General features: G+C 38.4%; 2 protein-coding genes and 3 long non-coding RNA genes across 10 annotated transcripts; 2 read left to right on the top strand and 3 right to left on the bottom strand.

The window, feature by feature from the left end:
- Nucleotides 1–10,900: 10,900 nt before the first annotated feature.
- Nucleotides 10,901–14,977, top strand: LOC129356127 (uncharacterized). Of its 4 annotated transcripts, none has more exons than XR_008605367.1 (5): nt 10,901–10,983; nt 11,045–11,130; nt 13,014–13,145; nt 13,256–13,616; nt 13,724–14,977. It is a non-coding gene; the product is annotated as an uncharacterized LOC129356127 (long non-coding RNA). The 4 variants fall into 4 exon arrangements; XR_008605366.1 differs by having other exon boundaries at nt 13,727–14,977; XR_008605368.1 differs by having other exon boundaries at nt 13,090–13,145.
- Nucleotides 14,978–22,119: 7,142 nt separating this feature from the next.
- Nucleotides 22,120–29,313, top strand: LOC129356115 (polymeric immunoglobulin receptor-like). Of its 2 annotated transcripts, none has more exons than XM_055025723.1 (5): nt 22,120–22,215; nt 25,087–25,142; nt 25,256–25,618; nt 28,647–28,991; nt 29,073–29,313. In XM_055025723.1, exons 2-5 carry the CDS (start codon nt 25,088–25,090, stop codon nt 29,123–29,125), a joined length of 816 nt encoding a protein of 271 aa, XP_054881698.1. In that variant the 5' UTR covers nt 22,120–22,215; nt 25,087; the 3' UTR covers nt 29,126–29,313. The 2 variants fall into 2 exon arrangements, with proteins under 2 accessions (XP_054881698.1, XP_054881699.1); XM_055025724.1 differs by having other exon boundaries at nt 25,259–25,618.
- A 5,028-nt stretch (nt 29,314–34,341) lies between these two features.
- Nucleotides 34,342–36,984, bottom strand: LOC129356140 (uncharacterized). The gene is made up of 4 exons (XM_055025743.1): nt 36,913–36,984; nt 35,672–35,736; nt 34,988–35,341; nt 34,342–34,565 (listed from the first exon to the last, which is right to left on the bottom strand). Exons 2-4 carry the CDS (start codon nt 35,727–35,729, stop codon nt 34,342–34,344), a joined length of 636 nt encoding a protein of 211 aa, XP_054881718.1. The 5' UTR covers nt 35,730–35,736; nt 36,913–36,984.
- Nucleotides 36,985–37,078: 94 nt separating this feature from the next.
- LOC129356122 (uncharacterized) lies at nt 37,079–55,474 on the bottom strand. Of its 2 annotated transcripts, XR_008605359.1 has the most exons (8): nt 54,706–55,474; nt 48,100–48,461; nt 46,428–46,766; nt 45,655–45,784; nt 45,200–45,253; nt 44,232–44,348; nt 42,907–42,966; nt 37,079–39,575 (listed from the first exon to the last, which is right to left on the bottom strand). It is a non-coding gene; the product is annotated as an uncharacterized LOC129356122 (long non-coding RNA). The 2 variants fall into 2 exon arrangements; XR_008605360.1 differs by lacking the exon at nt 45,200–45,253.
- A 913-nt stretch (nt 55,475–56,387) lies between these two features.
- LOC129356131 (uncharacterized) lies at nt 56,388–57,922 on the bottom strand. The gene is made up of 3 exons (XR_008605374.1): nt 57,636–57,922; nt 56,641–56,750; nt 56,388–56,475 (listed from the first exon to the last, which is right to left on the bottom strand). It is a non-coding gene; the product is annotated as an uncharacterized LOC129356131 (long non-coding RNA).
- Between the last annotated feature and the right edge of the window lie 14,043 nt (nt 57,923–71,965).

The raw sequence follows: 71,965 nt of genomic DNA on the forward strand, positions 1-71,965 counted from the left end.
GAAAGGAAAACTTGGAGCAGGTTCAAATACTTTTGAGCAGGTTCTTGTGTCAAGTTTCCTGTTTCATACCTTGTAGACCAAGGAACAAAAATCAGGGTGTTGCCCTGTTGAATGAGTCAAAACAATGTGGGACTTTTACATAAACTATAGTAATTATCTTTTATCTGTGTTCATTTTATTTTCTTTATTAAGTTTTATTTTATTTTATTAAATATTATTCTCTCCAATGCACAGCAGCATTATTTAGTTTTGCATTATTAATACAATTTTATATGTTTCATTTCTATTTATTTATATCAGTTAAAGTTTAGTTAAAGATTTTTAATTTTTATTTTGGTGTTTTGTGATTCACTGCATTAAGTTTTCATGTATTAATAATCAGTTTATTATTATTCTCCCTACTTACATGATTTTTGTTTATTGTTGATTTGAATCTTCTAAACCTGTTTGCACATTTAACTAGTTATTTGTCATAATATTAGAGCAAAAGTTTATTAATTCTGATTAATTTTCATTTCTGACATCTGGGCTTTAATCATGTTTATCTTCAGTGGTTCATATTAAAGTTCAGAGACAAAGTGAAAATCTGCTACAGTGGCTGAAAATGTGTTTAGAAATGTTTAAAAATTATTAATTCTGAAATTAATCGACTCGTGAAAATAATCAGAGGCTTTGACAAAAGTATGACTAATTAGATTAAATATGAAACATGTGAGTTTGATGTGCAAAACTTTTTAATCAACAAGAGAGAAGAAAAGATAAACTGCATGAAAGATGAGTTTGTTGTGACGACATCCAAGAAACTGCTAACACAGGCAGAAAAATCCTGTTTAAGTCTCCACCCTGATGTGACTCCACCCACTGGCATCATTATGTTTAAACCCTCTTCAAGCTGAAACTGTTCATTGATCAACAAGGACTAAATCTGGAAAAACTTCAAGACTCCACAGGTTTTAGGTTGCAGGTGAGTCAGTTTGTTCTAGTTTATTGTTGATCAGTTTTTATTCTGACTCTTTTTACTGTTTAATATGAAAATGAAAATATTTAACAACTTGATAATCATTAGTGTTATTGATACGTTACAACCTGTAAAAATGGTAAAAATCTGGTTTCTTTTGTTTCACCAAAGATTTAAAATAATAAATTGACTTTCTGGTTTCTGACAGACGTTTAGAGAATCTGTTTCTGAACCACAAACAATAATAGAAACAAAGATTTTATATCATTTTCTGCTGAATGGTGGAGATTTTAATTCGACTCAAGCTAAATGATGAACCTGAACTTTAAACATAATTTCAATCTGGAGAGAGAAAAGCAGCAGTTAGAAAGTTTAGTTAACCTGAAGTTCTTTGGCTCTCAGACCAGCAGAAGACGTGCATGTTGAGAATCACCGTGATCTTGGATCAAAGTAACTTGCAGAGGCGTGGCCTCATTTACCATCCTTCCTCTGACTGAGGAGGGATGGTAAATGATGATGCTGATTGGCTGAAGAGAGTCTCCCAGCTTGAATTTACGCCTTGGCTTACATTAGTTAAAGAAGAAATCAGGTTAAATGTATTTGTGACATTAAATTGCTTAGTGAGAATGAGAATTCGTTCATTTTAGATGGAAAAAGGTTTTGACAACCAGAAAGTTTTGTTTTCTTAATTCAGTTTAAATTTAATATGAATCAGTTTCTGTAATCAGAATCTTTCTGCACTTTGAACATTTAAGTAATAAAAAATAACAGCTGAGAATCAGCAAAGATTTAAAATAAACATTGATTAAGTTTCTACACTTTTACTAGTTTTTAGATGTGCTGTCTAAAAAGCCCATCTAAGGAAAAGTTCTGTGATTTAGTTTGTGCTATAATCTCTGTTGGAGTTCAATCATCTTGTCTCTGAGCTCCAGCAGGTCCATTAACCAGTTTCAGAACCGGATCAGAACCACTGAGAGTAAATGACCTTGAGAAATAATGAGATTTAGTTAAATATAAAAACAGGTTTTAATGCAGAGAAATGATCAAATGTTATAATGTGATACAGATGAAACAGATACAGAGTTTGATTCTCCGTCCAGCGCTGCACCACACTGAGCTCAGCTTATGAATGACACCAAGAGAGACGAAAAATGAAGGACGAGTTTAACTTTCATTCTTCTCTGCAAACTGTTTCCTCCTTAAAGGAGTCCAACCAGATTCAGTCTGTTTATGTCTGACTGATGGGAGTCACACATAAACATGGTTATGTAGCTGCAGCTTGTGAATGTCAGCAGATAAGAGAATAAAAGAGGAAAACAAAGAGGCTGCAGCAGCACTAGGATGCAAACATGGGACTGCAGTTCTGTTCAGTTTGTCTTTATTGAAGTGTTTCTGAAAACATCAAATAAACTCAAATTAAATCTGTGATTCTGCAAAATGATGAAAATAACCAAAATAATTTCCTAAATAACAGTTTTACCAAACCTGAACTCAGTGATCAGATATGAAGTCTCTCCATATGAATGATGACAAAATGAGAGAAAAAACTAAAGTTCTCTCAATTATTTTGTGCAGATTTTCTGTTCACTAGTTCAATATAAAAATAAAATATGTTTATATTTCTATTTAACAGTAAAATGAGAAAACTAAATTATTTTATTAAGTTTTCAGATTTCACTGACCCATGTTGTTGTTTTTGTCTTCAGACTGATTTTACTAAGAAGCTTCAAGAACCTGAAACATCCTGGTGTTTTTCTGCTGCTGCATTGATTTGTCACCACAAGGTGGCAGTAGAGATCTGATTTAAAACAATTTTTTCTCTGTTTTGTCTTTCAGGATTAAACTCAACTTTTCAACCATGTGGATGAAAAACGACAGAAAGTTTATGAACCAGCAGATCAAACATCTGTCCTGATGATCTTCATCACTTCACTGATGATTACTCATTCTGATTATTCCAAGCCAGATGATGTCCAGCATCCTGCTGCTCCTCATCCTCAGCTCATGTCTCTGTGGTCAGTCTCCATCTTGTCTTTGTGACAGAAAGCTCTCTAGATGGAGCTGAAAGACTCCCATGTTCCAGTTCTCAGTGTGTCTGCTCCTCTCTTTCCCTCTCTGTCTCCTCAGCAGCAACATTTGTAGTGAATGTGACACAGAGCAGCTATCAGGCAGAGGAGAAGCAGAACATCACTCTGGAGTGGACCTTCACCACCAAGACTCAGAAAACCTGGAGACGACTCTTTGTCCTCTGCAGCTTGTTGGCTCCTCAGAAAGAACTAGTTCTCTATCAGGTTCATGAAGGAGTTGAGATTCCAGAGTCTCAGGATGATCAGTTTTCAGGACGAGTCCAGAGCAACAAAGACGTCCTCAGAGAAGGACGAATCAGACTCCATGTGTCCAGACTGAGGACTGAAGACTCTGGTCTGTATCTGTGTGGAGTGAAAACTGAAGATGGATTCAACTCTGGAAGATGTCAACTCAGCGTTACTGGTGAGGTTATGTTGCACTATCTACACTTTAAACATAATGATAGAAAGACATGGGAATGTGAAAACTTTATCGCTGTGGGAAAACATTAAATCTTTATGTTTCTATCTGTCCAGCAGCTGCTGTTGTCTCTCCAACTCAGAGAACGACCTTGGATCCAGAACCAGAAGGTCGAGGAAGGATCGGCCTCCATGTTTATCTGTTACTGACAGCAGCTGCAGTAGCTACAATAGTAGCTCTGATCCTTAAACTTTACCTCAAATCCATAAAACATAGTTTCTATGAGCCTCTTAGCAGATCCTGAAGGTCCATTATGCTGCTGGACATGTTGGACAAGAATATGTTGGTGTTCAGAGGTTTTAGTTTGACAGCAGGGTGTCCAGGTGTTGCTGCTAAACAAACCCATTATTCCTCCTCCATCAAGCTTTATAAGTGTTTTGATGAGTTGAAATTAGAAATCTGAGTCTTTATTCAGATGCAGCTGTGAAAACCAACAATGATCAGGTGTCACCAACCCGGTCGCCCGCAAGGACCTTGTCAGTCGCCCGTAGCCAGTTCTAAAAATAGCCATTATCATTCGGGAGCACTACCAAAAAATAATTTAATTAAAAGTTTTTACATTGGCCCTGCGACAGACTGGCGACCTGTCCAGGTGACCCCGCCTCTCGCCCGGAACGCAGCTGGAGAGGCGCCAGCAGCACCTCCCGACCCCGTTAGGGAGAAGGATGCTCAGAAAATGGATGGATGGTTTTTCCATTGAAGTAATGACGTTTGTTTATATAGAGAGTTCAAAAGAGGGAAATGATAAAAACCTTTAAAATAAATCGCTTTACGTATTAAACTCTTTCCTGCTGTTAAAGTTCAGAACTGCGCAGGCGCCTGCCGGAAACTATCGGAGCGCAGCAGCGCCTGCAGCTGCGCTCTGCGTACCTTGACATTTTCCTTTAAGTAAAGAAAGAAAAGAATAACTTCTAGATTTTCTATTATTTAACCCTATTTACTATTAACAAAGTTGTGAAGAAAAAAATAATAAATTGTGCCTAACATTTTATTCGTAGCGCTCATCGCAACACCTGAACCTGGGAATCAACACCGTCCTCTTTCCTTGAACCACATGGGGAGGCTTCGCTTTATTATTTAGCATCGTCTGGAAAAAAGTCCGCTGCTCTTGGTTTAGGTTTGTGCTGATTTTTGCTCATTGTAGAGGTGCTTGTGCTCTTGCAGGTCAGGTGCAGTGATAGTTTTGTGTCGGACCTTTATTTTTCCCACATCTGCTGGTGTCAGCCAGCAGGTGACCCGTCAGCTGTTCGGTTCGCAAAACCACGAAAATAGCGAATAAACCGGCGACCCGCCAGAACCGCGCAGACTGTCAGAAGCTCAGGTTGAACGTAGAACAACAGGAGGTTCAAACCCAACTCGTTCATTTTTAGCTTACAGAAAAACAGAAAGCCGTGAAATAAATAAAAGCAAACTGACCAGTAAGACTGAGGCTTTGTTGTTCCCCACCTCAACCCTCAGACTGACAGCTGTGTGTGTATAATATGTTTTGACACAAAAGATATTTTGTTTTCCACAATTTTGCTAATAGAACAGATGGTTAGATAATAAAACTATAACTCTTCTTTTTTATTTAAAGGAAAATTTCAAGGTACTCAGTGCTGTACAGCTGCAGGTGTTACTGCAACAATCCATCAGTTTGCTTTGGTTTATTTCAGTCACTTGTGGCCAGTTTAGAATCACAGAGAAAAACTCCAAAAGGAATTAAACTTAAAACTCTGTGAGCTAAAAACGTCTGATCACATAATAGCAATTAACCATATAATTATTACTGATAACTATTGTGAGTGGTCCTGACATTAATATGATCAGACAGTATTATCATATATATATATCTATGTATATAGATATATATATATCAAACAAGTAGCCCTTTGTGTTGCTCTGTACCCGTGAAGTAGCTCCCAGTCTCAAAAAGGTTGGTGACCCCTGGTTCAGAGAGAAGAGTCTATTGGTGACTCTCCATCATACTGGTTCAGCCTTTTCCTTACTGGATTGTCATGACCTTTAACCTTTAACAAGCCACCTGAGGTTTGAAGTGCAACTTGGACACAATTGTTCCTCAACTGTGAAAGACAGCAGATTGTGTTTTCTAGAAATGTATTGTACATTTGTTATGTTATTGTTAGTGTTTGTATGAAGTAAGAACATGTTTCTGTATGAGTGTTTGTGTGTCATATTTTATTTACTGTAGCATATTTAGACTGAGAGAAAATGTTACAATTGAGCAAAAAGCACTTTATTTTGAATGTTAATTTTGTAAAGTGTTTAATAAATCTATGTTTTTAGAGACATGCTGCCAGGATCTGTCATGTTTAAGCCAGATGCAGAAACATCATCAGAGATCAGAACTGTTCTTTTAGCTTTATCAACAACAAGCTGAAAAAGAGTTTCCTGTCCAGGACAGGAACAAAACCCAAACTGGGAGGCTGGCTCAGAACACTGGGGACAACAGAGAGACGTGAGTCCAGCGGGACGCGGAGATGCCAGTGGGGGCCAGACCGCTGTGGGGGGAACCACAACCTATGAGAAGCGTAGTAGAGCAGAATAAAAACAATAACTATAAAAAAGGATTCAGACGAAGATCTGAGACTCAAGGGCTGGAGTCACCAAAAAAGCAAACACTCTGGTGCATTCTTTAATGCATTCTTTAAGGTAATTTTCTTTAATGTGTTGTAGGGTATAATGCGCATTTAATGTTATTAATATGAATAATACGCATTTAATGTTATTAATATGAAATCCAAAATTTTGAGAGTTTATTTACAGATCGTGCCTCGATTAGTTTTGTCTGTTTACTGATCGTGTCTGATCGTGTCTCGATTGGTCTCGTCTGACTCGGGGTAGTGGAACGCGTTACTTCTGTTCCTCCATTACAACACTGGAAGTGAAAGACGTAACGTCGTGTCCGTGTCTGTTTCCCGTGTCTGTGTTCACCATTCCCTTATACAGGGTCAACAAATGCAGGTTGAATTCTTTCATGCAACCTGCATTCTTTGATGCAGGTTGCTGGCAGAGGCCTGCACAAATAGAAATAAAAATGCTCTTTAACATGCAGCCCTTCCATTCACAGGAGTCAGAATTTCCCCAGCAGATGGAGAAACCCTGTGACTAACTAATAACAATATCTGCCCTAACATTTATATAAAATGTTCTTGACTTGTCAGGAAGAACTCCTCTGTATGTAGTAAAACAAATAAACATTCACAGCTGCATGTACTAACAATTAAGTACTAACATATTTCATAAAACATAGTTTTATGAAATATGTTCAATTTTATAAAACACAAGCTTAACCAAAAGCAAAGAAAGTTTCCTACCTCTTCTCAGGCAGTCTTGCGCCAACTGAAGGTCGTACAGAACTGATGTCATAAGATGCTCTTTTAAGGTGACAGTACAGATACTAGTGCTTATCAAAATAAGTAAAATAATACAATTCTTAAAATATAACAAAAAATTCAATTCTCAGTATTAATCAGGATTTAGTGAAATTTAAAACATTATAATAATAAAAAATAAAAGCACATCTTCTAAAGTTGTTACTCTAGATAATGTTGAACATTGAGAAGTTTTAATTATTATTAAACATTATCAAACACGGCATTATGAAGCTAAAAATACCTCTCAAATATACAGAGACAACAATGAGAATCAACTCATTTAAAGTTTAAACTCAGTTTCACACAAACACGAAGACGTTAGCAGAAATGTTTGGCCTGTTGAACTGGACCGGTCCAGGTCGCTATCAAGGGAATTTTACAAATCTTTTACATTTCATTACATTACCAAGACACATTAAAACAAATCTTTATATTACATTTTTTTCCTATTCTACATCTTTCTTTTCTCCTCCCTGAAGGATAAATCCTTCATGTTACGGACGAAGTGTGCGGTACCTACCGCGGCCACTAGGGGCCCCAAGAGCGATTCATATTTTGTTTCCTTTTATCAATAAAATAATTTCTACATACATTATCAAATATATATTATTGTAAAAACAAATCACTTTCTTTACAGGTGGTGACAGACAATCTTTATTCACTGTTGAAAAGTTTGATTGTTTCCAAAACTGAGATCAAATCTGGTAACATGAGTTTTTTGCCAAACTGATGATCAATTCATTAAAATGCACAAATCTGTTCTCTGTCTGGTTTCTGGTTTTAACAGCAGAAATTAATGGTGCATTCCCAAACTTCATCAGTCCAAGGCCAAACAGATGTTTGACTGAGCTCCATTGAATATGTTTAATATGAGTTACTGCACCTTTATTGCACCTTAACAACAATATAATACATTGTTTCCAAACTAAAGAGACAAGTTAGTAAACGGTGTTTTAGTGGAATAAGAAACAAAAAATGTCATTATATTGAAAAGGATGAAATCAGAACTCCTTTAAAGATGTTTAGTTTAACATTATTTAAAATATATTAAAAATATTCTAACGTATAATTCTTCAAGTATTGCTTACTCATCTGCTTTGGACTCTGCTGGTTAATCGGTTACTGTTGTCATGAGGCAACACAGAGAGACAAGCAACAGCAGGGTGGGGCAGGTATGCATCAGTTTTACAACTGAAGTTGCTGTAACTTTGCAACAATCTCTGCCTCATCTGGAGCTTCTCAAGTCCAGGCCTCAGGCTGTTAATTGCCTGTGCCTTCTGCCACACCCAGGATTTGTACCTGGGGAAACGCTATCACACCTACAAGCAGGGTGCAGGGTGGGGCAGGCTGACAGAACAGAACAAAAGTACAAGGAAACAATGAGGGGAAGCCATGTTGATGTCATTTCTTTGGAATGACAAGATCAGCAGAGCTGATTAAAGTCACACCTGTGGATGAATTTGAAGCTCTCACTTTGTTCAGAGTCTGATCTCAATGTGGCCGTCCCGACTTCAAATCCCATTCCTTGTATTTTCCTCCCATTTCTTTTTCATGTCAAATAAAGACCAGTTGTGGCAAAAAAATATTTTAAAAAGCCACAACAGGTCGATGGATGTTTGAATAAAACCCTAAAACTTTTCTCATTGCAAAAGGGGAATTTTCCTTTCAAAGAACAACAAATTTAAAATTAACATTTTAAAATCATGTTTGAAACAAAATTTCTTCTTTTATCCCTTCCTGAACATAAAAACTGAAAGGCTTGGCTTTGGACAATAGAACATTTTCTTGAGCATTCTTTGAAAAGTGTTCATTTCAACTCTTAAAGTTAATTATATTGATTCATCTTGATTATTCAAAACGCTAGAGTGATTAATTTGATTACATTTTTAAATCAATTATTGAAAACAAACTGTTGATTTTTATCTGTCACATCATCCAAGCAAAACATCACAGTAATCAGTCGATCAGGTGCAGAACCTGGAATAAACGTCTTCAATTTATTTTGTGGTTTCTGTCATTTATGTGATTCTGGAGATCAAGACTTGAACTATCTTGGATTTTAAGAGATTAAAGAAAATAATTGTTTAATTATTGTTTATTAACCTGTACGATCTTCTTTAAATGTGAACTAAATCAAATAGTTCACAATTGATCAATTTAAATCAACTAAATAAATGAATGAATGCTGAGGTGTACAGACACAAAAAGCAAACTCTTCAGTTCAGACACAACTGATGCAGTCGAAGGTTAATCAGCCTGTAAGACATTTATTTTATTTTATTTCTTGGCGCCATCTAGCGGCTGGGAAGATGAACAACATACATGGAAACAAATCATCCACCTGACACTGTAGACTAAACTGAACTCTCTTACTGTAACATGTTTGGTTCAAAACTATTTCAGTGGAAACTGGAAGGTTTAACACAATTTCCACTAATCAGTCCTTAACTCAACGATCAGTTTTCAAAATAATTTTTAATCATAACAGATTAAACACAGAGATGTCACTCCATGTGAATGATAATAAATATATACAGTCATCAAACAAAAGTTTCCTCAGTTCAGTTGTGCAGATTTCTTTTCACTAACTCAATATTATAAAAATAAAATCTAATATTCCTGAAATAGAGATGTGACTGTTAACCAGAAGAAGAAGAAAACTATTTCAGTAAATTTCCAAATTTCACTCAACCAGGTTTAATCTTCGAGAATCATAACAGATTAAAATACCAGCATAAAAGGGATCAATGATAATCTCTGACCTTCCAGTGCCTCATTTGGAGTCTTGTGTAAAATTTGAGTCATTTATCGACGATCCCAAAGCGCCAGCAGCAAGTTGCTGCTCCTGGTACTTTGTTCATTTTTCATTATTACTCAAACAAACAACAACAAAATGTCTTTCCTATTGGAGAAGTCCCAACTTTTATAGCAGATTCTCATTCTCTGTGCAAAATCTCTCCTTAAAACTCTCAGCATGCAGATTGTCTCAATAAATGATGTAAAATCTGTTTCCATCGTTGATTCTGGTTCAGCTGAATCAATGAACATTTGAGTCAAATGAGAAACACAGACTGAATTTTTTAATAGCACAGGCTGTAAAATATATCTGACTTCATAACATTTTTTATCTTTATTGTTATTTTTATCATAGTCTCTCCTGTTTTGATTGTCATAGAGCTAACCTTCCGAGGTTACCTGAACGCATCATTCAGGAAACAGCTCCATCCTGGTTGCTCTCTTGTGCCTGAAGGTCCAAGACAATAATTAAAACAAACTCTTAGAGTTTAGAGTTCAAAATAAAAGAAACATAATAGATCAAAACAAGCTAATAAATAAATCAAATACATGAATCCAGACAAACGTGGAATAATTAATAAGGTCCTGAAAGTTGCTTGGGGCAGATCTATTGCTGTAAATTCATTTATAACATTAAAAATTATCTGCATTATTAGTAAAACTGAACAGTAAACAGACAAGAGCCACAAAGGCACAGATAACACACAATGTCATTTTACAGATTTTAAAATTCATATGATTCTGTTGTAAATTATAAGAAAATCAGATTTCCCAATGGGACTGTGTGAATCCTGACTGCAAGTTGATCCCTACAGAAGTTAAGAAATGTGAATAAAACTGTTGAATTAAAACTGATATGTAGCCTAAAAGAATATTCATTAGGATCATTAGGTTTCTATGTGCTGTGAGTCAAATGCTTTACAAAACTACAAGGTCTGTGAGGAAAACATTTTAATGGTTTTGATTTATAATAACAGCGTTGAAAAAACAGCTTTCAATCCTGGGCTTTTACTGCTGTCTGCTAACGGGAAATGCACACCAATGAAATCGAGGAAAGGTTTTGGTGACTCCTCTTCCTCAGCCTATCCCCCAGAACCTCAGCCTATGGGGCAGAACTCCAGCCTATGGGGCAGAACTCCAGCCTATGGGGCAGAACTCCAGCCTATGGGGCAGAACTCCAGCCGGGGTTCTACCCTATAGGCTGATTTCACTGTTTGTAGCTGAGAGAGTGACGTGAACAGCTGAGTGAAACTGACACCCCACAAATCCACAAACATCCTGAGTGTTGGTGCTCCGTCACTGCAGGTTGGTGCTGTTAGAAATTTTCCTTTTGACTGATTTTGTTTCTGAAATATTAAATATTCAGTTTCAGGTCATTCAGAGGTCACCGACCCCCATCTTGCTCCAAAACAAACCAAAGTGGGTCACTTCCTTAGAGATCCGTTTGTGGAGGTTTGTAGAGCAGCTTTCACTTTTAGAGATAATAAAGTAATAACTATTTTACCATATCATGTTACAATGGCAAAAACATAAATTTGTGAGTCTGTCAGAAATAAATTTATATAATTTAGAATGACAACTTAATGTAAAATATTAATGTTGATATTTTATCAATAACTCTCATGTTACACATTTTTCTACTCAACCAATTCATTCATGTCCATTTCTGCTCATCCTGCTGTCTATTATGGGATGTTTTCTGTCTATCTTAAGCCTTCTTTGAAATGTTTAATCACAGCTTTGATGAGTTAAAGTTCTACATTGTTCTTATAGTCTGTTGTTGAAAGGAGCTTGCACTTAAATAATTTTTTTTTGTCAGACAAAAGATGCTGAAAGTCTCGTCATCACATTTTTATTTAACCAACTGATTCGTCTCCTTAGTTTAGAAAAATGATTTAATCTTCTAGTCACAATCTGGAAGGTCTTGGTTTATTTCTGTGTTTCGATCGATCAGATATTTGTTGATGGTCCCTAACCAGAGAATCACACAAACATTAAAGCAGCAGAAGCTTCAATGCTGGAGGAATTATTATGAACAAAGCGAAACTGTTTCTGGAGACAGACTCTGTGTTAAATCCTATAGTTCTCCACCAGAGGGCGCTGTGAGGTTAAAGCTCTCAGCAGTTTTCCTGTAGAAACAGAGATTCCTCTCTGGAAGATCATATTGAGTTGATGTTGGAAGATCAGCATGAAAAAAGAAGAAGAAGCTGAATAAGTTTTAAAAGTCTGAGATTAATAGAAATTATGGAGAGAGAGATTTGACCAGATTATGGAGAGATCAGAAATACTGAAAGCAAGAAGGAACTAAGTTGGTTTAAATAGCCATTGATATGAAAAACAGCCTTTAATCTGTGAAAGTGAGATTAAAACTTTAGGTTATGGATAAAAATAAATCCCATGTGATGTTTGAAAGTAGAAGAATAATTCCTGCAGAAAGACTCAGATTAATCCAGGATCAGAAAGATGATTTCTACTTTCCAGATCTGTGAAACTGAAACATTTTCTATTGACTGAAACTAATCAATCCTCCTCTTCACAGCTTCAACTTCATTTTCTTTGTGGTTCAACTGCATTATTATGATTTTGTTTAAAAGATGTGTTATTTTTTATTTGTAAGTCGTTTGTAAGTATTTTGAGCAAAGTGCCCAGTCAGCACAAAATGGTAAATGAATTATAGTCAGAATGGTTGATTATTGGATGGCTGAACATCTGATGGTGGATCAATAAAGCCTGATCAATTTTGAATCAAAGTATGTTGTTTGTTGCTCTCCTACCTCACTATATGTTTACAGATCCATTTCTGTTTTCTTAGATAAAATGTTATATTAATGCCATGTTGTCATTTTTAACCTGTTGGACACACATTTTTGTAAATAAGTTAATGTAACATCATTTTGAATGTTTGCCAAGATCTGCCAATAAAACTGTGTTTAACACCATGAAAAACTTTTACTGGTATGTTATGATGTAAACATGTCAGACCAAAAGATTTACATGAATCAACAGATTCAATATAAAATCAATACAAATATGCATGTAGATCCACAGTAAGATGACGGTTGAATCAACATTAATATAGTCAGTTATGGTTGAAACTTTAATGTTGATTCAACATGTAAGTCAATCAGCACTTTAATTTCATTTCAATGTCAGACTTTAACATGGATTCAATGTTTCTGCCTGACTTTGTTTCAATGTTGTTTCACTCATGTTGTGATTTATGACATTTAATTTAATTTTAGAAAAACACTCAACAAGGATTTTATACACTGATATTCTTATCTCATGAATTATAACAGAACAATTTCACTCCTTATTTTTCTTTTCCTAACCAGGAATCCAGTTGTTCCTCATATTGTTAGTGATGATGATCCTGATGTCCTGCTGCCTCTCCTCCTCTTCCTCTCTCAGGATGAAGATGATGTCCAGCATCCTGCTGCTCCTCATCCTCAGCTCATGTCTCTGTGGTCAGTCTCCATCTTGTCTTTGTGACAGAAAGCTCTCTAGATGGAGCTGAAAGACTCCCATGTTCCAGTTCTCAGTGTGTCTGCTCCTCTTTCCCTCTCTGTCTCCTCAGCAGCAACATTTGTAGTGAATGTGACACAGAGCAGCTATCAGGCAGGAGAAGCAGAACATCACTCTGGAGTGGACCTTCACCACCAAGACTCAGGGAACCTGGAAGAATCTGTTCATCTACTGTGAAGTGAACACGGATCATGGAGTCTTTGTTCTCTATCATATTCATGAAGGAGTTGAGATTCCAGAGTCTCAGGATGATCAGTTTTCAGGACGAGTCCAGAGCGACAAAGACGTCCTCAGAGAAGGACGAATCAGACTCCATGTGTCCAGACTGAGGACTGAAGACTCTGGTCTGTATCAGTGTGGAGTGAAAACTGAAGATGGATTCAACTCTGGAAGATGTCGACTCAACGTTTCTGGTGAGAAGAAATATTTTGAGTTGTTGAATTTCTTCATCTTCTCCATGAATCCTCCTGGATCTCAGTTTCCATCAAATATTAATAAATATTTCTGATTTCTCTCCCAGCAGCTGCTGATCAGATCCAAACTCAGAGACCAACTTGGACTCCAGAACCAGAGAGACGAGAATGGATGAACATCTTCATCATCATCATCACTGTGGGACTGATAGCAGCAGCAACAACAGCTCTGGTGGCTCTAATTATAAATTTGATTTTCTGCATCAGAAAAAAAAGAAAGAAAAACAAAAAAATAATCGTTCAACAAGTGTAGTCGCAAAATAAAATACCAATAAAAGTTTTGTTCACTTGAGTTTGGTTGATGATAACATTGGGATTAAACCCAAACATTTATAAAACATTAAATGAAATAACAAAACAGAAACAGTTAAAGTTTTAAATGAAATTGAACAGAGAACCAGTTCAGAGATAACTCCTCATCTTTGTCTCCAGAGCAGTTCTAACATCTTCTCATGCAATTACATATTTATTACATTGAGGAATTGCTGAGTTACAAATCATCTGCATAGATGGAGAGGCAAACAGTGAATACAGCTTTGACATTTCAGTCACAAGTCTCCACTCAAACATTGCTGCCATCCTGGATTTATGCAGCTGTTGTCTTTGAGCATAGCTTCTCATGACTCCTGAGGTTATAATAATATGTTTATTGTCTCTCTGGGCCATAAAATTTCTGGTTTTTCAGTCAAAACCAGAGTTTCTTGGGACTTGTAGTCTTTGCTCCAGTCCCCAGCAGGGTGTCAACGTTTGGCCCCAGAGTGGCCTGTGCAAATTAAAATATAAGAGAAATGAGAATATATGAAAATAAGATATTAAAAATCTAACAGATAATTTTGCCACCACAGAAACATCAGGTTAGATTTCATAAATTTAATGAGTAATTAATTGTACTAAAAACGTTATTGTTATTAAAACATTAAATCATTTCAGTCAGACGTATTGATCAGTGATTGTGTTTAAGTAATGAATCAGCTGATTGTTACTGATAAAGTGATTTAATTTAACTATTTTATGAATATGTTATGAAGACAAAACAGAATGAAACCTTTGGTTTTTATATTTCACTGTTTTCAAATGATGATTTTTATAAATTTAATACATTTAAACAATAAACTTTAAACATTAAAGTTGTTTTTAACAGATTTTCACCATCATTGTTTGTTTTAATAGAAGGTTTTATGAATATAAATGTTGAAGTTTCAGAAACTTTAATTCTTCAACATGTCCAAAGTTTTCTCAACATTTCAATTCAAAGATTCTTGAGTTTTATTTCTCATAACATGTTTTATTGTAGTTTTCTGTTGTTTTTATCAGTGATCAGAAACTGAAGCTTTTATTAAAACCTGATTATTTTTCTACCAGCTGTGTCTCCATTTTGTTCTCCTGAATGAATGAATGAATGAATGAATGAATGAATGAATGAATGAATGAATGAATGAATGGATGAATGAATGAATGAATGAATGAATCTCTGTTTGCTTGTTTCCTCTTTAATGTCTCATTATGACTCAATTTGCTCTTTATTTGGTTTTGGATCAGGAAGCAGGAGCTGCTGGTCCATCCTGAAGCTCAGCTGCTGAACTCTGACCTGAACTCTGATCCAGTGGCGGAGTTAGACTTTTTTTCAAGCGGTGGCCAAAGGGTGAGCAAGGCTTTATCAGAGGGGTCCATATACAAATGATGAACGAAAGGAAACAAATATTTTCTCACACTCAAATTAAAATGGTTTATTTAACTAAGATTTGCCAAGACCAACAAGACGTTATACGGCAATAAGGAACAGTGAACATGTAAATGTAAACTCAGAGCCCAGAATATGACCAAAAACAAATTCTCAAAAATAAATAAATAAATAAATAAATAAATAAATAAATAAATAAATAAATAAATAAATAAATAAACTGGTGCTTCTGCTGTGCAATAGGTTGTGCTGGGTGGGGGGAGTTCAGTGCCATTTCCTTCTGCTTCACTGTCTTCCTCCCCAGAGTCTGACTCTGAATCTATATCACCCTCATCTCTCTCTGGAACTTAATTGGAAATACATAAACAGACACAATAAAAAATGCAAAAAGCATCATGCTAACCTTTAGAATTAGGCTTATTGGATTTTAATACTTAATAACTCTCTGTCACAGCCTCTAACCCGCTGGTGATCCACTTGGGCCTGGAGTCTCCTGGCTGGATTGTCCAGGTTGGTCACTGCTGCAGGGTTCTGTCTGGTCCTGGTCACTGCTGCAGGGTTCTGTCTGGTCCTTGTCACTGCTGCAGGGTTCTGTCTGGTCCTGGTCTTCATTTGGGCTCTACACAAAATAAGAGCCTGGTATTTAGACTCCATGACTGTTTGGCAGAGACAGCACTATTTTAACTATTATTTAAACCGGCGGTTTTGAAAGTGTGAGGCGCGCCTCCCCTGGGGGGCGCCAGAGCACATTAGGGGAGGCGCGGTGCGAGGGAAAAAATAAACCGAAGAAGAAGCTATCCGCTTGCTGTCTACTGGTGTGAGAGAAAAAAATTGACAATTTTTTAGTAAACGTGTTCATCTCCTTCACTTCAACCTATCTCTGTGAATGTGGGTTTTCCGCTCTCGCAATGATGAAAAGCAAATCCCGGTCAAGGCTGCTGGTTGAAGATGATCTGCGGTTATACCGCTCCACAGCGCAACCCCGCATTAACCGGATTTGCGCATCAAAAACACAAGCACATTGTTCCCACTAAAACGAAGGTGAGCTGAACAGTAATGTTGCCAATGTGTTGCTACGTTGCCAATTTAGTTACAATCATAAATAAAATGAGTTACACATGATTCAGGACCGTGGTAGAAAAAGAAATGGTGCGCATAGCGTGCGTAAATGTTTTTTCTTTTGTAAGCCTCCGCTCTTCCATACTGCACGCTCTTTTAGCTCGAGATAAATTGTTTGTTTAAATTGTTTAGATGAGCCACAAAAAGAGCTCCACAATTTTGCAACTGTTTAGGTTTTTGATTTATTTTTTAAATTTCAAGGAAATGTGCAACATTTACAGATGTGTTCCAAAGATCTGATCAAAATGTTTTTGTTAAGATGTGAAAAAAACTGTTGTTATCTCAAACATTAAACTCAGAATCTCAGATGTAACGTTTGTTTGAGAAAACGGTTGAAAAATGAGTTTGGGGTTATTCTTATCATTAGAAAAATGAAAAAAGGGCGTATTAGCCATCCAAAGGCCCTGATAAAATACTTAAAATGGGAGGAAATGTTTTAAAATGTTCATGTGTTAAATTTCATTCAGATTAAGTGTCATTTTAAAAGATGAGATGTTCTAAAAAAAAAAGCAATTAGAAGGTGTTTTGTAGTGGCATGTTTGTGTGTGTGTGTGTGTGTGTGTGTGTGTGTGTGTGTGTGTGTGTGTGTGTGTGTGTGTGTGTGTGCTCCTTGGAGGGGGGGCTCACCCTTTCATACTTTGAAAACCCCTGATTTAAACTATAGTTTTTAGTTTTCTGTAGCTAGTTAAAATAATACTAAATTAAAAATGCATTAATTAATATAACTAGTGAGGTTATAATTCAAAGCTTTCATATGACATAGCCTACTTACATTTCAGTCAATATAAAACTTAATGGTTTTTCACATATTCTTACCACACATTTCCAGCAAGAGCTGGGAGATAAAACATTAGAGGGCAGCATGTCACTAAAACATATGTTAAAAGAATCTGTCTAAAACACGATCTACCAGCACTAGCATGGCTAATATAATAAACGAGGCACCAAGCAGCGGTGCACAACCTTTTTTTCTTTTTAGAAATGTATGACAAGAGCCGCCTCTCATTAGGAAGGTAATAGCGGTTACTGCTGAGCGGTAAAATGTAAATACCTGCAAAACTCCTCCACGGTGTAACTCTAAAAGTGTTTTGGATCAAGCAGGAACCACATGTCAGTTTAACCAATGAACAGCGTCGGACGTCGAGCTGCCTTCAGGGACAGTCGGAAATTACAGTTTTCCTGGCAAATCTTTGCCGATCTCATAAGTATTATATTTTAAAATTACCATTTCCAGTGGGGTGGCAGTAGGGGTGGCAAGGGCTCTGTTGGGGGTGGCAAGTGGCAACCCGGCCACCCCTCTGGCTCCGCCACTGAGTTGGTGAATTTAGTAAATGATGTGTGTCACTTTGGCAACTTTATTGATTTATATGGTAACTGTTATATTATTATCACATCACCATTATCACAACTCAAACTGAACTGTTGAGTTTGAGCTGATAAGTCATGAAAGCTATAAAGAAAAACTGTAAAGATGTTTGTAGCTTTTGTGGGTAGAAAATGTTTCACAAATTCCCGCAGGGAGACACAGAAAGGATGAGCTGGTTTCCGGTTTAAGAGTCGTTTGTCTGTGGTAAACAACATCCAAAGGTAATGCCAAGGAGGCGTGGCTTTAAGTTGCAGGAAGTATGGCAAGCCTTTTAACATAAATTCGGTTTAGTCTAACTATCTAGATCAGAGGTCGGCAACCCAACATGTTGAAAGAGCCATTTTGGACCCAAAAAACGAAAAACAAATTTGTTTGGAGCCGCAAAAAAGTAAAAGCCGTATATAAGGGTCATAATGAAGGCAAAACATGCTCTAAGTGTTTATATTAGCATATCAAAATGACTAAGTGTATACATAATTAGTATTCATGATTAAATGTTTATTTTTCCTGCAGTGCGTCCTGGAAGGAATAACGCACCACGTGACTCTTCTGTTATACGATGGTGCTTTATGTTAACCTTCTGTTACAATATAAATGCATTTACAAAATTAAAGAAGCGCAATAAAGAAATCAGATTTTTGATATTATTTTTATTATGAAGAGCGACAGGTAAAGTGTTATTTTTTTCCCGTTTTGGACCACGGAAAATCTGACCCCCAAATGCAGTTTGCATAACGACGATCGCTCTTTGTGAATAATCACCGTTAAGTGTGTGATCAAAAAAAAAAAAACAACAAACGGAGTGTAATAAAACGGCAGCCTTTTGAAAACGTAAAGTATATAAAATTAAGCGTTTAAGTTCAATTTCTGTGCAAATGCCAAGCAAGTCAGTGCAACAGTAACACAAAGCAGCCATGAGCAACCCGACCTGAGCAACGACACAAAATAATATCGCTAAGTGTCATATGGATGAAAATTACTCTTTTAGATATTTGACAACTTATCGCTGCAGAGCAAACATTCAGGCAATTCTTCCACTCTGACAACGAATGCAGAGGATTCGGCCCAAGAATTGTAAAATTTTATGTTTCTTCTACACATTTTTATAGCATTGGAAAACATTAAGAATGATTGTGTCGTGTTTGTCCTCCTACAGAAACCATATTAAAACAAAAGATATATTTCCCAGCCCCATCTTTTCCCATTTTCAAACATTTTTGATGAAGCTCCAAAGAGCCACTAGGGCGGCGCTAAAGAGCCGCATGCGGCTCCGGAGCCGCGGGTTGCCGACCCCCGATCTAGATATTTAAAAATGCTTTTTGACAAGACAAAACTACACTTTTACTATCCCGAATGGTAATTTAAAATTTCTGTAATCATAGATACGAAAAATGATGTTTAAAAATGCACAACGTTCATATTGAAAATGCTTTAACAATAACAGTTTTAGCTTTTCAAAGCTGTTTTTAAGTGCATTCGGTTTGTAGGAAATGAATAAAGAGGATTTTTTTTTAGTCTTATAGTTTATGAAGTTTTGTGTTCCCCGCATTTCCAACATAGCCGAGCTCTTTCTGCGTTTTGGCTTTTACGGACAATTGTCAGGTTCTGTTTTTCTGTGTTTTATTCTGTTTCTGTGTCCTGAGTCTCCTCGTTGTCCTGTCTTCCCCTTGATTGTTCCCAGGTGTGTCTTGTTCTCCTGATTACCCTCAGTGTATTTAGTCCCTCCTGTGTCCTTTTGTTCCTGGTCGGGTCCTTGTCATCGTTTGTCGTTGTCAGATTGTCAGATTGTCGTTGTTGTTTTTTGTGCCGCCCTTAAGACCAGTTGCTACCGGTGTGAGCCCTGGCTTCTGCTCAGCCGTGCTGCCTGGCCGCGGACTACTGTTTGGACTGTTTTTGTGGATTTTTTGTTTAAATTACACCACCGTTCACTTACCTGGGTCTCCAGCGTCTGCCTCACCACCTCCATCACCTCACTTTATGACAGAAGGACCCGACCAAGAATACGGTGAGGCTCGCTGTTTAAACATCATGGACCCAGAGGGTGTAGAGGAGCTGCTCCGAACGATCCAGGAGTATGAGGATTCAAAGAGCACGTCCACGTTCGCCCTCAGACGTCTAGGGTTCGCCATACGCCTGGGTATGTTGCTGGACTACTGGGTTCCACGTCTCCAGCACCCCGCGCTGGTGGAGCTGCAGCGGGAGGCAGAGGAGATACGCCAGACAGCCTTCGCGGCCTGGGATGCTAAACCTGCCTCCCAGGCCAGACATCCGCTCCGCCAGCCCAGCCCCAGCTCCAGCCTCTGCTCCTCGTCCTGCTCCGCCGGACCCGCTCCGGTTGCCGTTCCTTCCGCCGGACCCCGCTCCGGCTGCCGTTCCTGCTCCGCCGGACCCCGCTCCGGCTGCCGTTCCTGCTCCGCCGGATTCCGCTCCGGCTGCCGTTCCTGCTCCGCCGGATTCCGCTCCGGCTGCCGTTCCTGCTCCGCCGGATTCCGCTCCGGCTGCCGTTCCTGCTCCGCCGGATTCCGCTCCGGCTGCCGTTCCTGCTCCGCCGGATTCCGCTCCGGCTGCCGTTCCTGCTCCGAAGGATTCCGCTCCGGCTGCCGTTCCTGCTCCGCCGGATTCCGCTCCGGCCTCCGTGGACTCTGCTCCGCCGGATTCCGCTCCGGCCTCCGTGGACTCTGCTCCGCCGGATTCCGCTCCGGCTCCTGCTCCTGCTCCGCCGGATTCCGCTCCGGCTCCTGCTCCTGCTCCGCCGGATTCCGCTCCGGCTCCTGCTCCTGCTCCGCCGGATTCCGGCTTCCCCTGCTCCGCCGGATTCCGCTCCGGCTCCTGCTCCTGCTCCGCCGGATTCCGCTCCGGCCTCCGTGGACTTGCTCCTTCCGAGATCCCTAGTGCTCCTCCCGAGATCCCTAGTGCTCCTCCCGAGATCCCTAGTGCTCCTCCCGAGATCCCTAGTGCTCCTCCCGAGATCCCTAGTGCTCCTCCCGAGATCCCTAGTGCTCCTCCCGTGTCCCCTAGTGCTCCTCCCGTGTCCCCTAGTGCTCCTCCAGTGTCCCCTAGTGCTCCTCCAGTGTCCCCTAGTGCTCCTCCAGTGTCCCCTAGTGCTCCTCCAGTGTCCCCTAGTGCTCCTCCCGAGTCCCCTAGTGCTCCTCCCGAGTCCCTAGTGCTCCTCCCGATTCCCTAGTGCTCCTCCCGAGTCCCCTAGTGCTCCTTGGCGCCGAGGACGCCCTCCGGACCTCCCCCGTGGGGTCTGCCGCGGGCGCCGAGGACGCCCTCCGGACCTCCCCCGTGGGGTCTGCCGCGGGCGCCGAGGACGCCCACCGGACCCCCCTCGACGCCTCTGCCCTCTTTCTGTTTAGTTTTGGACTCTTGGCCCCTCCTTGTGTTTCCGCCCACCTTTTGTGGGTAGTTTTTTGTTTTCTGGACTCTGGCCCTCCTTCCGTCGCCCCTCCGCCCACCCTGGTTTTTGGGTTTTGGATTTTGTTTTTGGGCGTCTGGTAGCCGCCCTTTAAGGGGGGGGTACTGTCAGGTTCGGTGTTTTTCTGTGTTTTATTCTGTTTCTGTGTCCTGAGTCTCCTCGTTGTCCCGTCTTCCCCTTGATTGTTCCCAGGTGTGTCTTGTTCTCCTGATTACCTCAGTGTATTTAGTCCCTCCTGTGTCCTTTGTTCCTGGTCGGGTCCTTGTCATCGTTTGTCGTTGTCAGATTGTCAGATTGTCGTTGTTGTTTTTTGTGCCGCCCTTAAGACCAGTTGCTACCGGTGTGAGCCCTGGCTTCTGCTCAGCCGTGCTGCCTGGCCGCGGACTACTGTTTGGACTGTTTTTGTGGATTTTTTGTTATTAAATTACACCACCGTTCACTTACCTGGGTCTCCAGCGTCTGCCTCACCACCTCCATCACCTCACTTATGACAACAATTTTGTGCAGAAAACGTAAAATTCTGCAGCACAAAGGGGCTTCAACGTCATTCTTAATTCAGATATCTAAAATTGTAATTTTGACTGGTAATAATTCAGTTCAAGATATCTTAAATTGTAATAACAGATGTGTCCCATCAAATGACGGATCCAGTGACGTAATTTGAGACATCTTGAAAGGAATTTTGACTCGTCAGAATGTAATTGAAGATATCTTGAATTATTATTCTTGCTAGTCAGAATGTAAATGAAGATATCTTGAATTACCATTCCGAATAGTCGAAATGTAGATTTATATTTCTAGAATGTCAGGCGAAATCGAGTTTATGTTAAAACTGCTTGCCATCATTCTCTTGAGGGCGGGCAAAACGTTGTGCTGTTCGAACAAGAAACTAAAGTGTCTCCTCCATTTTGAAGCAACCAGGTGTTGATGCAGGTAAAGGATTAAAACTAACCGAGTAAGTTTATTATATTTTATGTTGGTTCATTGTCTAATTTAGACAGTAGGATAAAACATTTTACTGAAGTACATGTTTCTCGTGAATAAATGTAAAACACAATAATTAAATCCTAAATCTATCTGCTTTATATCTCTATAATAACTTTAAAACTCTGTAAGTTGTTTTCCTGTTTGATCCGCTCTGCTAGATGAATGTTTTATGTTTCTACTGTCAATATTAAACGCTTTGGTTTAACAACAGAAGAAAGAAAGAAATCAGTCATTTTGTGTGTTTATTATGAAAAACATTATGGCAGCTATTGCATTTATTGTCTTTACATTTAACAATAAGGTGAAAATGTAAAGATAAATATTTCTGCTTTCAACAGTTTTTAAAGCAGGAAGGTTAAAAAGTTTCCTGCTATAGAAAAACTTCTTTGATATGTGAAATATAAAATGTGTTTCAGAAAATGTTTCATTTGTTTATCCAGATGTAATTTATAACAAAACTATTTCTGAAGATATAAGTGTTCAACACTGAAGAATAACAACGGTTCAGGAACAGGAACCATATTGTCTTTGTGACAGTTTTTCCAACTGGGGGTGGAGAAAAAGACCTGACTGACTGACTGTCTGACTGCACCCAAAGATCAACTTACAATCAGTTTCTTCACAGCATTTCTACAGAATAGAAACTGAAATCCCAGGCTCCAAAATAATTGAATATATCCATGAAACACAGTTATAACTCATTGAATGGGATTAAATGTGTGTTGAGACATTAAATAAATGTTTTCTCAGCAACAACTGAGTTCATATTTACTATTTATTACATTGTAGAAAGAAATAAAAGCACAAACAAAATGTAATTTTGTTAAATAGTTTTCATCACTAATTCCAGAAAGTGAAACTAACGCATATTATATAGATTCAGTCAAATATTCTAAGCCTTTAGTTTTTACAACATTTATTATGGTTTACAGATAATAAACTCAACCTCCAGTGTCTCTGGAAATTTTATTATTGTAGAATATATTGTAAAATATTAGAAAATTATGGTGTAAAACTAATCAGTGAATTTTCTCTAAACAGCTGCAAAGGTTTCCTGAGTCTCTAAGTTTCTCAGTCTGAGATTCTTTAGAAGATTTGCTGATTGAACAGAAAACATGTTGACTCCACATAATGAGATGTTTATTTATCAATCAATCAATCAATCAATAAATCAATCAATCAATCAATCAATCAACTTTTATTTGTATAGCACATTTCAGCAGCAATGCATTTCAAAGTCATGCAATATAATAAACAATATATTGTTACATATTACATTTAAAATAAAGTTCTAAACAGGTGTGTTTTTAGTTGTGATTTAAAGGAAGTCAGGGTTTCTGCTGTTTTACAGGTTTCTGAAAGTTTGTTCCAAAGTTTTGGTGCATAGATGCTGAAAGCTGGTTCTCCTCTCTTGGTTCTGGTTCTGGGGATGCAAAGCAGACCAGAACCAGAACCTGAGAGGTCTGGAAGGTTGATACAACAACAGCAGATCTTTGATGTATTGTGGTGCTAAACCGTTCAGTGATTTATAAACTAACAACAGTATTTTAAAGTCTATTATTTGAGCTACAGGGAGCCAGTGGAGGGACTTTATATTGAACACTTGTCTCCATGTGTAACCGGATCTTTTCTGCGTTGTGCTGGTTTGAAGTGATCAGGCTGTGACACAGTTTGTCTTTAAAAGGATGGTTGCTTGATTTATTCTGACAAGAACATAAAACAACCGTGATAGAGGCTGTTGCTCCAAGTCCTACACAAAACAAGAGCACAAAACAGAAATCAACTTAATAAATCTATCAATAAACTGGATGTCAGTTTATTTAGATGGAAAATAAATAGTGCAACATGACAAAAGGGGAGGGCCAAAGGAACGCAAACATTTTAAGAACAATACCACAGAAGAAGAAATAAAGAGGAGGGGCTTCTGCTCTTAAAGTAACACGGTTAAAACAATGACAGAGATTTTCAATCAGGTAGGGAACAATACAAATAACCAAAAAAAAAAAGACTAATTGTAACAAAAGAGAAATGCAACCTGGTTACATTGCAAGGAAGAAAGAAAAGTTATTATGCAATAATAAGAAGCTGGTTGTTCAGAGTGTTTATCAAAAGTTTAGTGGAAGGAAAAGCTGTGCTAAATCACATTGCAGCAGGGATAACTGCAGCCTTGTTAAAAAGCCACTCACAAGGAGAAACCTGAGTCTGGATTCAGAGCAACTCAGTTCACTCCTTCATAAGAGTTGGATTCACTCAGATGAATCCTAGTTAAAGCATTTTATCCAGACTGAGGAGAAGTCCTTTTTTCAGATGAAAGTAAAGTTTATATTTAATTCATGTATCAAAGCCCTGAGTCTCCAGAGTGAAACTATTTACAAATTAACAGATTTCTCAGAAATTTAATATCTCTGTTTAGCATAAATTGATCTTATGCAATTTTCTAAATAACTGTAAATTATAATTAATGTTGCAAGAAGAATTACAGAATAAAACTCTGTGATGAATCTATATAAAATGTATCTAACAGTGAAATTAACAAGTGATGCAATACTTGTACATTGTCATTGATTAAATATGTTTTTCATTATTCAGCAGGAAAAAAAACAGTAAAGCTCACTCACTGATGTTTCATGATTATAAGCAACTGATTTCACTCAGAAAGTTTTATAATAAAATGTTCAGCAGCTGCAGAGAATGAAAACAGTCCTGTTGCTGTATGAGCTTAAAACCACAAGGTGGCAGTAATAATCTCTTTCTAAACAGCTTTTATTAGACCTGAACCATAGACCCAGTTGTTCCTTGTACTGATGTTCTGCTGCCTCTCCTCCTCTTCCTCTCTCAGGATGAAGATGATGTCCAGCATCCTGCTGCTCCTCATCCTCAGCTCATGTCTCTGTGGTCAGTCTCCATCTTGTCTTTGTGACAGAAAGCTCTCTAGATGGAGCTGAAAGACTCCCCATGTTCCAGTTCTCAGTGTGTCTGCTCCTCTCTTTCCCTCTCTGTCTCCTCAGCAGCAACATTTGTAGTGAATGTGACACAGAGCAGCTATCAGGCAGAGGAGAAGCAGAACATCACTCTGGAGTGGACCTTCACCACCAAGACTCAGGGAACCTGGAGGCAACTGTTCATCTACTGCAGCTTAGAGACTTCTGATAAAGAACTAGTTCTCTATGAGGTTAATAATGGTGTTGAGATTCCAGAGTCTCAGGATGATCAGTTTTCAGGACGAGTCCAGAGCGACAAAGACGTCCTCAGAGAAGGACGAATCAGACTCCATGTGTCCAGACTGAGGACTGAAGACTCTGGTCTGTATCTGTGTGACGTGAAAACTGAAGATGGATTCAACCATGCAGGATGTCGACTTAATGTCTTTGGTGAGTTATTTGCTGTTTTTTTTTTTGTTTTTTGTTGTTTTTCTTTCTTTGAACATTTTAGACCTTTATTGAGCATTTGTGGAAACTATTTATTAGTGAAATGTTTTAGCTTCTCTTTATTAAAGTTCATGTTTGATCACATCTCTAAGCTCTAGAGGTCAGAAGGTCGACCTCAGCATAGAGTTGTGAATTCAGCTGATCTAATAGATGAAAACTGATTCTATCATAATTCTGCTGAAGTCAAAAGTGCAACATCTTAATTTTATTTCATTATTAAAGTGAAACTATGAAGGTAAAAGTTAAATTGGTACAAGGGATAAATTATCTACAGTTTCTGTGCCAGCTTATATCTTCAGTAGAAACATATTTAGTATCTTCAATACTTGGGCCAGTTCCAGTCTATGGGGCCACTGGCCCTTTAGATTCATCCTGAGTACGGCCATGTAAAGGACTGGACTTTTCTGCTGAGAGCAAAACATGCAGCACTTCTATGTTCATCTGTAAGCAAATAAAACTCAACCAACCAGAGTCAGGAGAAGGCTTTTAGTGCTGACAATCACCATCTTGTACGTGCTGCTCATACCTTTTCTTTGCTCTTGGCTTCAGCTCCTCCTCCTCAGTGAAGCTGCTGTGATTGAGCTTTGAGTGCATAAATAATAGAAATGTAAATAAAGGACGACGACCAGAGCTTCTCAGGGCCATGATCACCACGGTCCGAGTCTCTCACAGGGAGGGGAAACTCGCAGCAATGGCCCACTTTACTTTATGTGGCTGTTTTCCTAAAGCTGTCATTCACACACAGAGGTGTGTTTTGTTCAGGGCTGGTCCAAGAAGATATGACTCAGGACGTCCTGGTTCTGCAGAGTAACTTCCTCAGTACTGGATGTTTCAGTGAAAACCTCTGGGTCAGGAGCTGGATCTCCTCTATGGACAGGGTCTCATTATCGTTATCAGGTTCAGTCTAGGAAACATAAATGTGTTCAGAGAAAGAAAAGGTAGAATATAAAATGTTTTATTACAGAAAGAAGGTTTTACAAACAACCTGTAACCCAAATAAAACTCAAAACTAGAACTAACAAAGTTAAAGCAGATCAAGTGTAACTTTATTAAATGACCAAAATAATGAACATGTTCATTTAAACTCAAAACAACGCAAAAGAAAAAATGAACTCTAAGGAAGTAGCAAACTCCTCAAACACAATCTTCTAGCAGAACAAAATATTTAAAATCTTCAAAAGTCTTTAAAAACACTAACAAGCAGCAAAGTGGTCAGTTTTACAAAGTCTCTTCATACAAGCTGCCCCACTGGAGGAAAAGCTGCAGAGTCTTTTATAGATGGACCTCATCAGCATCTCATTGGTCATCATCTGCTGGTCCGATATCTTTGCTGCTCCACAGCCAATCAGCATCTGAACCTGCATAATGACTAGAGACTGGACTGGACCAGTCCAAGAGTTTCACATTTCACAGGTCAGGAAAAGATTCAGTTTAGAAAAAGGGAGCAGGAAGTAGGCTAGTCATGCTAGCTTGACTTTGAAAACCTGAACATGTAGATGTGCTGAGGAATTTATGTTCATTTCTGTTAAAAACAAAAGATAATCAGTAGTGAAAGTGTTTAAACTAATCAACTAATCAATCACTGCTGTGTTCAGATAATCACTTATTATCATAAGAAGAGAAGAAAATTTTGCATAAATGATTTTTTCTTGTAACTCTTATAGCTGCTGTTTGCTTGTTGCTTCATTCCTTATGTTGCATTAAAGACAGAAATTACAGAATGTAAAGAAGCAGAAATATCTTTTGGGTTTTCTGAAGGCAGAAAAACAGAAACAGCAGCTCTGATCCTCCTCTGGTTCTGCTTCACACATCAGACCTTTTTAGTAACCTCACAGTTTTCATGTTGTCTTGATGCAGACAGAAAGCAGCCAATCAGAACATCCCAAGTCATCCCAGCACTTTTCATCTAGAAAACAAATCAGTCACACATCACATCATAAAAACTATTTTACTACTAGAATAATAATAGAAGCTCCTGCTGAAAATTCAGTAAATATTTATGCAGGTCAACTAAAAAGTTCACATGTACAGTGAATTAGTTTTCCCCATGAGTCATCATCTGACCAGCTGAAAGACAAACTGCTGTGATATTTTCCTGTACCTGAATAGTTCATCTGTAATCAGTGCTGGTTGCCTCCATGATTATCAGGCTCTCCAGAAAACCAGTCTGAGGAGACGAAACGGTTCCCATCGCTCCACAACCAAATGCTCAGCTGGAAGACAATAAACAGCAGATGATACATTTCATTCAATGTTTCCCAACAAATAAAATGTAGTGGCATCAAAACCTGCTGTGCATCAGAGCCTCCAGTCCAGGCTGGTTTGGTTTAGTGACCTGCTGCAGTTATTATAATCTGAATCTGATGATATTCATTCATGTCCTGAACTGATGCAAAGTTTCCCCCCATGGACAGACAGTTTCTCTACAGACATAACAATTAGAAGTAGCTGGATTTCTTCAGTAAAGAATACAATAAATTAAGATCACAATGTTACTGGAAATCACCTCGACTCTTGACCAAGTCATGGGTTTCTGAACATATTGAAAGCAGCAACATTAGGTGGCGCTCTTGCACAGTTTCTGTTGGGATTTTTGTGACAATCATAAAATATGTAAATTTCCAGAAGGTTTGATGCGTCTGCCAAGTTTGGTGAGTTTTCAATATAGTAAAACCAAATCAACTAAAAGACTGTTAAAGGGAGTCCTGACTATTTTCTCCAGTAAAATATCTGGTTTTATTTTTCTTGAGTTAAACATCAGTAATTTTACAGATGTAAATAAAAAATTAGTAGATTTACATTTATAAACAAAATAAAAACAAAACCTTTATTTTGAAAAACCTGTATTACTGGGATATCTATATTTTTTCACAATTGTAAAGATCCTACAGGAGAATAAGTATGAATGTTATCTGAACAACAAACAGGAATATTAGTGTTTATTTATCATTATCTTTGTTTATTCTTCCAGTTCCAGTCCAAGTTCAAGTTGTTGGTCATGATCCGATACATGCAAAGGTTGGAGACGACGTTATTCTGCCATGTCATCTGAAGCCTCCATTTGACGTGAGCAAACTTACAATGGAATGGAGATTCAAGGGTCAAATAATCCATGTGCAACGCAACAGAGCTAAAGATTATGAAATTTTAGACCCAAAGTACCGTGACCGAACCTTCATGTTCCCTGATGAGTTTAAAAAAGGCAACATTTCCCTCAAATTGACCAAAGTAACCAAGGAGGATGAAGGGAATTATATTTGCTTTGTTCCCAAACTGCAAAGTCAAGTCAGGAAGGGAAACGTTACTCTAATACTTGGTGAGTTTTATAAAATTAAGATCATTTAAGACAAACTAAATAAATATATTGTCTATAACTCTTAATGTAATTATTCAACAGATAAAAATGGATCCCAAGGCGACTCGACAGATACTAGAGGTAAATATGTTTAACTAGGTAACCAGTGGTTACTGGCCCTCTGACTCAGTTTCAGACTTTCTTTGTTACCTGCAGCCATTGAGGCTCATTGGGTTGAATATTCATCTTCAGGCTTTTCCTGTTATAACATGTTGATGTGCAGCCGTTGTAAAATATGAGCTGAGAAATTTTGATTCTTGAGAATAAAAACCCTTTAAAAACATTGTTGCATTTCTTTCAAATATGTTATTCAAACCTAATTAAATATATTCTTACAGATCTAAAAGATCTGTACAAATGTAACCAGAGTTTGAGAGGAACAGAGCGGCCATTTTGTCAAAGCCAACCTGTTTGTCCTGTTATTAGCAGCCAGATCCAAATGGAAAACAAACCAAAACATGAAGCTGCATGTACTTGCATTGATCTATCTGTGAATCTATTTTAATTTTTCTTGCACTAGTTTTGTGCCACTGCAGGCCCGTTTCAGAACACAAAAACACTAATGATACTCTAATCCAAGATAATGGACGGTACTGGTTCTGTTAGATCTTTGTGACTGTCCAGTACAGACTTGTGTACTGGTTTTGATCCAGTAGATCACAATAATCTCTTTATGTTTTGTGCTGTAGGGATCGAGTAAACAGCACCAGGCAAGTTTCATTTATATTTGAAAAATTGTAGTTTGAATAAATTTTTTCCTCAAACCACAGCCAGACATGGAGTACCACAGAGTTCACTGCTTGGACCAGTTTGGTTTTCTATCTTACAGATTTGCACATTGGCCCCAACGAGACAAAGATCAGTCCAAAATCATTCCTAACAAATCAGGAAACTGGGGAATCTATTTAGCAGGGAGCTTACTTTTATTCCACAAATCAAATATATATATATAGAAAACTGGATTTGCCCCTCCTTGGGCTGCCACCTTATCGTGGTAGAGGGGTCTGCTCCAACAATCCCAGGCGCTATACTGTCTGGGGCTTTTTGCCCCTGGTAGGGTCATCCAAGGCAGACATGTAGGTGACGGACCAGACAAAGCACAGCCCTAAGACCCTGATGACGAAAGAAAAATCTGGACTTGGTGTTCCCTCGCCCAGCCATGGGTCACTGGGGCCCCACTCTGGAGACATAGGGTTAGGGTTAGGGTAAAGTGACAGTTTTTATACATTACATTTGTTTCAGAAAAACACAAAACTGTTTTATGACTTCATATTTTTAATTACATTTTTGTGAATCTGTGAATCCTGTGGTTTTATATCATGTAATGTGTGATCGTGTTACTGTGAACTGCTGAACTGAATTAAACTTTAGGGATACATAAAGTTTTGTAAAGTGCAGAAGCTGAAGTTTAATAAATATAACTAATGAGATTTAAAGAAGATTTATTTAGTACAATAAAATAATAACCTGTCTGTGTTGTTGTTCTGCTGCAGGAAGATAAAATCTAATTAATCCTCTGTGTTGTGACAGAAACTCTCTGGTCTTTATGTGAGCCACTTTCTGCAGATGACAAATCATTTATTAAAGTTATTGAAGCTCATTTTAACAGTAGAAAATGAAAACATTTCAGGAAATTACTTTAACGCACTGGTTTTTACAAACTCCAGAAAAATCTCATAATAGACAGCAGCATAAATAGTTATGTTTATTCAAAAATACAGTGAAAACTGAAAAAAGCTTTAATGGTATTTTACTTAAAATAAAATGTATTAAAAGCATAAAATCTGAGTTTTCTCATTATTCTAGTTTAACAAACTAATTAAAAGTCTTTGATCTCATGACAGTGAAGGTGTTTTTATCTGCAACACGTTTCATGAAGCTCCCTTTTCTTACTGTATTAGGAAATGTATTTTACTAATATAGCAGTGATTATTACAGCACCACCAAGACTCAGGGAACCTGGAAGAATCTGTTCATCTACTGTGAAGCGAACACGGATCATGGAGTCTTAGTTCTCTATCAGGTCCATGAAGGAGTTGAGATTCCAGAGTCTCAGGATAAACAGTTTTCAGGACGAGTCCAGAGCGACAAAGACGTCCTCAGAGAAGGACGAATCAGACTCCATGTGTCCAGACTGAGGACTGAAGACTCTGGTCTGTATCTGTGTGACGTGAAAACTGAAGATGGATCCAACTCTGGAAGATGTCGACTCAACGTTTCTGGTGAGAAGAAATATTTTACTCTGATAAAATCCTGAGTTGTTGAATTTCTTCATCTTCTCCATGAATCCTCCTGGATCTCAGTTTTCATCAAATATTAATAAATATTTCTGATTTCTCTCCCAGCAGCTGCTGATCAGATCCAAACTCAGAGACCAAGATTGACTCCAGAACCAGAGAGACGAGGAAGGATCATCATCATCATCACTGTGGGACTAACAGCAGGAGCTCTAAATGGACTTTTCTATCGTTTTTTAGTGAAATGTTTTCTGTCAGGAGAAAGAGACTAATATGTTATTGACAAAGAAACGTCATTAACACAAAATACATCTCTTTTATGTTAAAGAGACATAAAAGAGACAATAGAAAGGCACTTTCTGTTGCTTTCTCAACTTTGATCAAAAGTTACAGAATGTTGATCTGTAACATTAAACTCTTTTCTCTGATGTTTATGTAAATGAAGGATTTTAAAACTGAAACAATTTTATAAGATAGAAAATAATATAAGATGTTATTTATCTGTAAGTTCAGTGTTTCAGGTTTTATGTGATTTTCTTCCTTCTGTTCATGAACCAGCAGCAGAGTGATGTTCTGGTTCTGGTTCTGATCCGCTGGCTGCTGGAAACAGACGTTCTGGACTCAACCAGAACCAGAACCTGAAACCAGAACCTGGAACCAGAACCAGAATCAGAACCCTGATCTTAGATGCTTTAAGCTGCAGCAGCTGATGAATCAGTGAAGTTCTGGATCTGCTCCACTGGTTCTGGTTCTGAAGGTTCTGCTGTAAATAAATCCAGATTTCTTCCCTCATGTTGTCAGAACCTGATTCTCTGCAGAACCTTTTAACATCCAACATGAGCTGCAGCCGTTTGGACCTCAGCAGAACCAATCCAGCTGCTGGATCTGACCTCAGACCAGTTCTACCATCAAGGGTTCTACTGGAGCGCCACCTGGTGGTGGAGTTAGGAACTGTGAGCTTATAGAGCTGAAGGTCTGAGTGATGGACCGACTGGATCGGTTCAGTTTGATTTGTTCTGTTTTTATACTTTTTCACTATCAGTGTTAATCCCAATTGTAATTTTAATTTGTGTATTAAAATGATAAAATTATTAATTCTCCTGTTTTTTCTCTTCTATATTAACATTAACACACAGAAGTTTTTATAAATATAATATTAGTATGTAGATGTTATAATTACAAGTCAACATGTATTATACAGACTGTCAGCCCATATCATGCCAGCACCACCTCTGTGTTTCAAGAGTAAAAACTGTTGAAATAATCATTTCTATCTGTTTTCATGGATTTATCATAAATGAGTAAAAATATTATAATCACAACTTTTTTCAAAACTTAGAAACTAAAATATTTTCCAGCTGCTCTGAGATTTCTGCAGACTGTATGTAGAAATTAACCTTTAAACTCCACATGTTCACACAGACAGACGTTTGCAATCAGTTTATTGATTTACTGACATTAAAGTTACAGAAAAACATGAAGGAAATATTTTCAATTTGTGAATATTTCTTTGAATTTGTCATATAGATCAGATGTGATTATATAGATATAATAATGACTTGTCCTATTTTTAACCCTTAACGTTTTCTTCTAGCAAATGAACTGTAACATGAGAATAAATGACAGAAAGAGAAAATGTTTCATTCAATATGAGAGCAAAGCTGCTGGTTTGATGCTGTTTTTCACATCAGTGATCAATAAAGTTTAATGAGAGAATCTGGAGATTTAAAGTCGTTGGATTGAACCACCAACAGATTATATAGAATAATTAAACCATTCAGGTCAACATTTGATCCTAATGAATATTTTTTATATGTTTTAACAGCCAGAAATGACAATTTGTTTGTTTTTGCTCATTTTTATGAAGCCAGTTGTGCATCAGGCCAGCAGATCGTCATCATGTTGAAAACTCAGTTTAAAGATTTAAAGATGAGATTCTTTGATTTAGAAACTTTCATCGTCTCAAATTCATTCAGCATTTTTATCTGTTCTGCTGCTTTGAACTGAAACTGAACATCAAGGCAGCTGAGTCGTCATTTCAGTGACTTGAAACAACATCATCAATAATTATTGTCTCAATATTACAGATAAAGACAAAGAAACTGTAACATCTGCAGTTCAGATCTTCAAACTGAGGCTGAACTAAAAATCTTATTTACGGCTGTGTTTCCAGTTTGGTTCATTTTCCAGTTTCTGACCACAAGGGGGCAGCAGTATTCTTTACCAAAATGATCATCATGCATCTTTGCATTCCTGGTATTTAGAGTTTTCCTCTACAAAACACCATTTCCCACAATGCACTTCTCCTCTGTGACCACTTTAACAGCTTAAAGCCATTCAGACGTGATCTAGTTTTCTGTTTGAGGCCAAAGAGACTCAGAGTTTCTTTGGCCTCAAACCTCTGAACTGAAGGATGAGCCATACATGGTCCGCCATGTTTCCTGCTTTACAGCCATGGAAACCGGTTAATACCTTTTCCTCAATGGAAGTAGCTTATTCAAGGATTCAGTTTGTTGCTTATTGACACTTTGTTGATTGACGTCTCAAAATTAGACGAATCACATCACAGTTAAACATCAGTAACATCTGACCTTGTTCCATGCATAGCATTTTTGTAAACAAGCTTATTTAAAATAAGACCTCAGTCTACATTCCTACATCCGAGCCGTCGAGGTAGCTAGTTCAGGGATTTGGTGTCTGGCTCAACGACACCACAACCTGTGACATGGCCGTAAATCGTCCCACCAACCTTTTGGCCAAAGGAAGAACGACGGTCGGCCATGTTTATGCGCTACTTCTATGAGGTAGAAACTGTTTTCTCAGTGTAATATTTCCCTCCCGTGATTCCACTGATAGCAGCACCGTTTCTGTAGCGCTGTCGGCAAAGTGCAAAGTGCATTTGTAATGAACCAAAATATTTCCAGAACAAGTTCTGCTCATTCTGCAGAACTCAGTTTCTGGAAACCATAAAACACACAGAAGCTGGACCTCCAAGTCCAATAGGGACTGAAGACGGGGCAATCTTTGGGGAGGTCATAAGGTCATAAGGTCATAAGGCCTCCTCTAACACAAAATCAGGTCATGAAAAAAAATAAAAAATATTGGGAGTGATTTTGATTGTGGATTTTTGGTGAATCTATGTCCTGGAGTTTGATGAGCTGAACCTGAAACCTGAACCAGCAGCAGAGTGGGGCGAGTCGTCCTGCTGCCAGCAGGAACAAACCCAAACCAACATAAAGTCCAAACCTCCCGCGATCCACCAGCTCTTGGGTTTCCTCCTGAGTCTGAGGAATGGAAGCTGCAAAGAAAGAATCAAGAATAAATCAGTAGCTGCGTCTCCATTGATGTTAAAACTCTGTAAAATGAAATTATGAAAGAAAATTTGCTTAATGGAAACAACCCGATTTTGGAAAAACGCATGTTTTAAGAAGAAGAAGAAGAATTTTCTGGGTCTTAACATTTGACTCATTCATGTTTTTAATGACTTATTGCATGAATAAAATTATTCACATGTGATTTTAATTGTATTTCTTATTCAATGGAAACACTGTATCTGTGAAATGTTTTTTTTCTTCATTTTTTACATTTATGAAATATCAAAGACAGTTTGTAATAAACATTTGTAATGAAAATGCAGCTTTTCAGACCCAAAAATAAAGTGGAAAACATAAAAAAGACCAGAAAATAAAGATTAAACCATTTTTATCAGTAAAAACTCACCTCTGACTACAAGCTCCCAGTCTCTATGGTCTCTTCTTCCGTCAATGACGACGTAGCACCGGTACCGACCCGCATCGCTGAGCCTCACTTCAGCCAGGAGACACCGGATCCCTCCATTCCTGACCAGCTGGGGGTCACAGTGCAGTCGACCTTTGAACTCATCATCTGTGTACGTCTCATCTCTGCTGTCGAACCGATAAATCCTCCTCAGCGGCTCCATGCTCATCAGATGGACGTAGAGCCGGTCAGGCGGCGTGGCGTTCGGATCCGGACGGATCCATTTCAGCGTGATGTTGGAGTTCTCCTCGGCCTCGTAGACGTCCAGAGTTTCATTCACGGTGGGCAGAGATTTTCCTGCAGGAGTCAGAAAGAGACAGAAGCAAGAAATCACAACACAAATCCTCAGAAACACTTTGATGAAGTAGTTCTGATAATCTGATGCATCATCACACCTCCAAATATCCAGGATTTGATGTTTCAGACGCTGACGGACGATTTAAAACATTTTCTCACAAAGCTTCAGGTAAAAGTTTATTTAAAGGCTCAGATGAAAAGTTGTGATCAAAACACTGACAGGAAATAGATCCAGTGATATCAGATCTGCTAATTATTCCTAGAAACCTGAGACGTCTTTCATGCTCTGAGTTAAAGTTCAGTTTAAAACATTCAGTCATATTTTCTCACCCAGAGCAGCAGAACTCAGAATCAGAACCAGGAGAGACGAGGAGGTCCGGTTCAGCATTGATGCTCTGTTAGAAATAATAAAACACATTAATTATAGACATTATTTCACATGCAGAGACCAAAACATTTTACTCCAATAGCAGTAGCACTACTTCAACATATTTATACTCCAGTCAGAATAAAATAATGTTTGGTAAAAAGTTACTGATCAAATTATCAATCATTTAATATTTAAAATTACATAATCAGACAAACCAAAACATAAAGTTTTGAGGAATTTTTGATATTTTAAGGAGAAAAATGACAATAATTTATTTAAGCAACAACAAAATAACTAAATTAGGATTTTTTTTTCCAAATCAGTTTCTTTCCATAAAAAACTTATAAAACTTTAACAAAAACTGCAGGTTTGTGTTTAATTCTTGGTTAAAACATGTTTGGTTTTTATTCAGTGGGTAGAAAATCCAGAAATTTGACTCAAGTTAGAAAAACATCATAATAAAAAAACTCAAGTAAAAGTAAAAAGTAATAAAAACAACTAAAGGTACATTTGTTCTAAAAAGTTACTCAAGTTAATGTAACTGAGTAAATGTAACTAGTTACTATTGATCTCTGATCACGTGATGATTACAGAGGATCATCATTTCAATATGGCGTCCAGATGAAACACAAAATGGAGGAAAATAAAATGTTTCGCTTTGATCAGATCTGCAGACGCTTAATTAGTTTAAAGTTTAGTTTTAGTTTAAAAGTCATGCAGAAAACAGAGAGAAGTTTTAATTATGATAAAACTGATAAAAACATGTTTGATCAAAGTGAAACTAAACATCTTAGTTCACTGAGTGTTTCTCTAATGATCGCTGTTACAGAAACTGACGTTTTTCTGCAAACATGACGCAGAGAAAATATGCATTTATATCAAATATTAAATAACTAAAAGCTGAAATGACCTTTGAACCGAAACCTTCATGCAAAAAGCAGCGCAGTCATGAACAATAGGCCAGCGGTTCAGTTTGATTTCAAGCCAGAAGTGGTAAAGAACTTGGCTTTACATCACTGATAAAACACGCCTCTACCAAAGATATGACTCATCAGCCTTGACTTGAGGCTGTTATTTCAACACCATGCGGTCATATAACGGTAGGGGGCGCTGTAATGTCTGAATGAACAGAGGAGGTTCAGCCTTTACTCGTATCTCTTTACTGTTGTGCTGTTTTTGGTTACCACAGAGAAGGGCTTACCAGAAACCATTCTCTCGTCGTGGTGAATACTAGTGAAGGGCAGATGAGGCCTCATTGGGTGTGTGGCACATTTCCCAAACTGTGTTGCTGTATCGCTCAATGGCGACATCTGCTGGATTTAAATAGTAATTCAGGAAACATCAATAAAGACTGGAAACAGACTGAACAAGGTTCATTCACACATTTTTATTTAGAAACATCAGCTGCGTTAACATCTTTGGGCCAATCGCCAAGAAAACAAAACAAAAAGAAAAAACTGAGTTGTATTTTTTATTATTTTTTTAACTGTTTACAAATCAGCCGAGATGAATGCTGCAGTTTCTTCCTTCTGACGTATTTCTATCTTTAAAAATTAAAAGTGCAATTAGATCATACATAAATTCATCAAATCAGACAATATTCCTTCATCGGAGAAGCGACACATTAATAGTTTCTGGTCCTTTTTATGAAACTTGAATATAATGCGATTATTCACTTTAAAGCATTTTCATTTTGCCCAAAAGCTTTAGGGAATTTTCTCTTGCTTTTGCTGGTCCATATTGGCTGTATGGATTTTCCTTCTTGACCTCAAACCGGTTTAAAAAAGTAAATATAGTTGCAGTAAAGCGTAATATAGTAAGAGGTTCAAGAATGGACAATTTGAACCTTTTTGGTATTAAAAAATGATTTTTTTAGGACGATATTTAGTGGAATTTTATACAACAACGTGATGTTGTACAATCACGTTGTTGTATACATTTAATCCACAATAGAAATAAAAGTTAATCCATGTAAACTAATTAAAGTATTCTTCAGAAAGAAATTGGAATAACCCGACAGAAGAATGATCAATAGTGGAAACGAGAACGGAATAATAATTGATCTTATTCTCCGTGATAAGATCAAAATGATCAAACGGGAGAAAACTTTCTCTTCCTCGATTGATCATAGTTTTCATTGACAAGCCAAACAACACAAACTATCTCCATCCAACAAAACCCACCAACATGTCGATACATTTTCTGTTCATAAATACAATTTGGCGCCTTCACAACCAAACGACACAGGAATTGTATCGGTCACGTGGTTTTCCTTAAAGAGATACGCGCACCCACACGGGGTTTCGCCTTGTTTGCTCGACGCATGCGCGGAGGTTTCAGTCAGACTCATCACTATGAACCTGCTTCTTAGTACAAGAAGGACAGAAAATACAAGGTTTTGTAAGCCTTAAGTTTTCCTTTCAGTAAGATCAGTGCTGAAAATGAGAAAAATAAATAGCACAGAAAATGCGGCCAACATGAAGAAAAAAAACCCGTTACGATTCCTCTACTTCACAAACTATAGGTGCATCAACTGGTCATTATACAAAAGAAAAAAGGAATTGGGAGGGAAATGCAGCTTATTTGGCATCTGAAGAGGGAGAGCTTTTAGTAAACTTGGTGTTTAATGGGAGAAGTGAAACATGTGCATCTATTGGTGGAGATGAACAAACTCAGGCAAATCGGCTACCGACTTTGTTGCAGTCGATCAGTAGGTTGGGTCTAAACATTTGCGTTTCTCTCTCTCACTTTTTTGTAACGAGTAACTAAACCACACATTGAAAATGAAGCGGAGCAATTAAGTTCTGAAATGTAGTGAAGTAAAAGTGAAAGTTATCAAAAATTTTCATATGAAAGTTACTTTGTTTCTATACAACACTGATAACAAGAATGTTTAAATAATAAATTAGAGCTCTAATTTACTATTTCCATAAAACATTAAATATGGCTTGTACTTTTAAGGCTCTGTTTCAAGTCCAGTTGAATCCAAAATGCTTCACTCTGCATTCAGTCATTCATCCATTCATACTCATCCATTCATACACTGATGGTGACCAATACTGGATAACAGCCTCAGCTGCCCTGGAGCAATTTGGCAGCAGCTGCTGTGGGTCGATGCCACTGGCAGGTAAGGCAGGTGAAGTGCCTTGCTCAAAGGCACTAAGAAAGAAGCAGATTTGAACCAGCAACATGCTAATTTCAGAACAAACTCCTAACACTGTTGTCACCACTGGTTTCTCTAAACACATGAAGTGAAACAGAATAAATCCATCTGAGTAACAGAATAACAGATCATTGTTTCTGTATCAAATATTTCAGTATTTGATACATTTCAAATACTGAAATGTATCAGTATTTCAAAACCCCTAAAGATTGCCTAGATCGTCAACTTAATGCTTTAAGATTGATAGCAAAGTAGTTTCCAACACTGGAGAAGAAACAGCTGCATATAAAAACTTAAAGTAAGTCTTATTATAAGACATAAAACCCCATTATGATGTGTCTGTAGAAAGGTATTGAGAACATGAATCTGAAGCAAAGCAATAAACGACTCAAAGTCATTATTAAAATATGTCAAACAGAAAAAGTTCAAACAAAAATGTTCTTGGTCAAAATGTTTGGTTTCTTCTTCTCATTTTCTTCCTAAACTAAATAACTATCAGTCCCACTGTAAGAACTCTGTGTGCGTCAGACAGGCACTAATTCAGATCTCTCATCAATTGAATCTTCCTCTGTTAGAAGGAATAGGCAACTCCGCAGATGCAGCTTCGAAGGTTTATTGTAGACTGACAAGCATCGATGAATATGGGATGAAAGGTGGTACAGTAGATGAGTTTATGTATGTGTATGTGTGTGTGTGGTTATCTGAAACAGAAAAACAATAAAGTTACATTAATAACTATGCGAGTAAGAACGGCTACACATAGGTATACGACAAAGAATGGTATGCAGCACCACACAACTCCTCCAGAGGGCACTACAATACCATCGGTAAAATGTAAGCACACTAATGACAAAACTGTCAGAAATACAAGTTAGTGTTAAATACTTTTACGTAGTAATAATAATAATACAATAATATATATGTGACATATATAACCGAGTATAGCACAACCTGAACTATTACAGATAATTTCCTGTACCGTCGGCAGCCAAACACGAGGATGTCCCCACCTCCTGTGCTAACAATCGACATAAACACCAATATGTACGGTGGCCCTGAGGGTAAAACACTACAACATTAACAAAAACACAACAACATTAACAAAAACACAACAACATTAACGAAAACACAACAACATTAACAAAAACACAACATTAACAAAAACACAACAACATTAACAAAAACACAACAACATTAACGAAAACACGACAACATTAACAAAAACACAACATTAACAAAAACACAACAACTTAACAAAAACACAACAACATTAACGAAAGCACTACAACATTAAGGAAAACACAACGGAAGAGGTAGGTCCCAGTGGGAGACCTAAGAAGTCGCTGATTGGACGACAGGTCGTTTCTCTTTTGAACCGGAAGTTATGCTGGAGTGCTTCGTTTGATTGAAAACCTAAGGAAGCGGGAATACAGTCACTTCGCCATGTATTGCCCGAACTGTGGAAAGGAGGTGGTTGAGCCGTCACCAAATTTTTGCAGTAATTGTGGCAAAGGCTTCAAGAAACTTGTATGGAGGATACTCCACAATGTTCAAGTAAGTTAAAAAGTATAAAGGAAGATTCATATTTCTTATGGATGTAGTAACTTGCTAACGCTAGTGGTCTCCAGACCGTGTCCACTGTCATCTAGTTGTTCATTATAAATGCAATTAAAAGTACACAAAGTCGCTATAATACAGCAGAATTGTATTAGCTATATATCGTAAGGTCCGTTACAGCCTTAGGCACTACTTTTTTAGGATAATTGGTGTCGTTCTGGTTCTGCTGCACTGCGATCAGGCTAGCCGCCTTTTTGGAAGCGAACTCGCACTTAATTTATACTTGTGGCAGCTTTACTTCAGTTCGTAATACATATCGTCTGTTTGCATGAATGTGATGTGCGACATTTTTTCTTTGCTTTACTTCTAGCACAACAGACTGTCCCATCCTGCCGTACACCAGCCCTCAGCACCTTCCTTGAATAGAAAAATGAGGAGCGACCAAAGTATTCTCTTGGGAGAAAGGGGTTAAAACAAAGGTAGAAATGAAAGTTCGGGTAGGTGCTAAATTCGGTTCCCCTGTGTCGGGAGCGATCATTACAGCCAGAGAGACGAATGAGGCGGATCTGACCATTCACGTCGCTTCTGATCGATTTCTTGGTAAAACAACTCATATAATCATGTGAAGGTTGTAACATTGAGTTTAATTGGCAGCTGTTGTTTAAAAAAATAAACAAGATCTTCTGATGCTGTTTTTTGTTATTTTATACGCCAAGAGAATCGCTCTTTTTCCAACGTTTCTCACGTAAGCCTGGCAGAAATAAGTCAGGCACCAAACACAGTTTTCCCAACACATAGTGTATGTAAAGATTTTTGAGAATTTGGAAACAGTTGTTCTTTATTCCCCAAGGTTTGGTAAGGGTAGGAAAGAATAGAGGAAATTATAATCTGGTCCCCCTCCATAATATGGGAACAACTTAATTTACCAGCAAGATTTTTTTCTCTGTTTATTCCTCTCATCATCAACAATAAATTCTGTGATTTTGGTAGAATTTGCTCCTTGTTTGCCAGAGTTATGAGGGGAAAGCCATATATTTTAGGTGACTAAAATAATCTGTTCCCCCTTCAAAACATGGGGACTATTTACCAACAAGTCTTCAACTGTGCTTATTCATCTCTTCATCAACAACAAATTATTTGAAAACATTTGCTCTTTATTTGCCAGAGATATGAGGGGGAACCATATATTTTAGCCACCTGAAATAATGTGTCCCTTCCAAAACATGGGAACCAATTAATTTACCAGGAAAATGTTCTCTTCATTTCTCAAGGTAAGTGGCCTTGGGATTAAACTATCTTTCCACAGCTGTCTTATATCACATTATCCTTCTCGAAAAACCATCAATGCACCCTGAGATGGCCAAGCCGAATGGCTTCAGTTTTGTCGTAGCCATCTACATGCTATATGTAATTGGGCCCCGTGGAGGGATACGTGCGTCTTGTAAACCTGCGAGTTCTCAGAGCGATGCCTTGAGGATTCAGCTGCCTCAGCAGTCTCATTACAACATCACGTTTGACACGCAGGTTGTGTTTTAGTTTGAGAACTTGCCACATGGTCCGATAGCCAAATAATTGCCCTGGTCCTCTAAGCTGGGACATAATGGCACGTCTCACTTCAGGAAGTGGAGAGTAGTTGCCTCTTCAATGCAGCCCTGCTACTTTCAAATGAGTCTTTACTGAACGCATGCTAACCGACACTTCGTGGTTGGTCTGGAGCATGTCCAGTATCACCTCGTAAGTATGTCCTGACTCAAAATATTTACGAATAACAGTACTAAGGTTTGGATCACTGAGAACATTCTTGTTTTCAGCAATCAAGTTAAAGCCAGCATAACTTCCGGTTCAAAAGTAAAACGACCTGTCGTCCAATCAGCGACTTCTTAGGTCTCCCACTGGGACCTACCTCTTCCGTTGTGTTTTCCTTAATGTTGTAGTGTTTTCGTTAATGTTGTTGTGTTTTTCTTAATGTTGTGTTTTTCTTAATGTTGTTGTGTTTTTCTTAATGTTGTCGTGTTTCCGTTAATGTTGTCGTGTTTTTGTTAATGTTGTCGTGTTTTTGTTAATGTTGTCGTGTTTTTGTTAATGTTGTCGTGTTTTTGTTAATGTTGTTGTGTTTTTGTTAATGTTGTTGTGTTTTTGTTAATGTTGTAGTGCTTTCCTTAATGTTGTCGTGTTTTCGTTAATGTTGTAGTGCTTTCCTTAATGTTGTAGTGTTTTGCACCTCAGGGCCACCGTAAATATGGTATATGAAACGGCACACTTACATCATATAGAACGCACACAGGTTTTACACAAACAGGATAAAAAGGGATTGATGGTGGATGTCACCCGCAGACGCCACTCCTTACAACAGTAACACAGGAACATGAGATCAGAAAACTAGCCCAGCTATGTGCAACGATAACAAGCAAAGGAAACACAGATGCACCATGGGTAATGTAGTTGTACCAGAACGGACAGACTTTTAACACCCACAGTGATGATGATGATGATGATGATGGTCCTTCCTCGTCTCTCTGGTTCTGGTCTCCTTTTCTATGTATAGCAGAAAGATTATGTTTGAATGATGAATGTTAAAAAGCATCAACATCTCAGATGTTTTTCATTCAAACTAAATAAATTCATAAATTTCACTTTAAAAATTGATGACTGTCATAAAATGGAGGAATGAGGTAAATAATGTGGGTGAGAGGTTCAGTCTTTCTCATTTCAGAGATAACAAGGACTGGCTTTGATCATCTCTAAACTTTAATGTTTTTAGGAGAATTTAAAGTTTTATCAAAATGCAGAGGTTCTTATCCACCCATTAGTGTCTTCATGCATCGTTACTGCAATGCTCTGCTTTCTGGTTACTCAGGAAAAGTTTTATGGATCTGCAGACGGTTCAAAACGTGGCTGCTTGCATTTTACCAAAACCAGGAAATGCTCACATTTCTACTTCTGTAATCTTTTCACCGGTTGCTTCAGGTTCCAAGACTTTAACGTTTTGCTGCTCATTTATAAGACTTAAAGTTTCTGATCTTCTGCAGCTTTATGTCCTACTGCATGTCCTCCCATCTTAAGACACTGACCTTTTAAAAAGTCCTAAAACCAGAGGAAAACATCTGGAGAGAATGTTTTTTCCTTTTGTGCCTCATCATCATGTCTGCTTTCAAGACATCAGACAATCATGTTTTTGAATGATTCTAAGTTAAAGTCACATTTGTTCCCTCTGATTTATGTGTATTAATTATACTGTATTTTTAAACTGTTTAATCTGATTTGTTTTGATCTCCTTATTGTTTAGCATTTTGAATAATGTTGTCATAATAACTTGTTGTATAAAGTTTGACTTTTTACATATTTAATGTGACAACAGCAGTTTAATAGAGTCTCGGACAAACGAACAACTTACAACTAGAAGTTTTTTTAAAATTTAAAAACTACCCAGCAAGTCATAATAAAATACATAAATATTGGGTTATTTATGTAATAAGAGCATTAAAAATAAGATTTATTGACAGAAATTAATTAAAAACCTTTTGAAGGCTCAAGCTGGGGATCAAATTGTCAACTTTTGCATGAATTAAAAAAAACTTTTCAAGACAAATAATTTATCAAAAGCTGAGTAAGAAACTAAACTACAGAAACATCTTTGGACTTGAGATGTTCTTTAACTTACATGATTCTTGCATCTTTTATTTCAATCTATAAAAATATTATTAATATGAACGGCTTCCTTCTGGGTTTAAGACATACAGTTTTTAACCTGTACAGTTTTATTATTATTCACAGTTATATACATGTAACAGTTTTCATACCAACAAACTTTGAATAGACTTTAGATCAGGTGAAAGATTCACTTTGGTTTTGTTTTCCTTGATCCTGTAAAGGTTTTCCTTCTTCTTCATTTCCTGGGTTGACATTTTCTCTGCGATCTATGAAACACAAAACATTTTATTAATAACATCATCTGATTGTTTGATTTCCCAAAGTTACATTATTATTAAGATGACTTGAATAAAAACAGAATTCTGTCATTTTTAGTTTTTATAAATAAAATTATCATCAATCAGCAAAAAATAAATAAAATAAAGCATTAAAGTTTTGACTTTTTCTAAAATTATTTTTCTCTTATTTGTTTCCAGATGTTTGTTGAGAAAAATAAAACAATCCAGAAACCAAAGCATATTACAATAAAATGTAAACATGGTCACATTGAACTGAATATTTAATGTATATTCAGATGTCAGATTAAAAGAATATAACTTTAATGAAGGCAGAAGAAATGTCTCATTAAGCTCTAATTATAATCTTAAACATGATTTATTAGCTATCAGCTTCTCTGTTGAAGAAAACACAACAAAGAAGAGAAAATCTGAGTTTTGTGCAGTAAATAATAGTTTAATTTGTAGCATTTTATGAATGAATGTTGTTGTTTTCTGGCTGTTTCTCTTTAGTGCGTCTGGATCCACAGGTTGGACCCTCTGGTCTAAACCTTCATATCCTGTTCAGGTCAGTGGGAATACTGGTGAGCCATGATGAACCCAGTCAGGTCACCAGTTCATTGCTGCTACATCAATGATCTAATATCTAGTCAGTCACATTCAGTCACTAACAAGGAATCAGCTTCCTGGTTTGATGCTCAGCTGTGATGTTCAGTGACTGCAGCAACACAAACACATTCATACATCTATATGAAGTAACTGCTTAGTTTATCACTGAGCAGAAAATAAAACAGGAAATAATTAACATAAGTTATTAATCTGGAATTGATCCATTTTCATACCTTCATCATTTCTCTCTGGTTCATGTTGAGAGTTTTTGCTCCAACATGGAAAAACTGTAAACAGTGAATATTTATCTTAACACACAATATAAATGAGGCGACAATATTTAATTCTCCTTATCAGTTTTTAACTGGTAAAAATAATTAATCAACCTGATCAGGCAGAAAAGCTACAATAAACAATAAAGACCAAAAGAGAAAAAATGAAACTAATAATGGTTTAGTTTCTTGTTTTCTTTTCTTTTCTCATCAAAGATCAATAGATATTGATAAATATGTGAAACTTTTCTTATTCATGTTTATCAAGAGTTTTACTTCTATTTAGCTTCAGATCAGTTTTTGCAAATGATAGAAAATAAATTGGTATTTTCTATCAATTGGAAATTTGCATGTATGGAGATAATTATTAATTTAACAAAATCCTGCATGACTTAAAAAGACAATGACTGACTTACTTTGTTCACCTCTGTAGTGACGTAGAACACGTTGGATTTGAGATCGCTTGATTATGATGACGACGATGATGATGACGGTGAAGAAGAAGATGAGTGCAACAACAACACCAACAATAAACTCTAGGAGGTCCTGAGGCAAAAAAGAAAAACGTGTTTTTAACAATCCGCTTTTGAATATTTTGAATTAGATTTTTTCTCTTTTTGTTTTATTAATGAGATCAAAGTTGTGAATAAACAGTCACCTCATCATTCATCATTTACTGCATCTCTCTCACACACACACACACACGCACGCACGCACGCACGCACGCACACACACACGCACGCACCCCCACACACACACACACACACACACACGCACGCACGCACACACACACGCACGCACGCACGCACGCACCCCCACACACACACACACACACACGCACGCACGCACGCACGCACACACACGCACGCACGCACGCGCGCACACACACACACACGCACGCACGCACGCACACACACACACACACACACACACACACACACACAGGTCTTCAGGTTTTATCTGCCCAGCTGAACATCAACATGTTATAACAGGAAAGCCTGAAGATGAATATTCAACCCAATGAGCCTCAATGGCTGCAGGTAAAAGAAAGTCTGAAACTGAGTCAGAGGACCTAACCACTGGTTACCTAGTTAAACATTTTCATCTGTTCAAGAATTACATTAAGTGTTAAAGACATAAAAATATTTATCTGGTTTGTCTTAAATGATCTTAATTTTATAAAACTCACCAAGTATTAGAGTAACGTTTCCCTGCTTGACTTGTCTTTGCAGTTTGGGAACAAAGCAAGTATAATTCCCTTCATCCTCCTTGGTTACTTTGGTCAATTTGAGGGAAATGTTGCCTTTTTCAAACTCATCAGGGAACATGAAGGTTCGGTCATGGTACTTTGGATCTGAAGCTACATCATCTTTAGTTTGGCTGCGATGCACATGGATTATTTCATCCTTGAATCTCCATTCGATTGTAAATGTGGTCAAATCAAATGGAGGCTCCAGATGACATGGCAGAATGACGTCGTCTCCAACCTTTGCATGAATCGGATCATGACCAACAACCTTCACTGGAACTGGAAGAATAAACAAAGATAAAAATAAATAAACACTAATATTCCTGTTTGCTGTTCAGATAACATTCATACTTATTCTCCTGTAGGATCTTTACAATTGTGAAAAAATATAGATGTCCCATTAATAGAGGTTTTTTAAAATAAAGGTTTTTTTTTATTTGTTTATAAAAGTAAATCTACTATTTTTTTTATTTACCTCTGTAAAATTACTCATGTTTAACTCATGAAAAATAAAACCAGATATTTTACTGGAGAAAATAGTCAGGACTCCCTTTAACAGTCTTTTAGTTGATTTGGTTTTACTATATTGAAAACTCACCAAACTTGGCAGACGCATCAAACCTTCAGGAAATTTACATATTTTAAGATTGTCACAAAAATCCAACAGAAACGGTGCAAGAGCGCCACCTAATGTTGCTGCTTTCAATATGTTCAGAAACCCATGACTTGGTCAAGAGTCGAGGTGATTTCCAGTAACATTGTGATCTTAATTTATTTTATTCTTTACTGAAGAAATCCAGCTACTTCTAATTGTTATGTCTGTAGAGAAACTGTCTGTCCATGGGGGGAAACTTTGCATCAGTTCAGGACATGAATGAATATCATCAGATTCAGATTATAATAACTGCAGCAGGTCACTAAACCAAACCAGCCTGGACTGGAGGCTCTGATGCACAGCAGTTTTGATGCCACTACATTTTATTTGTTGGGAAACATTGAATGAAATGTATCATCTGCTGTTTATTGTCTTCCAGCTGAGCATTTGGTTGTGGAGCGATATTTGCTTACAGATGAACATAGAAGTGCTGCATGTTTTGCTCTCAGCAGAAAATCCACTGAACCCTTTACTTTCATCAGTCTTGGAAATGTGTTGTTACATCAGTCCAGTCCTTTACATGGCCGTACTCAGGATGAATCTAAAGGGGCCAGTGGCCCCATAGACTGGAACTGGCCCAAGTATTGAAGACACTAAATATGTTTCTACTGATGATATAAGCTGGCACAGAAACTGTAGATAATTTATCCCTTGTACCAATTTAACTTTTACCTTCACAGTTTCACTTTAATAATGAAATAAAATTAAGATGTTGCACTTTTGGCTTCAGCAGAATTATAATAGAATCAGTTTTCATCTATTAGATCAGCTGAATTCACAACTCTATGCTGAGGTCGACCTTCTGACCTCTAGAGCTTAGAGATGTGATCAAACATGAACTTTAATAAAGAGAAGCTAAAACATTTCACTAATAAATAGTTTCATTTATGCTCAATAAAGACATAAAATGTTAAAAGACAGTAAAAAAAAAAAAGCTGCTCTGACAAAATAACTCACCAGTAACGTTGAGTTGACATCCTCCAGAGTTGAATCCATCTTCAGTTTTCACGTCACACAGATACAGACCAGAGTCTTCAGTCCTCAGTCTGGATACATGGAGTCTGATTCGTCCTTTCTGAGGACGTCTTTGTCGCTCTGGACTCGTCCTGAAAACTGATCATCCTGAGACTCTGGAATCTCAACTCCTTCATGAATATGATAGAGAACTCGCGGTTTATCAGGAGTCAACAAGCTGCAGACGATGAACAGATTCTTCCAGGTTCCCTGAGTCTTGGTGGTGAAGGTCCACTCCAGAGTGATGCTCTGCTTCTCCTCTGCCTGATAGCTGCTCTGTGTCACATTCACTACAAATGTTGCTGCTGAGGAGACAGAGAGGGAAAGAGAGGAGCAGACACACTGAGAACTGGAACATGGGAGTCTTTCAGCTCCATCTAGAGAGCTTTCTGTCACAAAGACAAGATGGAGACTGACCACAGAGACATGAGCTGAGGATGAGGAGCAGCAGGATGCTGGACATTATCTTTAACAAAAAACTGCAGGTTTGTGTTTAATTCTTGGTTAAAACATGTTGGTTTTTATTCAGTGGGTAGAAAATCCAGAAATTTGATTCAAGTTAGAAAAACGTCGTAATAAAAACAACTAAAGGTACATTTGTTCTAAAAAGTTACTCAAGTTAATGTAACTGAGTAAATGTAACTAGTTACTATTGATCTCTGATCACGTGATAATTACAGAGGATCATCATTTCAAATGGCGTCCAGATGAAACACAAAATGGAGGAAATAAAATGTTTCGCTTTGATCAGATCTGCAGACGCTTAATTAGTTTAAAGTTTAGTTTTAGTTTAAAACTCATGCAGAAAACAGAGAGAAGTTTTAATTATTAAAAAATTAACATATTTTTCTGTTACTTTTAACACGAGAAACAAATTAGATGTTTAGTTTCAGTTTCAAATTAAACTGAAACTAAACATCTTTGTTAACTGAGTGTTTCTGAATCATCGCTGCTACACAGAAACGGACGTTTTTCCGCAAACATGACGCAGAGAAAATAATTAATAACTAAAAGCTGAAATGACCTTTGCACCGAAACCTTCATGCAAAAAGATTGTACGAACTCAGAGAGGTGAATATGTAACCCAGTGGTTCTCAAATGGGGGTACGCGTACCCCTGGGGGTACGTGGAGGTACTGCAGGGGTTACGTGAATCTTTTCAAAATATCTTTAAAAAAATCAGTTGGCTCCTCATAATAAGTCTTGAGAAAAATTACTTTGTAAGAAGTTCGATAAAATATAAAGGTGTGTTCATGCACTGAATTTTTATTCAGTATTTAGTTTCAAATCCTTTAAAATAAAAACGGACCCAGCGCACTGTTACCATGACTACACTGTAACTATGGAGACTGGCTAAAGCGTAGCAGCAATGCTGCTGAAAGTTCAGATAAAGTGAAAAAGAAGACAAAACCAGAGCCGAAGAAGTACAGAACGTACATGAAAAAGTATGTTTTAATGGGATTTACGTCCACGAAATTAGCCAATGCTAGCATGCAGCCGGCTAGCATGCAGCGGCATCTCACCACAAAACATGGACGCCATGTTGGTAAGAACCGGAGTTCTTCAGGAGAAAACTTTCTGAGTTCAAGTCATTCAAAGCCACGATGCGAAAAACCTCCACTGCATCAGCCAAAGCAACGACTAAAGACACGCGGTGTCTTTGCTCGTTGCTAAAGCCAATAAATCGTTCACCACAGCGGAAGACCTGCTGCTCCCCGCTGCTGTTGAAACTATGCTGGACAAAAAAATCAGCGGATACATTAAAAACTGTCTAATGACACCGTTACTTACTGTTCAAACCGAATCAAATGTTCAATGCAAAGTGATTAAAGTGCAATCTTCTTTTTTATATCCTAAAAGAGGTAACGATTATTGTTTTTTTGTGAGAAAATCTTTATTTATTAAGTTAATTTATTTTGTAAACAAAATATAATTTATTTATAATTAAGTTATAGATTTATTTCTGTGAACTTTTTAGTTATTTATGTATATATTTAATTTTGTACCATTACAGAGACCAATATAAATTAGCAGTGCTTTGCATATTTCAGTTTTGACTGGTTTTACGCCTTCCTGGTGCTCACTATGTTCTGTTTCTCCATGCAATGTTTGCAATATGGATGTATTTGTCAGGTTCACTGATATAAGGTGTTTGGCTTTAATTAATCAGACAGTGATTTTACAGCACTGTTTTTTTCTCCAAAAATGTTTTGGCCGTGTCAGGGGGTACTTGACTAAAAATATATTTTTAAGGGGGTACATCACTGAAAAATGTTTGAGAACCACTGATGTAACCCACCCCATTCTTTAGTTGTTCGTGACTTGACAGGGTCAGAGACAGATGAGCAAGTATCAACCTTTCTCCAGAAGTATGGTTCCATTAACCGTTACATTCACTTAGATGATCCTAAATCAGGTTTCCATAAAAACATGATTATTGAGTTTGCACATGAAACTGCCATGAAGACATTGGAACCATTGTTGCCTCTTCAGCTTCGAAGCACGACTCAAGCAGACATTGTGTATGAGTTAAAGGCTTTAGGAAGTGTCTACACCGTAGAAGCCAGAAGCAAAGCTACTAAAATGTACATGGAACAGCTCTCTGAAATTGCCAGGCTGAGTGGAAGTTCACTAGGAGAAATGTTGAAGGAGGAATTTAAGTCTAGTTTCATCTGTCAAGTTCCTTTGCGCAATCACCTCAGACTGATCCAGAATCCTCAGCTCCACAGAGTCCTATCCCACAAAAAGACTCACCAGCAAAAGAAATACCCCATCTTCTGAAAACCCTCAGTCAGTGATGCCTACAGATTCCCCGATTTTGACACCAGCAAGTGATCCAAGTAAGCCTCTCAACCCCTCCATTTTCAGAAAAACCTTATAGATCTCAGCCCCCACAGACTTTGTCATTCTCATCTGAAACCACTACTACGCCAGTAATCGATGCTAATCCACATGCAGTTCAGCGAGTGGTGGTTGAGCATGTGGTGCGCAGCAGTGATACCTCACCCAGTTTGCTTCACCCAGGAGATTCAGAGCTTTTTCAGGCAAGAGTCCAAGTCCAAGCCATGAAGCAGATTATGATACATGGCGTGCAAGTGTTGAAATTCTCATCAGAGATCCAACTGTGTCAGACTTGCATTGCACACATCGTATATTAGACAGTCTTCTTCCTCCTGCTTCTGAAATGATTAAACATTTGAGCCCACAGTCTAGTCCCTCAACTTATCTCAAGTTGCTTGACTCCGCCTACGGGACAGTTGAAGATGGTGACGAGCTTATGCTAGGTTCATGAGCACCTTCCAGAGACTGCACACTGCTTTGAGCAAAACAATGAGACGTGGTGGTGTATCCGCTCCAGAGTTTGACCAACAGCTTTAAAGCAGTTCTGTAGAGGCTGTTGGGAGAACGCTTTAATAGCCAATCTTCAGATAGAAGAAAAGATAGAAAAACCTCCTACTTTTGCAGAATTGTTGCTCCTTCTTAGGACAGAAGAAGATAAACAGGCTGCAAAAATGACTCACATGCGACAGCATTTCAACCATGCCAAGTCTGGCCACATGCCCAGCAAGCAGCGTGCCATGTCACATGTGCATCTTGCATATGACACAAATGATTTGATAAATAAGACTGATCTTGAGATGCTCAAGCAACAAATTGCTGACCTCAGCATTCAGGTGAAGAGCATTGTGTCAGAGTCAAAAGCCAAAACAAGCTAAGCAACAAAAGACAAAGTCTGTTCCTCTAAGTGTCACACATGAAGCCCATGTGGTGAAATCAGAAACAAGCCGTCAGCATCCTTACACAATTAAAGCAAATGGCAGACCACGACCCTGGTACTGTTTCCAGTGTGGAGAGGATGGCCATGTTGTTTCAGTCTGTGAAAATGCACTGAATCCTTCCCTTGCAGCAGCTAAGAAAAAAACAGCTGAAAGAAAAGCAGGCTGCTTGGGAAGCCTCTAATGCTTCTCAAAGTGAGACGCATTTAAACTAGTGTCTGCTCTCATAGAGGGACACATGGGAGCAGAGTCACAAAACTCCAGTCCCAAAACCATAAAAGCTGTTGGTAAGAGTGTTGGGGTAGAAGGGTCAAAATTGTCATATGACCTGGTGGGAACTAAAACTACAGCTCAAGTGTCTATTGCAGGGAAAGACACAAACTGTCTGTTGGACACAGGTTCACAAGTCACAACTGTGCCCCAGTCCTTTTATGAAGAACATCTTCTGATCTGACCATTCATTCTTTAAATGATTTGCTTGAAGTGGAGAGAGCTAATGGCCAGTTTGTCCCCTATTTAGGATATGTTGAGCTTACCATCACTTTTCCTAAAGAGTTTGTTGGCTCTGATATTGAGATTAACACTCTGGCTTTGGTTATTCCTCACCTCCGTTCTGCAGCCCATGAACAGATGCTTATAGGCACAAACATACTTGATGTTCTTTATGCTGATTACCAGAAACTTTCATCTTTTCAGCCTTTGATGAATGGCTATCAGGCTGTTCTCAAAATATATGTACTTGAGATATGACAAAGGGAGCTTATCCACAGCAGCCTTGGTTGTGCAGAACTAACGGGCAAGCTGCCTAAAGTTGTTCCTGCAAGGCAGACCGCTGTTGTTGAAGCGTTTGTTCCGTTTAATCGTTTGAACATTCAGAGAGATGTTATTCTTGAGCAACCATCAGCTTCTTCTCTACCGAGTGGTTTCCTCATTTCAGGGATTGCAGTGACTTTACCAAGCAAACACTCATGTCATATTCCTGTCATACTGAGAAATGACACCAATCATGACATAGTCATTCCCCCAAAACTATTGTGGCAGATGTTAATGCTATAGTACGTGTGTTGCACAAAGAACATACTGTCAACGACTCAAACTGTCCTAAATTTCAAGCAAAGTCTTCCCCATCACTGAGCTTTGATCTTGGAGATTCACCTTTATCCACTGAATGGAAAGAGCAAATAACAAAATGTTAAACACCATGCCAAACGTTTTCTCTCAGAATGACCTGGATTTTGGCCATACTGATAAAGTGAAACACAGAATCAAGCTCAGTGATGAGACGCCTTTTAAGCAGAGAGCACATCCGATACACCCCAACGATGTAGATGCTGTGAGACAACATCTACAGGAACTCCTAGATTCTGGAGTCATATGGGAATCAAGAGTCTCCATTTGCTTCTCCAATCGTTGTGGTTCGCAAAAAGAATGGTTCTGTTCGTCTGTGTGTAGATTACAGAAAGCTGAATATTAAAGATGCCTACGCTCTTCCAGAACTGAAAGATGCTTTCAATGCACTTGCTGGTTCTAAGTGGTTCTCCGTTCTAGACCTCAAGTCAGGCTACTATCATGTCGAAATGCAAGAAGCAGACAAACATAAGACTGCATTTGTGTGTCCAGTTGGATTGTGGGAATTCAACAGGATGCCACAAGGAATAACAAATGCGCCTTCAACCTTCCAAAGACTGATGGAAAAGTGTGTTGGCGATATGAACCTAAAAGAAGTTTTAGTGTTCATTGATGACTTGATTATTTTCTCAGCCTCCCTGGAAGAACATGAACAGCGCTTGCAGCGTGTTCTTGAACAGTTGATGACATATGGTTTGAAACTGGCACCACAGAAGTGCAAATTCTTTCAAACATCAGTAAAATACCTTGGTCACATTGTTTCTGAGAGAGGACTTGAAACGGACCCTGAGAAAGTTGCGGCCTTACAGACTTGGCTGATCCCCACAAATCTTAAACAGCTTCAATCTTTCTTAGGATTTGCTGGATACTATCGACGGTTCATTCAGGGGTACTCTACTATTGTAAAGCCACTTAATGAACTAACATCAGGTTATGAGCCGGGTACTTCCTCTCGCTCTTTGAAAGTCCTCGACTCGCAAAAGCTATGACTCGAGATTGACCATCTTGAACCTGATGTAATGCAGCCCCAAGGCCAACAGTGCTGGCATCTGTATGTAAAACATACAGATGCTGGGGGTCTGCAAAACCCAAGACTGGAGCTGATGTTAGCTTTCTTATTATGCCATTGAAAGCTATCTGACATTGAGGTGTCCACCGCTCACCAAAGGACTCCTTTCTGTCTCTTATTCAGCTTTCTGAGTGGTGGATAACCTTGAATTATTGGCTCTTAAATGTGGAGTCACAGAAAAATGATCTGAGTTCCTATATGGTACAGACTTCACAGTAGTGACTGACAGCAACCCACTTACATATGTTTTAACATCCGCAAAGTTTGATGCGACAGGGTACACCAGTCTTTCTACTTACTCATTCAGTCTTCAGTAAAGAGTGGGAAAGCAAAGTCTTGATGCTGACGCACTGTCTCGCGGACCTCAAGCATATGCTATGTGCAATGCTAATATCTCCCGATTGACAGATTAATAAACAAAGACCGCCTCCAAACCCAGACTTGGTGCTTTGTGGTTTGTCCGATCACCACACACAATGCAGAAGTTCACCGGTCACACTTAGCTGTTTGGGTCTAATAAGAAACGATACAAAAACAATAGGCCTTGGCAGCGCTTAGCTGTTCTTTGCTAACTAACCTGTTTCTGTTGATGCAGATCCAGATGTAAGGAAAGGAACCGAGATAATCAAGGCAGCGATCATCATGACGTAGAACTTGACTTTAAGTCAGATTGATTTGTTCTTTCTTCTTTTCTATTATGGCGGATCGCAAGCAACTTTAAGGTGCATAGAGCTGTTGTCCGAAATTCGGTTTCCCTATAAAATTCGGTTCCGCTGTCGGGAGCGCGCATTACAGCCAGAGGCGGATGTGACCATTTTCACGTCACTTCTGATCAATTTCTCGGTAAAACTCATATAATCATGTCAAGGTTGTAACATTCAGTTTAATTGCCAGCTGTTGTTTAAAAAATTGTAAAATAAATAAATGAACGAGGTCTTGCTGTTTTGTGTCATTTTAAACACCAAGAGAATCGCTCTTTTTCCAACTTCTCTCACGTAAGCCTGACAGAAATAAAAGTCAGGCACCAAACACAGTTTTCCCAACACGTAGCGTGTATGTAAAGATTTTTGAGAATTTGGAAACAGTTGTTCTTTATTCCCCAAGGTTATGGGGTAAGGAGAGGAAAGAATGGATAATTCAGCAGCCTGAAATAATCTGTTCCCCCTCCATAATATGGGAACAACTCAAATTACCAGCAAGTTTTTTTCTCTGTTTATTCCTCTCATGATCAACAATAAATCCTGTGATTTTGGTGGCATTTGCTCCTTATTTGCCAGAGTTATGACGGGGAATCATATATTTTAGGTGACTTATCATACCTTTATAAAATCGTTTTAAGGATTGCTTATCCGCTCCCCAGTCACTGCCAGTCAAGCATCTCAAAATATTTAAGATTTCTTACATTTATCTACAACTTTTTGAATATGTACATTCTGTGGTGGGATGGTGTTTGCATGGCATGTTTTGTTTATCAATTTATTTCTTTTGGAATGATTTAAATTGTTCTTATTTTCACAGAATCCCCCTTCCAGGGACCAAGTAGTACGCCTGAAACGTGTTTTTAAAAAGAGAAGTGTTTTAAAGAAATTGTTCAATAAACTATTGTATATAGTTTATTAAACAGTGTTCTGGTGAGTCCTATAAATAAAAGAAACCCCGCCCCTGGGTCGGGACACAATTCCATTTTAGTTTTTCATCAAACCATAATCCTAAAAATTTTATACATTTTACTTGCTCTAATTCTTGGTTATATCATTTTAATTTTACTTCCTTGTTTATTTTTTTCTGAGTAAATATCATTACTTTTGTTTTTTCAACTTGTAGCCAGTGCATTATGTTTATTATGCACTGTTCCGTTTGCCCATATAAGGAAGACGCTGTGTTGGAGCGCAGCTGATTCATTACGGAGACAGATAATCGGCATTTACATTTAAAAGATCGCTGAGAGGGTGAGAGTCCAGGCTGATTCCTCTACAGGTATGGTTAACATGAAGCATGCACTGGGTTCAGAATTATTTCTGACGCCTTTATTTTATTGTTGCAGGAAACTTCCTCTTGGAGAGGACATATGGAGCTCTGCTAACTTTTAGAGAAGATAAAGGCAGCAGGGCCGTGCAGAGACCATTAAAGGGCAGGTGCTCAAAAAAAAAAATAAAAGGGCACATCTAATCGCATTTTAGGACAGAATATTAACAAAGTCGGACAGCTTTCAGAGTTTAATTAACAATGACAGATCACAAAATTGTGAGACATACAATCAAAGAACATCTGCCTGGATTGCTGTACTTGCAGTGGAGATGAAGACGGTCCATTCAGAAAAACAGCTGCATCAAACTTTAACGTGGAACTACAGGAAAAAAACAAAAACAAAAATTTAATTAATGCATGTCACTATGAGAAAAGACTACTCTTAACATAATAAAAGCATAATAGCTGCCTTGTAATATTAAATATGTGTTCACTACCAAAAACTGCAGGTTGATGATGGTCAGAACCTTTACTTTATTCTTACCTGCAGTACTGGTTCTGACCCAGTTGGTCAAGAATCCACTACCTTTGGCTGCTTCTAGCAGATCCTTTCTTTTTTGTTTCTGACGTCTCTCTTTACGCGGCATCTTTGAACTGAAACAAGCAAAACATAAAGAATTATGATCAGAACACTATATAAACCACACTACCAGTTCTTTACCCTTGTGTTTAAACCAATATGTTTTTCAGTTCATAGCATAACAATATTAATTTCAGAGAAAATGAGACCTCTCCTATGGAGTTCAATTTGGTTCACAATTATTCAATTCAAATACTAACCTCAATTAAATAATATAAAATTGTGATCGACATTTTGAATTGTAACATTTTTTTCACCAAAAAATGTTTAGCTTAATTTTTAAAAAAAAACTGAAATCACAAATTTTTATCTCATGACTTAAAAAAATGATTTGCAAAACAAACAAACTTATTTGCGCATGTCAGAAATCTTTGCTTGCTATTCAAAGTTTTGCTTGTGATTCTCACATGATGTCCTTGGCAGAGCCTGAAATCAAAACCAAAGATTTCTGATGTGTGCAAATAATAGTTTATGTTTGACCCTTCATTAATGACATGCTTTATTGGACAGAAGCAGTTTGATTCTTACATACATTATATCCATCATGGTAGTTCAGGATGAATTATTTTTAATTCTAAATGAATGTCCTTGTTGGACTTTTATTTAAGTACTTCAAGATACATTTAGCTAACACTAGAATAAATGCAATGTACATAATTCACCAAAGAAAATGAGAAAATCGGACATATATCCACGATGAAGATGATTCTGGTTTTGTTCGGGCGATGTGCCCCTATTGCATAAATAATGTTGTCATTAACAATACAGGGAAGCTATTTAGTTACCTTGCTTTGCTAGCAAACTCATTAGCTAGCAGCTAGCTCATAGCACAACAACAACAGCCTAATGTCTGTACGATAAAAATACTGGATCGATAGATATGAACAGCTTTTGCTCACCTGTCTGTCTCCTCCCGCTCAGTTTATTCAGAGAAAGGTGGACTCAGAGAGCGCCGATATTTTCCTCTTGTTATATTTCATTTCTGCTTAAACCGCGACTCCGTGCTGAAGGAGAAACGATACATTCTACGTTTTCCGTTATCTGACAAGTAGCAAGCCAACTCCAGTTTTTTCACCAAAAATAATTTTTTTAATTCACCAAAAACGTTCGCTAGCTTGAGCTCCGCAGTTAGCCGCCTTATCTCACCGCGCCAGAGGCAAGTGCGTCGTGCGTCACGGGCAAAAGGTCAAAGGTAACAATGTGACCGGAAAGCTTATTGTGTTGTTTTTCTTGCAAAGTAATAATAATAATAATAATAATAATAATAATAATAATAATAATAATAATAATAATAATAATAATTGTAGGACATATGTAAGAGGTCATTGAGCAAGTTTATTATTAGGCAAGTTTATTATCTGTCATTGCCCACTAAGGTGGGCAATGACAGAAATTTCGAGACTATTTGTTGGATCAACAATATATTGTATGGACTGATAATAATCCCCTCAGTCACTTGAACACAGCTAAACTGAGGGCAACCGAACAGCGTTGAGCAGCACAGCTGGCAGATTTTAATTTTTCTATCCGTTACAGATCAGGCCGGGCAAATGTGAATGCGGATGCCCTTTCAAGAAAGCCACCAACAATAACAGCGGTTGATATTCCTCTGCCTGGAACACTGGTTCCCTCGGTGAAGCAGCCTGCCTGCCCTGATGTAATTCAGCATGTGGTCCAAGCTGCAGTGTCTGTTTTCCCCACTCATACCCCCGATGACCTTATTGCACTTCAAGAAGCTGACCCTACTATAAATGTTTTTGTAAGGTTGTGGAGGGTACAGAGACGTCCAGATAAAGCAGAGAGGGATAGTCTCTCCCCAAAAGTCCTGGAGCTGCTTCGACAGTGGAGCAAGGTGAGGCAGCTGAATGGCTTGTTATATCGCTGTATACAACATTCTGATGGTCGAGAGGATATCCACCAACTGCTGCTGCCCGATTCTTTGAAGGAGGAGGTGATGAAACAGCTTCACCAAAATCATGGCCATCTGCGGGTGGGGCGGACCACTGAACTCATTAGGGAGCGGTGCTACTGGTCGCTGATGCACAAAGAGATCAGAGATTGGTGCCAACAATGTGAACGCTGCATATTGGACAAAGCTACACACCCCCAGGCTCGGGCTGCCATGGGGCATTTGTTGGCCTCAAGACCAAACCAAGTCTTGGCAATAGATTTCACTTTGCTGGAACCATCACAAGATGGTAAGGAAAATGTTCTCATCATGACTGATGTGTTTTCAAAATTTACCCAGGCTGTAGCAACCAAAAATCAGAGGGCATCTACTCTTGCTAAGATTCTTGTACAAGACTGGTTCTACAAGTTCGGTGTTCCAGCCAGACTACACTCCGATCAGGGCCGTAATTTTTAAAGTGCATTGATCCAGCAGGTGTGTGTGAGTTGTATGGAGGGCAGAAGACTCATACTACCCCCTACCAGCCTGAAGGTAATGGCCAATGCGAAAGATTTAATAGGACGTTACGTTATCTGCTTCGAACTCTACCTATTGAGAGGAAGGGAAACTGGCCTCATTATTTGCCTCGAGTGCTGTATTCCTATAATACCACAGTCCATCAGTCCACGGGTGAGTCTCCTTACCTTTTGATGTTTGGCCAAGAACCATGTTTACCTGTTAACTTTCTCCTTGGAAGGGTTCCAGAGATTCGAGAACAGAGAGTGGAGGACTGGGTCCAAGAGCATAGGCACAGACTACAAGTTGCCTTTGATGGGGCTCAAGATTACCTGAAAATGGCTGCGGACCACCGGACAAAGCGCAATGATGCCAAAGGCGTGCACTATGTTCAAGACCATAGTAATAAAGGAAGGAATAAGATTCAGGATGATTCAGGGTGAAGGACTCAGGAGAGGCAAGGACATCACCAACATTAGGGAGGAGGAGGCGAACGAGGAACCTGATTTCGTTTATGTGGTAACTCGATCAACGGCTGTGGAGGCTCTTGCCTCCACAACTTCGGTGGCTTCTCTACGAGGAAAACAGCCGGTTATCATTCGAACCCCCATCATCTTCCAGAGAGGCCAAGATGTAGGGCAGAAGGCGCTACAGTCTCTCAGATCACTGGTGCGGTTAACAGCGTGGCTGACATTTTTCGACCATGGCGTTAGTAAGATAATTGTATATTGTCGGGCCGTCAACACAAAAAGTTGGGGTAGATTGTAGCCGGGGAATTATGTTCATTATGCACTGTTCCATTTGCCCATATAAGGAAGACGCTGTGTTGGACTGCAGCTGATTCATTATGGAGACATAATCAGCATTTACATTTAAAAGATCGCTGAGAGGGTCAGAGTCCAGGCTGATTCCTCTACAGGTATGGTTAACATGAAGCATGCACTGGGTTCAGAATTATTTCTGATGCCTTTATTTTATTGTTGCAGGAAACTTCCTCTTGGAGAGGACATATGGGCTCTGCTAACTTTTAGAGAAGGTAAAGGCAGTTTATCATTACTTGGTTATTTAAAGTATCGGTCTAATTCTATTTTCTGTTGTGTGCAGGTTGGCCTGCTGCTGTTTAGTTTGTTTTGGTTTCAGTGTTGCATTAGTTTAGAATTTATGCTTTGAATGTTTATTGATTAAGTTCTTTATTTTTTTTGGGGGGGGGGAGTTTTATTGTCAGCCCTCTAGGCTCGCTTGTAAGCCAAATAACCTGTACTGTCCCTGGTTCCAAGCTGTTTTATCTAGATTGAGGAGACTAGTAGAAGGGGAGTTTCTTTCTTTCCTTTGTTTTACTCACTAGGGTCTTTCTTGGTGTGAGTGTGTTTTTGTTTGGGAACACGTAGGTGTATTCAGTTATATTTGGGTTTTTTATTATATTCTCCCCCAAGCAGTCTGATTTTATTTAATTGGAGTAACTGGTTGTCAGCTGTAAGGTTTCCAGGGCCAGCATAGATTTAAGATTTTAAAGTGGTCGATATTGTACAATAAAATGAACTGACTATTTATGCCTAAGGGTTATTGTGAGCTAAATAAACTGTGGTTAATTTGCATCAGTGCCTCTGATTATTTTCTTACAATCTTATGTGTGATCGGGTAAAAAGAAAACAGAATTTAAGGTTCTGCGCACATAATTAAAGTCGTAACCCGGGTCACAATCTGAAAACTTTATTTTCTCCAATGATTCTTTTCTCCAACACATTTTTTTTTACATATTTCTCCACATTTAGAGCCTTATTGTTTTGTTCTTTATTTTTACAAACTACCAATAGGTTTCTATCTCTCAAAATCTTCACCATTTCAACATCTCCAATTTTCTTTTTTATTTCTCTTGACACCACAATGGGGCTGATATTATCTTGTCCTTCCTCTTTCTTAAGTTTTAATATTATTTTAAATTCCTCCCACACAACTTTCCTCCTAACTATCCTTTCTTCCTCTGAGCTACTTCCTTCCAGTTCTCGTTTACGTCCTTGAATATCACCAATTCCCTTCCTTCATCTATTTTATTTCTTCCATGTCCTCTCCCTCTTCTCTCCCCACTGGCGTCCACCCATCAAAGTCCATGTCTTCCTCATCTCCTTTCTCCATTACCAACCGAACCATTCACATACCAGTTTATGCTCAATCCGCCTTTTCCAATTACGATGTTATTTGTTTTTCTCCCCCATCGACTCCCTCCACTTTCGAAAAGACCTTTGAATCGTCTTCCCGCCACCTCACTGCCACCTCACTCCGTCACTTCCTCACATGCTTTCTTCTAAACTTGACTTGTCAGCCCCGATTGAGGCCCTTGATATTTCAACACCAGCCATGAACAGCAGGGGGCGCCATCACACAGGAGCAACAGATTCACCAAAGTCATTAAACCCACAGCATCATGACTTTCCTTTACTGACGAACAACAAACTGATCTGTCACCAAAAGGGTTTTTGCGCAGGTTAGGAAACTTTACTGAATTTTACATCAATGTGTGAATTATAGAAATGTTATAATAAGATATAATTTACCAACATAATTTTATTCCTTAATGTTCCGGATCAGATCAGGTTGATTAGAGACAGATTTATTTTCTTCTATCAAAAAATACATTAAATTTATTAAATTAAACCTGAAGGTAAAAATCAACACAGTAACTAATAGTTATTTATAAAACCTGATGTATTAATTAAATATTACAGAGGAGAAACAGAGAACTCACATGGCTCGGAGCTGAAGCTTCTGACACAGAAAGAGAAACTGCTTTTGGTTCTCATAGCTGAAAGCCACGCCTCATAACCGTGGTTGGTAACCGCTCATGCAGGTTCAGCAGGTTTACTGCTCAATGCGGTGAAGTTCATGCATGAAACCAGCTCATCCTGTCTGTCTTACTGCATGTATTTGTTAAACATTTCCTACCTACAAAAGCTGTAGGTTGTAGTTGTTTAAGAACAACTCAAACTCAACAGTTGAGTTTGACTTGATGAACCTTTAAAGTGGCCAAAGTGACACACATCATTTATTAAAGGCACCAATTGAACCAAAAACTTTTAAAATATGAAACTAAAGCAAATATTTTCTCCAAAAAGAAAATAATATGTTATTAGATCAATCATAAACAAGTGTTTAAGCACAAATGTGATGTTTCCTAAAGGTTTGTACATTTCTCTGCACTCAGTTCTTGGCTGAGCCTCTTCTGGTATAAATTACTGCATCAATGCATCGTGACACGGAGGAGATCAGCCTGTGTGTTATGGAAACACTTTACTACATGTTGGAACTTCTTCAGCAATGACCTTTTGTTACTTTCCTCCTCATGACAAAAACACATAACTAAGATGTGGATTATAACCTAAAGAATAATATAAATATTTGCTTCAGTGCTTTTTTCTTGGTTTTGCATCAGTTTGTACAAGCCAGGTGAGTCCTCTTTTCTTTTTCTAAACTCTATTCAAATTATAGATCTGCTGATGATTTTTATTAACAGTTGTTCTGAGTTTTTATCTTGTGTTGTTTATCCAGCCTCTGCAGCATCAGGTCTTTACATATTTTACAGTTCGTAGCTTCTTATGATAAAGATAAAATAAAGCTGCTGTAAACATCCTCCTGTTATGCATAACCTGGACCTGAAGTCAGAAACAAACAGACCTTTCTCCCACAACATGTCAACGTGTTTCTTTAAACAGGTTTTACTTTTTATTACTGGAATATTTTACTTAAGTCACTGTACAGCACTTTAAAAGCACTTTATTTAGCACTTTAAGCATAGATTGGTACATCGATAACTATTGGACACAAGAAGTTTTAATTGTATTTATTGAGTATTTTTAGTGGTTAGTTAGCATGCAGCCTTTTGCTCTGCACAGAACAAAATGTTCTGTGCAGAGCATATGACGGTGGCATGTAACTTCTCAGTAGCTTACTGAGAAGTTGCATGTTGCTCTGCACAGCTGTTCCTCTTTGAGAAGTGAAGTAGTTTTCTGTGGAAGGAGGATGATTGTGACTCAGAGCAGAGAGCTGGTGGTGGGGTAGAGCTTGAGTAGATGTTTGTGCATAAAACTGTTTAGTGTGGAGGAGCTGAGACTCACCTGTCTTTTCTGTTTCTTTCTCAGGATGTTTGGACAAAAGCTTCAATGGGGTCCAGACACCAGTTATAGATTCTGGGTGAAGCAATGGAAAAAAAGGGGGGAAGAGGGATTGTTTGTGGGGTTTTATGGTGTTTCATAATCATGGATATGATGTAAGGATAAAACATGAAATATTTCTAAAAAGTAAATAGTGATGAATCTATTTGGTAAAAGGTATTTTATTCAAATAGGTGGAGATGCTCAGAGACTTAAAGGTGTTTGGTTCTTCACAGCTGGGACTAATTAAAGCAGCAGCTTCACCTCTGGATTTGTTCTTGATGCTGTTTGAAGAATAAACCACTGATGTTTCCACCTCACTGTAACTCCAGCCACAAAGGTCGCCTTGTCACAGTCGTTTTGTCAAGTTTCCCAGTTGCTACCAGTGTTTGCATTCCTAAGCCTTTGTTCACTGAGCTGATTGGAAATGTAGGAATGTAGTGAAGAGCATCAGCAGCTCATTATATCAGTTACAGCAACAAACAACTCAGTGATTCTTGCTGGAATCACAGAATAATGGAAAAGCAGGAAAACTGTTTGAGTTTACACAGGTTCAGCAGCTCTGGACAGAACAAGCTTTGCTTATTGCTGTCTGTCAGAACCTGCATGTTGTTGTGGTTCATTAATCCTGAAGTGATTTTAGGTTCAGAGAAACATCAGTGGAAATCGTCCTTTATTTTGTCTAATAATGACTCAATCTGCTCTTTTCTGGAACATTTTTGATCCACATGAGCAGGAAGGAGATAAAAATCATAAACTGATCATCACCAACATATCAGCCTGAGCTCCTCTTGGAAAAGCCAAGTGTTTGTGTTTTATAGCAAACTGGTTCAAAGGCCTTTTGTTGTTTTATGTTTTATTAAAGTTTTGAGCTCAATCAGCCTCACAGTCGACAAAATCACCTCAGATTCACATTAAAAAAGATTCAAATATAAAGTCAAAATTACTTTATTGGTCCCAAAGGGAAATTAAACAGATAAAATAAATGAAGATACTATAAACTTTCTCATCAAAATGTCCACCATGATCTTCACCCATCAGAGAAACCAGCTCTATTCTGCTGGTGAACACAGTGATTATATTTGCCTTTAGTTTTCTTTTTATAGACATGCTTATGGAAAATAATGTGTTTGATGAATACAGACTCCATTAGAGGTTCATCATGACATGAATTCATTTTACTCATTTCTTTCTGTGGCGCCTCTACTTCCGGTTCTGAAGCTGCAACTCAGTGTTTCTGTTCTTCAATGCCGCCACAGGCTGCAGGTGTTTCCAGCAGTAACACATTTTGCTTCACCTAAAATCATCAGTGGTTTCAAGTTTGGCCTGTTATTGTTTTCAGTTTTACAAGTTTTTAACTAAATTAGTTTTACTGTCAACATAAAACCTCAGTTAGACAAATTAAACCAGATCCATGCTTCGTTTCTGTTGATAACTGATGTATTCATTACTGTATTGTTGCACTAATGAACAGCTTCATCACTGAGCAACTTTATCAAGACTGATACACAACTTTGTGGTTGCCACAAAGTTGGCAGTAAAGCAACTTTGTGCTTTCAGACTGCTTTGTGGTGGCAACCACACATTCAGCTCTGCAACATTTCATTTCTGATGATCAGCTTCCTCATTCCCGACGATGAACTCAAACAGCTCATCAGTTGTTTTCTAACCTCATCCTGTTGACAAAGATTCTCTCAGCTCAAAACGTTTCTCAGTTCCTAAAACACTAAGCTTTTCTTGAATTAAAACTAAACATTTTGACTTTGATAGATGCATTTTGTTCTACAAGTTTTTGTTTAGAAACTTCTTGATGTTGGAGGACTCTGGTTTCCTGTGCACACCCAGCCTGACCTTTGACCTGCCTGAGCCTGGAGTTGCTGCTGATCTGCAGCTGGTCGTCTGAATATCTGGTTCTTGGTTCTGATCCAGAACCTGAGGATCATGTTACCTGATCTGAATTCATCCTGAAGTGAAGATCAGTGAGTGAAGCATCAGGATGAAGCTGCTGATCAGCTGATCAGATCAATATTCAATAATCACGTCTTAAAGCTGTCAGAAATAAACACATTTCATTAAAGGAAACATTTCTACATTAAGTCAGAGCTTAGAGCGCCACCATGTGGACAAAACACACATTGCAGCTGATCTCTGCTGAGGTAACATCATTTTACTTCCTGCTTGGATCTTCATGGATTTGTCTGTCTGGTGAACATTATTATTCTGCAGCCTTGTCTTCTCAACTTTATTGATTTATTTCTGGTAAACAAATTTACTTACAATGAGATGAAAAAAGCAGCAGGAAAAGAATCATTTGAACCAACTTGTTGAACCAGATGTTGGTTTAATCAACTGACTGAAGCAGCTTGAAGTAAAGAAACACATTGTCTGGTTCATCTGTGGAAATCTTGTATGAAAAGTGCATTAATGAGTGAATGTTTACGGTGATCAGGCTGATCAGATGGCAGATATTATGGCTGTATGAATAATTAATATTATATGATGCTATTAGTGATTTTCAACATCTGAAAATCCTCATCAGAATAAATACATCAGATGAAGATCTTTTATCTTGGTAACAATCTCCATGAGCTGATTCAGCATTTTAATAACAGAACAGATCAATGATTATCTAAGATCTTGAAAAGTACAATGAATGACATCCATCTATTTTCTGACATGTGTCCCTAGTGGAGTTCTGGTGCCTCTCCACTAGGGGTCAGGTGGTGTCACCCCACAGATTGCCCATCCGTCGCAGGCAACTCAGAGACAAACAGGACAAACAACCATGATGCAGAACCCACACAGTCACAGGGAGAACATGCAAACTCCATGCAGAAGATCTGGAATTGAACCCAGGACCTTCTTACTGCATGGCAACAGTGCAAATAAATATCCATTCTGCATTGGCACAAGAATCAGAGGTAAAGATTACTCTTTGTCAATTTTAGGGGATTTTGTCTGTGATCCAACATAGAACTGGATCAGTAATTTAGCAACAATGCAATGATTAGAGTGACGGATCAACCATCAGAGGAGTTGGATCAGAGGAGCTTCCTCTTCTTCTCATGTCTTCTCTGTGATCCTGAACTTGAGATCTTCCTGTTGAGGACACAGAACAGTCAGTCAGACAAACAGTCAGACGAACAAGAGAGCCAGAAAGTAAAGCAACCTTCACTTTGAGACGGACTGTTTTCACTCTCCAGATAGTCCTGCTGTCGAATATGCATTTATAGTCTCCACTGTCTGCCTCTGTGGGTTGCTTCAGAGTCAGGCTGAGGTCTCCAGAATCCAGCAGGTCTTCATTCATCATGGTTCTGCTTCTGAAGAACTGGGCCTGTTCTTCAGGCTTGTCAGAACCGTTTATGTTTATATGGACCATCTTGTCCAAAAACTCCATTCCACATCGGAATCTCCCGGCAGCTGGCGTGTCGTCCTGAATGGCAGCAGGACAGACTCCGCCCCCTCTACCACCTCCACCTGGCAGACTGAAAGAACAACAAGGATCAACATGAGCTGTGCAAAACGTTGCAACTCATCTTTAAAATGTTACTGAATGATTTCAAACTTCAGGAAGAGGAACCAGATCAGATCAGAGGTAACAGAAAAGTTCTGCAGAGTCTGATGGTATTGTGATATTTGGCCCATGTGCTGCTGCTGCTGCCAGCTGCTTTTCTCACTTTTATATTTCTGGGTCTAAAGGGAAAAACTGCCAAAACCTCAGTGATTGTAGTTAATGGGTCTGTAGAGCATTTCACATAAATCTTTAACATCAACACAAAAGAAGAACTTCATGGCATCACAGTCGCACCGTTTTCTTAACAGATTATATCCACAGAATCCACACAGTTCATTTCTGTTACATCAACACAGCTGATCTGTTCTGTTCTGTTAAAGGAACCGACTGCATTTAATAGCATAAAGAATAAACCACTAACCTTTGACAATGATCTCTACTTGTTTCTTCACCAGGACGTTTCCATTGCTGCTGTAGACTCTGCAGGTGTAGGTGCTGCTGTCTCCATCTGTTGGTATTTCAAAGTGAGGCTGAGCTCTCCAGTCTGCAGCAGGTCCTCATTCACACTTGTTCTGGCTCTGTAGAACCGATCCTGTTCTTCTGGCTGATCAGAGCCGTCTTTAAACAGATGCACCTTCCTGTATCTGTCCATCCGCTCCACTGTAGCGTCTCTAGGTAGGCGCACTATGGTTTTGCAGGGTAGTAGAGCAGTTTCCACCCCTGAATCTGCCTCCACCAGGCGAACTGAAGAACATAAGCAAATGTGACGTACAAGTCAAGTCTATTTGTTCTGCAATTTCAGAACATTACATTTAGTCAAATACCATCATCAAAACCATCAATAAACATCAAGTATGATGCTCAATCTTCCAGTTGTTATGAAACAAAAGTAGCTAAACAGGGTGGGTTTTTAGCCCTGACTTAAAGGATCAGTATTTCAGCTGTTTTGCAGTTTCCTGGAAGTTTGTTCCAGCTTTGTGCTGCATAGAAGCTGAATGTTGCTTTTTCATGTTTGGATGCAGAACAGACCAGAACCAGAGGACCTGAGTCCATCACTATTACAGGTTTCTGGCCTGATTGCTGGTTTTTAGTTGTTTTTAGTTGCACTAACTGAAGCTGTGCATTTACTCTATATGGTTCCTCTCTAGGTCCAAAGATAATAAATTCAGTTTGGTTTCTGTTCAGCTGGAGAAAGTTGTGGCACATCCACACATCTATTTGTTCAGGGATTGGATGGAGAGCAGCTGCGGCTCCAATGTCAGACAGACAGAAGGTTTGGTTGGGGACAAGCTAGCAGCCAGCAGGGGCGCTGTGAGTATAAAACGAGGCTCCTTCTCCTGCCTCTTCCCTCTGACATGGTGACACTTCAGATGAGTTTTGTTTGTTTGGTCAACAATATTTTATTATCTATTTTATTTAACCAGGTGAACCTGCTGAGATCTAGATCTCATTTTCTAGAGGAACCTGAGCAGAAATCTGCAACTCACAGCAACCTGGAGACAAAAGTCAAACTAATTCATACATTTGTACTAATTCATACATTTGCACTAATTAATACATTTGCACTAATTCAACATTTGCACTAATTAAAACAAATACTAACCCATTTAAAAGACTACAAGTCCCATCAGGTCCTTGTTGTCTGGCTGAATATCATCTGGACTGAGTTCATCCAACCTCTGGAAGGAAATCATGGAAACTTTCTCTGATTAGTTGAGATGTGAAGATTGAATCCTCTGACATTTAAAGCTGCTGGTTTCAACGTTTTGGTGACAGCAGATCAACAATAACATGAAACCAAATCCTGACAGAGGAGAGACTGAAGGAAGAAACCCACAGAAACAGACGGACGGATCTCCTGTCATCTAAAGTCCAACAGTCTGACAGAACCAGGTTCTGGTTCCTCCTGACGACCCAGAGACTGATCTCTACCAGAACCAGAACCAGAGTCAGAACCAGAGCCAGAACCAGAGTCAGAACCAGGTTCTGGTTCCTCCTGACGCCCCAGAGACTCTGATCTCTACCAGAACCAGAACCAGAGTCAGAACCAGAACCAGAACCAGAGTCAGAACCAGGTTCTGGTTCCTCCTGACGCCCCAGAGACTCTGATCTCTACCAGAACCAGAACCAGAGTCAGAACCAGAACCAGAACCAGAGTCAGAACCAGGTTCTGGTTCCTCCTGACGACCCAGAGACTCTGATCTCTACCAGAACCAGAGTCAGAACCAGAACCAGAACCAGAGTCAGAACCAGGTTCTGGTTCCTCCTGACGCCCAGAGACTCTGATCTCTACCAGAACCAGAACGATAAAAACAAAGAAACTGTTTTGACAGGAGACGCTCTGACATAAACTGTCTTTGAGCTTCATTTTGATCTGTGGAATATTTTCACACAATGTTCTTTATGCTAAAAGGATCAGCAAAGGTCGGCCATGTTTGCTGCTTCATAGTCATTTGATTGGATCATTTTTTATTTCTGCTTTAGCTGCTCAGCCCTCAAAACACAATCAGCTCATCAGATTTTATGGACACATTTAGTAAGAGAGTTTTTCTACCAATTGTCTAGAAATGTATTTATATCTACAGGTTTCAGCATATAGAAGATAACTTCTTCTTTCTGAATGCCAAACCTCTGGTACAGATTAAATCACCATCTCTTGTTTATGCTGAAAAAATAAAATGTAGAATTTAAAACCAAACATTTCTGGTGTTTTATGTTCTACTGAGTTTCTTCAACCTTAAAATCCTTTAAGTCGTTATTTGATGACAATTGGTGTTGAATAAATAAATTGAATTTAATTAAACAGATCACGTTTTACAGTAGTATTTTGATTTTTAAAAAGTTTCTACTGAATTTGTTTCATAATTGGAATAAAAATATAAGAAACAAGATTAATATTCCAGGACTTCTTGATAATCCAGAAAGATATTCTCCTTTCTCAGGACTCAAATCTCTGAGTGACCAGAACAAGTCAAAGAGGAAAACTGTCACACTTGACCCACATGCAGAAACACAAAGAGGAGATGGAAAATAAATCAGCTAAATAAAGTTTATTTTTTCTAACATAAATATTTGGTGTAATGTGTCTTGGAGCCTCTGGATAAAGATCGTCTTTGTGCTCAAAGGAGGGAAGAGGAGATGGAAGTGGAATGTAGAACTGAAACAAACTAATTCAGGAACGAGTTTACTGGACGAGGTGAGAGGCATCTGCCGGAGGAAACTGAGGTTTGGGTGCTGGAGCCTGTGAAGCTCACAGGAGGAGAGTCCGGTCCGGGGTTCGATGGCTGTAGGATTCGATGGCTGGAGGATTCGATGGCTGGAGGGTTCGATGGCTGGAGGGTTCGATGGCTGGAGGGTTCGATGGCTGGAGGGTTCTCTGCGATCACAGGTGGGAGAATAGTCGGAGGGCAGGCAGGTAGTCAGACGACCGGTCAGGTGAGGAGCTGTTCTCTGCCAGCTGCAGGTGGTTTTCCATCTTCAGCAGAGGTTCTTGGGTTCGGATCAGAATGCAGGTTACACAAGGGTTGCTTCTCCAAGGCACCACGAGAGGAATACCTGAATAAAGATAGATTCAGGTCACTGGGAATACAGATGTAAACACACTGGAGAACCGGCTGCACGCTTCTCTTATGCTGGCGATGATGATGATGCCATTATGGACCCTCCAACAGAACTCAACCTCATGGCTCCTCCTGGTGGAAAAGGTTGGACCTCGTTGAACCTGGTGGAATACAGGTGGACTAGTTATACAGGTAGAATATTAACAACATTTTACCAGAGCGCACTAGTCCCACAAGTGGACTGATGGGACTAGTGCGCTCTGATCAGGGTTCTGGTTCCAGGAATGTTGTTTTGACAACATTGCATTGCATCACATTATCAAGACGCATTAAAACAAACCTTTATCTTGGCTTTTTTCTATTCTTCCTCTTTCTATTTTCTATTCCTGAAGGATAAGTCCTTTTTCTGAGACATTGTGTTGCTAATTTAACTTCTGACTAGAGCTTTGGACCTTTGGATGCACATTGCACAGCAGCTCGTTACTGCGAAGCGTGCGGTACCTAATGCGGCCACAAGGGGACGCAAGAGCCTTTTTTTTCTTTTTATCAATAAAATAATTTCTACATACATTATCAAATATAAATTATTGTAAAAACAAATCCATAATGAAATGGTGTGTTTTTGATATTAAAATGACAAAAATTACTCCTAAATAAAGCATTTATCTGATCCGCAATTTTTAAAACAAAATAGAGAAATATTCTGTTACTGTTACTGACGATGTGACTCAGTTTAATTCATCAAGCTGAAACAAACAAAAAAGTGTTTGTGCCCCAGGCCACACGCCATGGGGAGCGTATCCACTGGAATGGAGAGGATGTATCTTAATAGTGGTGGAGAGATTGGAGCATAGAAAAACTTTGGCAATCTTGTAACCTGAGTAGCTTAACCTGGGGGAAATAATAAGAGGAGGCAGTCGACCGGTTCTGTTGGGTTTTTTCCTGTGAATAAGAAGAACGTTTTAGGTTTGAGTGCGACTCCGTTCACAGCCAACATGAACATTCATGTCTGACCCTGGGGCAAACTTAACTATCAACTTGACTGCAGATGTTTTTGTTTGAGCTTGAAAAATTAAACTGAGTTTTATGAGAGTGTGAAAGAGGAACAGAACATTTCTCTATTTCACAAAAATAGAGGATCTGATAAATGTCTTATTGATTGATGCAGCAGCAACATGCTGGATTTTACATTGACTTCTGTAATTCTTTCTGTTCACTTTGTTTTTCATTCAGTTTAATTTTATCTTGTTAAATATTCTCCTTAATTGGCTACAGCATTCTTTTGTTTTCATTATTATTAAAATTTTATGTGTTTATTTCTATTTTTGTATCAGTTAAATTTTACATGACTAATTGAAGATTTTTCATTTTTATTTCAGTCTTTTTTGTTTCACTGCATGAAGTTTTTTGCATTAATAATCCATCAGCTCTTATTCTCCCTTATTTGGATGATTTCTGCAATAGTTTGCTACAAATGTTCTTGCAGTGAAAAATGAAGATCCATCTGAAAATAAGATCAAGTCCTCAAAGGGTTACAGCTGTTTGTGTTGTCTCCTAAGTAATCATACAGTTGACAAATGCTTTAAGTTTAAAGATAAGCCACATC

This window comes from Poeciliopsis prolifica, unplaced genomic scaffold (assembly GCF_027474105.1).
Source record: "Poeciliopsis prolifica strain line A6 unplaced genomic scaffold, Auburn_PproV2 SCAFFOLD157, whole genome shotgun sequence".
In the NCBI taxonomy this organism is placed as follows: domain Eukaryota; kingdom Metazoa; phylum Chordata; class Actinopteri; order Cyprinodontiformes; family Poeciliidae; genus Poeciliopsis; species Poeciliopsis prolifica.

Excerpts from the sequence above, each read along its gene's own strand:
- LOC129356140 (XM_055025743.1), bottom strand. The coding sequence starts at position 35,729 with ATGCTGAACCGGACCTCCTCGTCTCTCCTGGTTCTGATTCTGAGTTCT. Across the intron at positions 35,342-35,671 it reads TCTGAGTTCTGCTGCTCTGG|GAAAATCTCTGCCCACCGTG; the intron begins GTGAGAAAATAT and ends TGACTCCTGCAG. Across the intron at positions 34,566-34,987 it reads CTGGGAGCTTGTAGTCAGAG|CTTCCATTCCTCAGACTCAG; the intron begins GTGAGTTTTTAC and ends CTTTCTTTGCAG.
- LOC129356115 (XM_055025723.1), top strand. The coding sequence starts at position 25,088 with ATGAAGATGATGTCCAGCATCCTGCTGCTCCTCATCCTCAGCTCATGT. Across the intron at positions 25,143-25,255 it reads CCTCAGCTCATGTCTCTGTG|CAGCAACATTTGTAGTGAAT; the intron begins GTCAGTCTCCAT and ends CTGTCTCCTCAG. Across the intron at positions 28,992-29,072 it reads AAACGTTACTCTAATACTTG|ATAAAAATGGATCCCAAGGC; the intron begins GTGAGTTTTATA and ends ATTATTCAACAG.